At 39.3% G+C, this 72,089-nt stretch overlaps 1 protein-coding gene across 1 annotated transcript; it reads left to right on the top strand.

Moving 5' to 3' along the window:
* Positions 1-34,889: 34,889 nt before the first annotated feature.
* Positions 34,890-62,753, top strand: LOC133831920 (uncharacterized). Its single transcript, XM_062262323.1, has 6 exons — positions 34,890-35,240; positions 35,358-35,565; positions 35,622-35,747; positions 35,836-36,458; positions 60,125-60,181; positions 62,703-62,753. The coding sequence occupies exons 1-6, from the start codon at positions 34,890-34,892 to the stop codon at positions 62,751-62,753; spliced, it is 1,416 nt and encodes a 471-aa protein (XP_062118307.1).
* Positions 62,754-72,089: the final 9,336 nt, after the last annotated feature.

Below are 72,089 nucleotides of genomic sequence, written 5' to 3'. Positions count from 1 at the left end.
ACATGTTAAATATTTATTAAGTGAAACATGTTTTTTAGTTTCAATTACAAGCAATAATACCAAGTGATAAGTATTAGACTAACTATATATATATTTTAACATTAAATGTTAGGCTAACTATTAAAATTATGATGATGAATACTTATCCAAATACTAAATTAATATAATTTAATTATTATTTGATACACGGTACTACCCTATCATTTTGAACTATTAAAATATGTAATAAATAAAATACAATTAAGCATAATACTAAAAATACTGATATTCTTTTAAAAAAAAAAGGAGAATAATATTAGTTAATGTTTTTTATAAAAAAAAAATGAAAAAGAAATTTTAAGGTACATCATATATCTCATTACCCCATTAATTTAATCGCACTTACATATGAGTGTGCACATATGCATGGGTCATTGATTAACCAAATGAATTAAATTAGGCTACACACGCACTACAACAAAATAAATGTTTTATGACTTTAATGGAGAGACATTGGAAGTTTACAATGTCTCCCACTTAGTGAGACGTTGTTGCTAGGGTCATTGTAAGTATATATCCCACGTCTCTCATTGGGAGACATGCCTCACTTCCCACGTCTCCCACTGGGAGAGGTGGAAAGTCAAACGTTGACTTTCCACCTCTCCCATTGGGAGACGTGGGAAGTGACTCACCTCTCCCAATGGGAGATGTGGGAAGTCCCTAGGAGACATCCCACGTCTCCCATTGGGAGAGGTGAGTCACTTCTCACGTCTCCCAATAGGAGACATTGAAAGTTTCCCACATTTAAAAAAAATAAATTAAATAAATTTATAATTAATATTATTTTAATTTGATTTAATAATTAATTAAATTGAAATAATATTAATTTAAATTAAAATTATTTTAATTTAAATTGAAATTATTTTAATCTAAATTTAAATTAATTTAATAATCAATTAAATTGAAATAATATTAATTTAAATTGAAATTAATTTAATCTAAATTTAAATTAATTTAATAATCAATTAAATTGAAAGAAAAAAATATATTTGTTAGATATATACAAGAAATACAATATTTGTTAGAAATATTCAAAATGAACAAATATTGCATTGTGTATGAAGAAAGAGTTAAAAAAAATTTAAAAAAAAACCTATCAACGAGGTCGGTAACTTTGGATTATCGGCAACATATATGTCACCCATTCTTGTCGCAACTCATCAATTTGTGCCTCTGTATATGATGTGCTTGTTAGCTGCAAGAAATATAATGTAAAATATATTAATTAATTATTTGATTACATTTATAGTTTCAAAAATAATTTGTAAATTTTAATTAATAATACCGTTCTCAAGTAATGTCCGAGACTCGCATGTTCAATCAAATCCTTCAACATCCTCATTAAGTAGTATCCACATGCCACATTGTCCGGTTGGTGTGGACACTAATTATTTAAAAATATGAGTAATTTATTATTAAATTGAAACTTTTTAAAAAATGCATACATATTACTCTACTTAATTATTATAAATGTTCAAAAATTTCTGCTAAAGTTACTTACCTGAGGTTGCTTAATGCGTAGAGTATCAAGGATCTCGACATCAGGAAGATTCATAGAGAAAAAAAGATTGAAAGCGCTGACGATCACTGATACAATCTCCTCACGGTTATTTAGCTCTGAATTCACCGGATCACAACAATAAACATGATATGCATATGGTGCCAAAATAAGCAACATCCAATGTTCACTGTATAAGAAAAACAAAAAAATTATAGCTCAAATGTTAAACAAAGAAATTATTGATATGGGTCGGAAAAATGACAACTTTTTAAACTTATCCATGGTTCCAAGGGACAAGCATAACTTGTTCTTTTGATTTTACGTCATTGCAACGTCTGAACAGATTCTAAACACGATCTTCGAATGAACTCCCTTGAGTGGCGACGGTATTAGGATTGACAAATAAAAACTTATTTTGGCGACCTTGTTGTACCACATATCTGTAAATGAACCTAATACAAAAATATGAAAAATTATTATATGAATGAATAAATCAAATTAGAAAATTAAATGAACAAACTTATTTGTGAGATATATACCTCATGTAGCTGACGAGTACTGCTTGTCCAATCTTCTCCTTTCGAGCAAACTAAAGTATGTCATCCTTAAATATATAACAGTGAGACATATCCTGATCAAAAACTTCAGACTCTATGCCTAGATTGACACACTCTCCATCATCCCAATGAGATACGATATTCTGTAATCGTTCCAATGGAGTGTGGGCCAATTGTGTTGGAGGAGTTTGTTGTCGTCTTCTTTCTCGAGGTTGTTGTGTTGATGGAGCTCTTGGTCGTTGTGATTTGGTCCTACTTGTAGAGGGAGTCTGTATACAATTATATCAACAATTAAAAAAATTACAAACAAATATAGAATTGTAAAGATAATTATGTAAAAACATGGCATCACCTCATGAGTTACATCTTCAGATATAATGACAAAATCCTTAGGCCACGCTATTGGCATCCCAATGGCCTGAGCAACTATGTACATGTCCAAATCAGGATATGCAAAAGGGAGAGGACATGTTGGCTTAAGAACACTCGTAATCATAACTTGGAAGTTGTTGCCTGCCTCTCTTTCAATGAGTGTACCTGATGCAACAATGTTTGAAACTGAACCAATTGCTAATTGGCATGCTCGGCCCTGCGTAAGAAACATATTATATACAAATAATCATGTTGAAGCAGTAAAGAAATTTATTTGGTTTCAGAATATTCAAGAAAGTTTAATTACCTCTTGCAAAAGCGTTTGTAGTGCAACAATGTGGTGTTCTGCTTGAGGCACTACTGGGTCTGGAGTATAGTAGGACGCCTGCGCTGGTGGCACTGGTGGGTCGGGCACATAGTATGATGATGGCGCTGGTGGGACTCCAACGTTAGATCCTGACCCGCTCTGTTGGGCCAATAATTTTCTCAAGAGCTCATCTTGTTGCTGAAGGCGCTCTTCTAGGCGCTGTGCTTGTTGACGATGCTCTTCTTCTTGTTTTCGAAATCTTTCTTCAAATTCCTTTCTAATGTCGTCATTCGAAGAAGAGGCTTTTGATTTATTTTTCGTTGAGGTAGGTGTTGTAGTATTCCAGTATACTGAGCGGGACACACCGTGTCCTCCAGCCCTAACACATCCTTGAGGCTCAGGAGTACCCAACGCCCTCGTCAGCACATCATCAGGGCCATCAGGTGCCCATTTACCCTCAGCTTGGAGCTGCCGGTAATGATCCTGTGAAACAATATTCACAGAAAGTTATATATATAAGCTAATAATTTGACATATCAACATTATTAAATATGAGCACTTACAATATTTTTTTGAATCTCAGAGGCCTCTCCAATGAACTCTCATTTTGCATTCCGACGACCCATGCTCCATAAGTCTGCCCTATCAAGTTCAGTCAGACTTTTCCCACTTTGTTCCATTAACATCTCTTCAATACGCACATAGCCTCCTCTAGAGAGGTTGTGATTGTATTTATTCAGTGCTCGATAATTTTGCATCTCCTCTCTCTTTCTTTGCCACTAGGGAGTTAATCTTGAGTTCACAAACGTTAACCATTCATCTGGAGTTATGACATTCTCAAATCCAAATGGCAAAGCTGGCGGAACTCATTTGGGTATTTTTTTCAAAGCGTCGTAAACGTGTACCCTTGTAAGATTAGTCTTCCAATTTCGAAAGTACTTTCCCGCATCCTTCAACATCTGTTGCTTTTGTTTGGGGTCCAAATCATAAGTTTTCTGCAAGTTTGACAGTAATAAGAAGCATATTATCAAAATAATATATATTTTAAAAACATTAAATGAAATATAATTAATAAAAATATACCTTCATTGTGTCCCATATTTTATTTTTATCCACCACACTAACATCTTTCCAACTGTTAATGTTGATGGACACAGTTGCTCGAACAACTGATCCAAGCTGTGATGAAACATTACTTCTAGATCCACCCACTAGTTGACCATACTCATTGTATTCAACAGGAGTAAGATGTCCTTCACTCCTTTTTTTGGTGTTTCTAGACATCCATGTACGTCCTCTCACAGATTTATTTTCTTGCTCCACTGACTGAGAATGAGGGCGTTGCTCTCCCTCATCAGAATAACACCAAAAGGATCAGCCTCCATCTGTGAAACATAAATATCATTATTATAACAATTTTGGACACTCATAATCAAAAGATGAAACAAATTGTGATAACAACTAAGAATTTCACATATCATAAACATATGAAACCTATTAAATGGTACCTCAAGACCCATTATCATCAACCCACAATCCTTCACCATTTTCGCGGAAACAAATACAATCATCATCAACTTCGTCATTATCTTCTATTGCGGTGAATGTGACAAGTTCTTCTTCGAGAGGTATATCATGTAAATCACCATCTTTAATGTTCCATTCTCTTGTTTGCGTTGGAAGAACAATTGACCATTGGTTGTCTGAAGGATCATTCACATAAAATACTTGTTTCGCTTGTGAAACTAATATAAATCGATCAGATTTGTGCCCAATTCGATTTAGATTAACTAATGTGAAACCAAAATCTTCATATATTATGCCGCTGTCACTTTTCACCCAATCACAAAATAAAACAGGTACTCGAGTTGTGATATAATCTAACTCCCAAATTTCATTAACTACTCCATAAAAAGTCATATCACATTCAACTGGATTTTTATCTTTTGCACTAGAGACTTGCACAGTTTTAGCAACAAGGCTAACACCACTGTTTTGTGTGTTTCTGTTGTTATCGCGCTCCCTAGTGTTAAATAGAGTACCGTTAATCATGTATGATGAAAACTTGATGACATTAACTGAAGGTCCTCGAGAAATCCACTTAACAATGTCTGAAACCTTATTTGATGTGTTTTGTAATTCTGACACAACCTATCAAATCAACATACCAAAAACAACCAAAAATGTCATCTTGTAATTAAGTACTAATTAATGACAACTTTCAATAATCAACACAATTTACCTTTTGTTCTATCCAACTACTAAAAGTTCGATAATGTTCGTCTTGTAACCATTTTGAGTTCCTTGACTTGGATGGAAGTTTGGTCTTTATCCAATTAAAATGTTCCCTTCAATTATAAATATGTTGTTAAACAATTGAATATACGAAATTACACAACTTAAACTTAATGTATTATATGAATATAACTCACTCGATATAAGGTTGAATTTCATTTATATTCTGCAACACAAGACGATGCGCTTCATCTAGAAGATCTCGACTTACTGTGCATACAACGCTACCACGACGACTCTGAATCTCAACATTTTCAACATCATTTAACCCAATTTTCTGTACACCAGTCATGTATGCAGAACAAAATTCAACTGCCTCTTCTGCAATATAACATTCGACGATGCATCCTTCCGGCCGACTTCTATTCCTAACATACCCCTTAAGAATCTTCATATATCGCTCAAATGGATACATCCATCTTAAATAAACTGGACCACAATATCTTAGTTCTCTAACCAAGTGAACTGTCAAATGGATCATTATATCAAAAAATGCCGGCGAGAAATATTTCTCCAACTCACACAATACCTCAACAATTTCATCTCTTAACTTAGGTAACTTTAGCGGATCAATCACCTTACAACACAGTGACTTGAAAAACAAGCATAACCTTGTGATTACATCTCGAACTCTCCTAGGCAACACAGATCGAATGGCCACTGGTAGCAAATGTTGCATTAGAATATGACAATCGTGAGATTTCATGCCAGTCAGAATACAACTTTTCATGTCTACCAATGACCTAATATTTGAGGAATATCCGTCTGGAACTTTTATATTAAACAAACATCTGCAAATTTCCATTCTTTCCTCTTTAGTAAGAGTGTAAGCTGCAGGAGGTAAATATGTTCGTCTCTTATCTGGTTTTGGAGTCAATTCATCCCTTATACCCATTGCAACCAAGTCTTGTCTAGCCTTAATTCCATCCTTAGTTTTCCCAGGAATATTCAACAAAGTGCCAATCAAACTATCACATACATTTTTCTCTATGTGCATAACATCTAAATTATGACGTATAAGTAAGAAAGGCCAATATTCAAGTTCGAAGAAAACAAATTTCTTTTTATAACACCCTTTTGGCTCCTCCACAACCTTGGCCTTGCGACTATGTTTCATCTGTGTAGGTGTACGAACTTTGGGCTTCCCTAACTTGAACACAATTTTAGACATCTTCTCAAGTACTTGGATCCCATTCAATGGCTCAGGAGCCTCTTCAAACTCTTGTTTACCATTGAATGCCTTCTTCCAAGTCCGAAGTTTATGCGTATTAGGCAAGAACTTCCTATGTCCCATATAACATATTTTCCGAGAGTGTTTCAAGTATTCAGAACATGTTTTTTCTTGACAAACGGGGCAAGCTTTATATCCTTTCACACTAAACCCAGATAAATTTCCATAAGCAGGAAAGTCATTAATTGTCCACAATAAGACCGCTCTAAGATTAAATTCTTCCTGCCTATACGCATCATAAACCTTAACCCCTTCATCCCACAAAGTTTTCAAGTCATCTATAAGAGGAGCTAGATAGACGTCAATATCATTACCAGGTTGTTTAGGTCCTGATATCAACAGGGTCAAAATTGTAAACTTTCTCTTCATACACAACCATGGGGGTAGATTGTAAATAACAAGCATAGCAGGCCAACAACTATACTTACTGCTAAGGGATGCGTGTGGATTAATCCCGTCAGTCGAAAGACCTAGACGAATATTACGAGATTCATTTCCAAAAGAAGGCCACTTCAAATCAACTCTCTTCCAAGCAAGGGTGTCAGCTGGATGTCTTAATTTACCATCCTTTATTCTTTCATTAGCATGCCACGACAAACTTTTAGCATGTTCGGCATTTCTAAACAATCGGATGAAACGAGGAATTGGCGGAAGGTACCACAAAACTTTGGCAGGTACTCCTTCCTTGACATCGTCACCATTTCTTTTCTTTTGCCATCGTGACTCACCACAAGTAGGACACGATTTTGCGTCTGCAAAACTATTTCGATATAATATGCAATCATTAGGACATGCATGAATTTTTTCGTACTGCATGCCTAATGAGCATAACGTCCTCTTTGCCTCATAAAATGAAATTGGAATTTCATTATCTTCAGGCAATAACTCCTTCAAGAAACCAAATAACTCAGTAATGCTTTTATCACTCCAGCCATGTTTAGCTTTTAGATTGTACAACATAAGAAGCGCAGATAATTTTGTAAATCTTGTACAACCAGGGTAAATTGGTTTCTCGGCATCATTAAGGAGTGTCTCAAACTTATTTGGGTCTACTCCTGATCCATAATGTGCGTCGTCAATCATTTCATCTAATGGATCCCAGTTCTCCTCCACTATATTCCTCCTCACTCCTTTTGGTCTACTTGGCAGAGTTGGAGCAATCGGAGCTATCTCCCCATGGTAATACCAAATTGTGTAACTCTTGTCGATCCCATTGAAATATAAGTGTTCTTTAATCTTTTTAAGATCCATCTTTTTAACATTTCCACACTTAAGACATGGACAATAAGTAAAATTTGGGTCTTTCACATTTTCCGAACAAAACCTTAAGAACAAATCGACCCCGTTCCTATATTCCGCAGATAACCTATTCGCTGACATCCACTGTTTATCCATATATTCTCCTATGTCTATGGAAAAGAAAATAAACAACACTAAATAAGCACGTGATAAATTTGTATGTCTATATAAAACTAATTTTTTATTATCCTAGATAAAATCGGGCAGCATTTCCCCTATAATAGTGACCTAACCATCTGCATGTGAATATCAAAACAAACAATTCAAACAACATACAATAAGTTTCTTCCTTATAGAATGTCTATATAAAACTAATTGTTTATTATCCTAGATAAAATCGGGCAGCATTTCCCCTATAATAGTGACCTAACCATCTGCATGTGAATAGAAAACACAAACAATTCAAACAACATACAATAAGTTTCTTCCTTATAGCTCCGCAGCACACAGTCAAATTTCTCAGAACCTACTTCACTAATACACACAAGTTCTCAACCTTCCGTTATCACCGCAGCACACAATTTTAATCTCAGAACCTACTTCACTATGGATGAATATTTAAGATATTCAAACTCCTCTAACATTTGTTTAATAATATTAAAAGTAGAAGTAAGAGAATATATATGTACCTCTTGCAATCTTTAATCCAAAAGCTAGCAAAATTACTTCACTTAGTAATCAAATTCGCTATTAAATCCACAAACCAATAAAATTAAATTAATAAATAATAAATAAAACATCACTAAATATCTAGCAATATATATCGTATTATTGTAATTTTAGAAACTTAATTACCTCAAATGTGTGATTGATATAGGAATTTTGATGCAAAATACTCTCTAAAATCTCACCACAAAAATCACAACCTATGAAATTAAATTAATTAATATCTTAAACATTACTAAACAAATATCACTAAATATCTAATAATAGTAAATGATATTGGTAAACAAATAAAAAAAATCTCAATGTGCCGCTAATTATAACTTCAACAAAAAATCAATATAAAATTTCATAACCTAAAAACTTAATAATAAACAAAAACATAAAAATTTTCATATATTTATATTTTATAAATTATTTAATAAATTTATTTTAACATAACTATATATATAACAAAATAGTTACAATTTAAAAAAAAAATTCAAATATATACAAAAATATATCTAAATTTCGAAATAAAAAATGATAAAAATTTAAAAAAATCATGAACATATATACTCTAATGAAATCTATACAATGTGATAGGTTAAATTAAAAAAAAAAAACTAAAAAATCATAAATCCCTAAAAACTTCCATGGAAAAACCATAAAATCCTACAATGTATATAAAAAAATGCATAAAAATGTAAAACTAACACAAAATCATGTATATTACTCATCCTAATGCAAAACCTATGATTTATTTGCAAAATAATTAACTAAAAATCAATAAAATAAAATAAAAGCTTACCTTAGAGCCCTAAAATCGCAGCCCCAAATCGCCTCTCTGGTTTGTGCATATGCTCTCGGGTTGGTGTGGGGAGGAAGAGGAAGAAGATGGGTATAATAAAAGGGAGGCATCCAACGTCTCCCATTGGGAGACGTGGGACACGTGACACGTCTCCCAGTGGGAGACGTTGGATGTGCATGGGAGTACATCCAACGTCTTCCACTGGGAGACGTGCCATGTGTCCCACGTCTCCCAGTGGGAGACGTTGGATGTAGTCCCATGCACATCCAACGTCTCCCACTGGGAGACGTGCCACGTGTCCCACGTCTCCCAGTGGGAGACGTTGGATGCGCCCTTAAACACCACCCCAGCCTATTTCCAATGTCTTCCACTATTTTTAATGTCTTCCAATTGTAGCCATTAATATGCACTTTCAATGTCTTACACCATTAGACATTTAAAATCCCTTCTAATTTTTAATGTCTTACACCAATGGTGTAAGACATTGTAGGGAGTCATTGAAAGTAGAATTTGTTGTAGTGACGTAGGACTGATAGTGGGTACAAGTGTTTGTAGAGTTTATAAAGTACACATATGAGTCTTCATCGTTACTTGTATATATAATAAATGGTTTGGATTTGTTAGTATTTAGGGTTTATACTATTTTGGACCCTGTATTTTTTCCCATTACCTGTTTAGACTTTGTGTTTTGACAAATTACTTTTTGGACTTTATATTTTGTAAAATGGTTAAAATAGAACCCTAAACTCGATTTTGGTCAATGTTTTCTCAACTAAAATCACAAATAATTTACCAAACTAACAATTCAGAAAAAAAATATAATCATTCTGCTTAAAAACTGTGTTGTTATATTCAATTTTTCCTTCATCAAAATTAAGTTTAGGGTTCTATTTTAACAATTTTACAAAACATAGGGTCTGAAAAGTAATTTGTCAAAACACAGGGTTCAAACAGGTAATGAGACAAAACACAGGGTCCAAAAGAGTATAAACTCTAGTTTTTATAACCAACCAAGGATCAAGATTTAAAGGTCGCAGAAAATAATGTACTGAATTGACTATTGTTTAATAATTTGTTTCTCTTTTAGTGGAGTATGTTTATTTTTTTTACTACTTATTGTTTTCTAAAATAATAATAATAATAATTATTATTTTTAATCATTGAAACAATGGAATCAGGGTAATAGCGTAGCCCTCTACATAAAGCTATTATTGAGTGGCTTTTTCCTCGACTACCAAATTAAGAGAGAAGTTTTTTTTTTAAAAAAAGAACACTGAATTTTACATGATTTAGGTTATTAATTAATCCTAGTCCACAAATCACTTGTATTTATGATGAAAAACTTGCAAAGCTCAAGCTTTCTTGATATTCAAGCAGAGTATGAGCTCACCTAAATATCAAGATCCCCTAACATGGTGTGCCCTAGTCCTATTTATAGGCAGCTAGGAAAATTAAGCTCATTAATTGGAGTTTATTACATTTATTCATCTCTTAATGATGTTTGTTATTACATAAATGAGAACATTAAGTATTTAATAAGCTTGTGGGCCCCAGCGTATCTCAAGTGAGCCCAATCCGAGGAAGCTCAACTCACTGCTTTATTGGAAACGCTTCCTTGACAGTGTCAGGGGGGAAGCTACATGTCTCCCCGTGGCGTTGTGGGACATCCTTTTGCCGCTTGTACAAAATCGACAGCACGATCTCTGTGACCACTGGGTGTCAAACAGTTGTCTGTGGTCCAAAGTGCTTCTCTGGCTGACACATGTCAACTATTATCTTCTTTTGAAGGAGGTTCTCAAACACTTGGGTGATTTAGACCCAGGTTGGTAGTCCTTTGGAGAATTAGTTTCGGACTAGGTTCCCGGGAACTGATTGTAACGTCTCAAATTACTTAATAAGGCTTAGGACCTTGATTAGGGGACTAGGATGGAAAACTATGGAAAATTATGTATTTTTTGTGATATATATGGGTTTTATTATGGGATTATGTGAGTTATATTATAATATGACTTGATATATATGTTTATGTGTATTAAATATGCATGTGGGCCCGTTTCTTATCAGAAGGACAATTTTCATAATTTGGACGGTTATGAGTATATTTGGCATATATGTGATATATGTGTGGGACCACATTATTATGTGGATATATTTGAGTTACTTGGCACGAGGCGATCCTAGAGAGCAAGTTAGCGGAAAAGTCACAACGGGACCAATACTTGACTCAGGGTGAGTCAAAGGGTATATTGGGTATTTAGCACATTACTGGGATATTGGGTAATGGGAATGACTATTTGATGATATATTTGGAGTTTGTGAGATCAGGAGGGAATTCTGGGAATTTTGACTATTATACCATCGGGGGCGTTTTTAGGACCCCAAACATTTGGTTTTACGTAAGGTTACTTGAGCTTGGAGTAACATGACAGAAACAGATATACTTTGAAACACTTTTCTCTCTCTCTCATTCTCCTTTTTACCGCTCTTTACATTTTCGAAGGAAACTCGAGTTTTAGGGCTCAGATTCAAGCAAGGTTAGAGTCATAACGATTCTAGGGAAGATTAGAAGCTTGATAGCGAGAGGATTTAACTGGAAAATGACTCAATCAAAGGTAATCCAAGCTTTAAGTTCTGAGTTTTAGAGTTTTTAAGATTTGATTGGATTTTATAATTTTGATGAGTTTTTGATTGGATTATAACTTGAGTTTTGATGGTTTTGGGCTGCTGAGTTGTTTGAGAACATTGTTTATGGGATTTGGCTATGTTTGGATAGGTTTATGGAGGGATTTGGCATGAGAAAAACGAAGAAAAACTGAGTTTACAGGTCAAGCCGCGACCCTATTCTTGGGGCACTGCGACACAAATTGGACGAAGGAAAAACAGGTGGCTGTGGGGCTTATGGGCCGCAGCGCTGATGCAGGCAGGAGGCAGGCTCGGGCCTCTGACTTGAGTGAGTCGCGACGCAAATGTTTGGGGTACGCGTCACTTAAGAGATTTTGGGCCTTGGGGAGGTTTTGAGTGCAGGAACTCAATCCTAAGACCTCGAGATCAATCCTACAACCTGGTTTAGGAGGATTCGACGTCCTGGAGGCTAGGACTCGGTCCGGAAGCCTTTATTTACTTGTTTTTTTTTACAGGATTCTATATTGGTTGTTACTAGGTTATCGCTAGGGGCTCGGGACTAGGATCATGCTCGAGGGTTGTTTTTATTTTACCTTACACTTGGACCTGAGGTAAGAAAATTGCACTCATTATGTGATGTACATGATTAAGGCTTGGCCCGAATGTTGAATATAGATTTGATTAGGGTGTTGGCTAACCAGGGTGTTACAGTGATGATCTCGGATGATGAACTCCTCCCATGGAGATGATGATGACAAGAACTACACCTAAGCTACCAAGGAGCCTTAATCAGTCTCTTAATCTATGCCACATGTTGATTTGTGAAAACACAAACAACATGTGCTCCCAAGTCTTCACTCGTTCTCGGGAATAGTGGAGACTTAGATAAAATAATAGTCATCTTCTTAGGAGTTCATCCTCGGGTCGTGACCGATGTGTGTCCTCGAGCACTGATGCTTTCCAAAAAAGGGGTGCCACTTGTCAATTCCCCATTTCCGGGCCCATTAATCGATGCTATTTAATGAGGGGTATTTTTCATACATGAGACGTCCTTTCACCTTTTATAGTACGATTAGTACCTCTATTTTTGTGACTGTTGGATCACACTCAAGTACCTGCTCATAGGTAATTAATGTCTGAGGTTTGAGTACCTTTTCACCCACGTTTGGAGCCCCTGCTTTAAATATTTCATTGTTTTCCATTTCCCACACTTTTCTTCACACTTGTAGAAATCCTTTCAACTTGTCAAAGAGTAACAACCCTTTCGTCCCTCAAAAATCCGTTTCCAAAACCCCATTTTCTTGCCCTGAATCTTGATAACTGGAGCCAGTGTCGGTATTCCTGGGTCAACGAAAGTAGATATATTCACGTGCGTAGTCATCTTCACACATATCTGTTAGGAGTGTGTCCTAAAAGCATGTAAAAGACATTTGTTATTTCTGTGAATAAATAAATACAATGGTCTATTATTGTTATATTTAGATTATTAAATTATTGTTTGAATAATTTTGTAAATATCAGAAAAATTCCATATTCATTATTGAGGATGTGATCTTGTATTAGAACGAGAGAATTAAGATCACATGAATGAATAAAAATAGTCAACAACAACAAATTAAAGTTATGGAATTCTTTAATTGGGGTTGTAAGTACGGTTTGCTGAGTATCATGATTATACAAATAATCTAGATTCGGATTATTGATGTGGTAAGACATCTCGGTAAAGGTTCTTTATATAATATGATTATATATGACATGGATCGATATGAATAAAAGTCTTTATCCAAAAATCATTTAACAATAAAGACTTGTAATTCATATCATGACTGATGATCATTTATAGATCAACCTAAATCCTGAGTGTTCATGAACTCCTGTTCATGTTTATTAAATCTTTTGATTCATTCGTTGAGGTCTCTTCATAGAATGAGGCTAATGACTTTTGTTTTGGAGACTTAATATCATGGATGGCTGGGAACATGTATCAACAATATGGAATCTAATCTTTCCTAATGGATCATATATTAGCTCCCTTAAGGGTTAATTCTGGAATTGAATGATTTTGAGCTCAAATCTATAATTATATTATAGATTAATTATTCACTAGTGAATTAATGGTACTTAAGGAATAAGAAGTAAATTAGAAAGGTAAAATGGTAATTGTTCCATTCTAATTTACGAACTAATTAATTAGAGGGTTGAACTATTGTAAGATGGTTATATCAATGGACGACTTAAGATAAGATTTTTGTCAAAGTATATCTATAACATAAAGAGTGCAATTCTGAATTTATAGTGGAAAAATATCATAATTAATAAATTAATTATTATAATTAAATAGTTACAATTTATTGGAGCTTAATGTTATAGGTCCATGGTCCCGGAAATGGCTCAAACAAACACTGACAAACGTAAATACAAAAATGGGCAAAATGACTTATTGGATAAGTAAAATATTTTTCTATGCATCAAACATAACTATTGTATAATTATGTGTAATTAACTAATTGAGAATTAATTAATTATTTGATTTAACAAAAATATAATTCGTTTTGAATTAATTTATTTTTGGGATTTTTGGTATTTAAATAATAAGAAAAATTGAGAAAAATCACATGCCATCCCTGGCATGTGGTACACGTGTAGCACAGTGCACAGTCACTGTGCTACACGCATAAGAGACTCTGAGTAGTTTCTTGGTTCCACAATTTTAGTTATTTAAATATTAAATAAATAATGAGATATTGTAATATGATTAAAATATTATTATTTAAACATAATTTGATAACTGATTAGTTATTTTCACATTGTTTAAAAAAACTAATATTTTATTTTTAATATATTGGATATATTAAATATAGGATATCAGTTTTTCAGAACGTAACTTTTCAGGGATAGAAAAATATCGTGAAATATCTCTTAGAGAAAGAGAATAGTGCTACAAGCATAGGTCACTGTCCTTCACAAACTTAGGGCCAAACTTTATCAGATCTCATATGTTGAGAATATCTGATAAATAGATTTTGCCTATTATTTTGTATAGCAAGCCCACACTCGTTCTTTGTGTGCTGAGAACATTTTGGAAGATCTTGGTGTGAGATCTCAAGGAATTTTTCCATACAAAAAGATAGCAGCAAGGAAGGACCTGAGGTAATTTTCTATTCATGTCTTTGATTCAATATATATATGCATGCAAAGAAGTAGATCTAGAAATCTTGTGGGATTAAATTAACAATTTTGATTGTTGTTCCGCTGCGTATAATCTCTGATTTGATCTATAAAAACCAACAAATGGTACCATAACTATCTTCACATTTATATATATATATATATTGAATCTGTGTGGATTTAATTTTATGTATTTATTTATTTTTGATGAATAAATGGATGTCTTAATATGATTGAATACATGGGAATGTTGAATCGTTAATTGTATGGTGTTTTTGGGTTAGGATTTGTTTATGATTAGATCATTGTGTAAGCCATTAAATGGCATAGGATTTATGTAATTTTATTTGGTTTTTGACACCATAAAATTGTAATTTCGATCACACAAAAGTCAGAACGGAGCCCGGGATTCAGAATTCAGCCACCGTTCCTCCGAGGCCGCCCTCCGAGCCGCTGCCGGGGACATCGTACGGACGTCTGTACGGATCCGTACGATTCACTACAAAACGGCCCCGGCAGCCCCGTTTGACGCCATGTGTCCCCATCTTGCTGGTTCAGAATTTTTTTATTTTTCTGAAATTATTCTGTTATTTTTTTTAAAATTTTAAAATGTTAAATATCCTATTTATTATAAATTTGATATTTAAATAATGTGATAATTTTGTTATCCTAACAAAATTTTTTGAAAATCTTATTTCAAAATTTAATTTTAAAAATAATAGTTTTTTAATTAAATATTTCAGTTTCTTGTTTTAATTAAAAGTTGTTTTAATTAAAAAATAAATAAAAATAATGATTATTTAAAAGTTTGTTTTAATTAATCAAGATAATTAGAAAATTATTTTATTATTATTATTCTGGACCAACAACAACACATATCCTACCGACAGTAAAGTAAAGAAGCCCGATGGAGATCAAGGTGGTTTTATTTTATTTTTTTAATTTTATAAAGTGGTTGTAAAATTAGAAATACCCAAAAACACCCGGTTCAACATTTATTGTTTATTTATTTAAATAATTATTTTCATGTGATTGATTTGATTAATAATATGTTCATACATTTTGTGCCATACATAAAAACTCACACAGTCATAATCATACATCTCATTAGTAGAAACATGATTATTAGGATTGTCCTATATGTTTATATGAATTGTTTTGCGAAACCAATTGCATATAAATTACTTAGTTTTATTTTCGAAAACTTGGTAAAAATATCACACCAAATTTTAAGTCTTTATGACTTATCTTCTTTAAACCAACTTTATTTAAAGTTTAGATGAACATAATTAGTAATTTAAAATTGGATATGGACCTAGAAACTCACTTTCTTTCCAATTTTAATTATGTTCATAAAGTTTAAAGAATCTATAATTAATTAGGTTAAAAACACTTATTTCAAAATAGTGAGTGGGAGAGGGTTGATATCTCAAACATAACCCGTGGTCTCCATTATTAATATAACAACGTGAGCTATGAATAGCGCCTCCCGACGGCTTTGTTTTCGTCCCCCTAAGGAAGGTGTCTAGACATATCAATAACAAGATTATATTTCTTACAAAGATAGGAACTAATGACGTATTTTAGGTTTGACCGACCCTAAGGCGGCATAACCTAAGTTAAGTCATGAACTCCGAAATAATGGGTTACACTCACAAAGTTATGATTAAGCTTTTGCAGTGGATAATCATAACTTGACCAAACTAAGTGGTACTTTAATGTTTAAAAGAGAAAATAAAGAGTTATTTTAAGTTTTAAACAATAAAGATACGAATGTCTTATAAATTCTCTAAGATTAATTTGACCGACCCTAAAGCGGCACTTTAATTGTTAGAAAGTTTTATCGCGGAAATTGAACTTTATTTTATGTGTTTTAATTGTGCTCATGCATCACGTTTAATTTCCAAAAATTTGATATTTATTTATCTAAATATAATAATATTTGTATTTATTTATTTATTCCCAGCAAAAATATCTATTGGTGAATTACACACCGATACTTTTCTCAAATCCTTGGTTTTTGAACCTGAAAATATGCAACACTGGTTTCGAGGCATGTTGACCATTTTTTCTTATAAAAAGATGATGTCAACAGTCTATGAAAAACCTCCAACAGAATCACCTCTGGCTACTAGCTATGAAGCAGAAGAAAAATATGCAAATTGGATGAAATCCAATCAGTTGGCATGTTATTGCATGCTTTCAACCATGCCTGACGAAACAAAGGAAAAATATATACACTATGACTCATCACATGAGATGTGGTGAGCAATGACATAGGAAGTCTTTGCTGAATGTCATCGTTTATATCAAACGAAAAAGGTAAATAAGATTTACATATATTTTTCAACTTTGAATAATAGATTCAAATACTATGAATATCATATTCAAATTTTTGGATAGTAGATTAAAAAATATATGCCACTAAACTATTTTTCTTTTGTTTTTCCTTTCGCAGAATTAGAACCCTGAAAAGGAGGAAGAGATTGATGAGGATTTGAATAGCAAGTAAAGAGATGGAGAAATTGGAGAGTAGTTTTATTTAGTAATTTTTATTGTTAGTTGAACAATTTAAATTTCTTTATGTTGTTTTAGAAATTTTAGATTTCTTTAAACAAAGAAAACTACAAATTTAGTTTATTGTTAGTAATTTTGATTATTAATGTTTGGAAACTTATTTCTATTTTTGCATAACATATATTTCTTTATTAATAAAGTAGTTATTATTTAAAGAAATTATCTATTTACTTGTTATGCAAATGCTTTGGGATAAACAAAGTTTACATACTTATGATGAATGACAATTTTTTTATAATTCTGAATTATTAATCCTAGATTATTAAACTGATTCTGATAGTGAGACATATCTGTAGCACTTGAGATTGGGCCATATTGGTCTAGACAGAATAAATAAGCTTGTAAAGGATGGTCCTTTAAGAGAACCATCTATTGGATCTCTCCCTGTTTGTGAATCCTGTCTAGAAGGAAAAATGACCAAGAGACCTTTCTTTACTAAAGGTTCAAGAGCCACAGAACCACTTCAGCTAGTACATATGGATGTTGCAATCCACTTAATGTACAAGCAAGAGGAGGTTATGAATATTTCGTCACTTTCATTGACGATTATTCAAGATATGGTTACCTATACTTAATGCAAAGAAAATCTGAAACTTTTGGAAAGTTCAAAGAATTTCAAGCAGAGGCTGAAAAGCAATTAGGTAAATCACTAAAAGCTCTTCGATCTGATCGAGGAGGAGAGTACTTGGATTGTGAATTCAAGGACCATTTATGTGAGCATGACATTCAATTCCAACTCACTACACCTGAAATGCCACAGTAAAATGGTGTTTTAGTAAGACAGAATGGAACGTTATTAGATATGATTAAATCAATGATGAGTTTCTCATGAGTACCATTGTCATTCTGGGGCTATGTGATTCAATGTGCTCTAGACATATTGAATGTTGTTCCATCTAAGTCTATCCAAAAGACACCCATAGAATTATGGAATGGTTGTAAACCTAGTTTACACCATTTTCGAATTTGGGGGTGTCCTGCACACGTGCTTAAAGGAAAGACCGGGAAGTTGGAAACACGCTTTGAAGTGTGCATATTTGTGGGATATTCCAAAGAAACTAGAGGTGGAATTTTCTATAGTCCAAAAGAAAATAAAACATTTGTATTGATAAATGAAACTTTTCTTGAATATGACTATGCTAATAACCAAAAACATCGTAGTAAGGTTGTACTGGAGGAGATGGTCTCGAAAGAAGTTGCAAAGTCACCAGCAATAACCAATGAAAAACGGCAAGAGGAAACTGCTAGTTTTAGTCAGAATAGTAGAGAACTTCGTCGTAGTGGGAGGGTTAGTAAGCAACCCAAGAACTATGAACATGAAGTTCAAATGCTTTTGTCTGACACAAACAAAGACGATCCATTGACATTTAAATATGCAATGAATGATTCTAACAAGGAAAAATGGCACGAAGCCATGAACCAAGAAATGGAATCGATGTATTCCAATTCTGTCTAGGTTCTTGAAGATCCACCTAAGAATATCAAACCCATTGGTTGCAAGTGGATATTCAAGAAGAAAAGAGAAGCGGATGGGAAAGTAGAGACTTTCAAAGCAAGGCTTGTAGCCAAATGTTACATCTTGTAAGAAGGGGTTGACTATGAAGAAACCTTTTTCTCCATTAGCCATGCTAAAAGTCCATTTGTATACTCTTGTCCATAGCTGCGTGCATGGATTATGAGATTTGGCAAATGGATGTCAAAACAGCTTTTTTGAATGGCTATCTTGACGAAACCATTCACATGTCTCAAGCAGAAGGGTTCAAATTAAAAAGGTCAAGAGCAAAAGGTTTGCAAGCTTCTTAGGTCCATTCATGGACTCAAAAAAGCTTCTAGATCTTGGAATCTTAGAATTGATGACACAAGTAAAACATTTGGTTGTTGAACAAAATGTTGATGAACCTTGTGTCTATATACAAATCAAAGATGGTATAGTAGTATTCCTCATTATTTACGTTGATGATATATTACTGATTGGAAATGACGTAACATCATTATCAAGGGTAAAGAACTGATTAGCTAAACAATTCCAAATATAAGATTTGGGAGAAGCCAAGTATGTTCTGGGCATTAAGATTCTTAGAGATAGACAGAACAAAAACTTTGGCACTGTCTCATGCAACTGATATTGATAAGGTGCTAGAACGCTTTAATATGAAAAACTTCAAAAAGGGTGATATGCCAACCCGTTCTGGAGTATTCCTTTCCAAGGAGCAGTGTCCCAAAACACCTCAGGAAAAGGAAGACATGAGACAGTATCCCTATGCCTCAGCAGTAGGCAGTCTGATGTACACCATGTGTGTACAAGACTTGACATTTGTTATGCAGTAGGGATAGTCAGCCGTTATCAATCCAATCCTGGATTGCAGTGAAGAATATTCTCAAGTATCTTAGAAATACTAGAGATTATATGCTTGTATATTCAGGTGGAGACCTGAACCCCACTGGTTACACTGATTCTGATTTTCAATCAGACAAAGATAGTCGGAAATCGACTTCTGGATCAGTGTTTATTTTTGGAGGAAGAGCATTAGTCTGGAGAAGCATTAAGCAAACCAGCATTGCAGACTCCACCATGGAAGCCGAGTATATAATGGCTTGTGAAACAGCTAAGGAGGCTCTGTGGCTCAAAAGTTTCTACTCTGATCTGAAAGTTGTTCTAGAAGTGGAGAAACCACTTGTTCTTTACTGTGACAACAGTGGAGTAGTGGCTAATTCTAAAGAACCAAGAAGCCACAAGAGGAGAAAGCATATAGAGCGCAAATACCACTTGGTCAGAGAAATCGTACATAGAGGAGATGTGTCCATTCTGAATTTGTATCAGAACATATTCTGGAAGACCTGTTTACAAAGACACTTCTTGCAAAGAAATTTGAGGGTCATGTACGTAATATGGGATTGAGAGAAATGCCTCACTTGCTTTAAGTACAACTGGGAGATTGTTAGGAGTGTGTCCTAAAAGCATGTAAAAGACATTTGTTATTTCTGTGAATAAATAAATACAATGGTCTATTATTGTTATATTTAGATTATTAAATTATTATTTGAATAATTTTGTAAATATCAGAAAAATTCCATATTCATTATTGAGGATGTGATATTGCATTAGTAAGAGAGAATTAAGATCACATGAATGAATAAAAATAGTCAACAACAACAAATTAAAGTTATGGAATTCTTTAATTGGGATTGTAAGTACAGTTTGCTGAGTATCATGATGATAAAAATAATCTCGGTAAAGGTGCTTTCTATAATATGATTATATATGACATTGACCGATATGAATAAAAGACTTTATCCAAAAACCATTTAACAATAAAGACTTGTAATTCATATCATGACTGATGATCATTTATAGATCAACCTAAATCCTGAGTGTTCATGAACTCCTGTTCATGTTTATTAAATCTTTTAATTCATTCGTTAAGGTCTCTTCATAGAATGAGGCTAATGACTTTTGTTTTGGAGACTTAATATCATGGATGGCTGGGAACATGTATCAACAATATGGAATCTAATCTTTCCTAACGGATCGTATATTAGTTCACTTAAGGGTTAATTCTAGAACTGAATGATTTTGAGCTCAAATCTATAATTAGATTATAGATTAATTATTCACTAGTGAATTAATGGTACTTAAGGAATAAGAAGTAAATTAGAAATGTAAAATGGTAATTGTTTCATTCTAATTTATTAACTAATTAATTAGAGGGTTGAACTATTGTAAGATGGTTATATCAATGGACAACTTAAGATAATATTTCTGTAAAAGTATATCTATAACATAAAGAGTGCAATTATGAATTTATAGTGGAAAAATATCAGAATTAATAAATTAACTATTATAATTAAAGAGTTTAATTATTTAGTTTCAATTTAGTGGAGCTTAATGTTATAGGTCCATGGTCCCCGAAATGGCTCAAACAAACATTGACAAATGTAAATACAAAAATGGGCAAAATGACTTATTTGATAAGTAAAATATTTTTCTATGCATCAAACATAATTATTGTATAATTATGTGTAATTAATTAATTATTTGATTTAACAAAAATATAATTCATTTTAAATTAATTTATTTTTGGGATTTTTGGTATTTAAATAATAAGAAAAATTGAGAAAAATCACATGCCATCCCTGGCATGTGGTACACGTGTAGCACAGTGCACAGTCACTGTGCTACACGCATAAGAGACTCTGAGCAGTTTCTTGGTTCCACAATTTTAGTTATTTAAATATTAAATAAATAATGAGATATTGTAATATGATTAAAATATTATTATTTAAACATAATCTGATAACTGATTAGTTATTTTCACATTGTTTAAAAAAACTAATATTTTATTTTTAATATATTGGATATATTAAATATAGGATATCAGTTTTTCAGAACGTAACTTTTCAGGGATAGAAAAATATCGTGAAATCTCTCTGAGAGAAAGAGAACAGTGCTACAAGCATAGGTCACTGTTCTTCACAAACTTAGGTCCAAACTTTATCAGATCTCATGTGTTGAGAATATCTGATAAATAGATTTTGCCTATTATTTTGTATAGCGAGCCCACACTCGTTCTTTGTGTGCTGAGAACATTTTGGAAGATCTTGGTGTGAGATCTCAAGGAATTTTTCCATACAAAAAGATAGCAGCAAGGAAGGACCTGAGATAATTTTCTATTCATGTCTTTAATTCAATATATATATGCATGTAAAGAAGTAGATCTAGAAATCTTGTGGGATTAAATTTACAATTTTTATTGTTGTTCCGCTGCATATAATCTCTGATTTGATCTATAAAAACCAAAAATATCTCCGTTACTTATCTAGTAAGCTATCTTCTCTGAGGTTTTTAATTTCTATTTTGTTCTTGATAATTTTGTTCCTAGGTCTTTCATGTGATTATAAGCATGCTAGGATTATAGGATATTGCTTCTTTTTGTGCCGTTTCAAGCCATTTATTGTGTAAAAAACCAGTCGTAACTGTTCTTTTTATGTATTTACTAGAAGTGTGTCTTTTGGGTTTTGTTTCTCGAAATTTTTCTAGGTTTCGGCCTCATTGGCCATGTTCTTGAATCTCTGATGATGGTTCCAGTGATGTTTCTTTGCTCTGGGAACACCCCACTTTCAGCAAATTTTTCACTCTTTCCTATCCTCGAGCATTTGTCTTAGGGTATTCTTGTGTTCTGGCCATGTTTCTTTTGGTTAGGATACTAACAACTTGGTTTTGTTTCAGATGTCCAAAGAGCTCCAAGAACTGTTTTGGGAGAGTGAGATAACACCACCTCAAAATTTAGAATCTACACAAAAGTTGGATTGACGGAGATTAAATAAAGATTGAGAAAGATTATGTGAACCTAAGTTGGTGAATGATCTTCTTCAACTTTGATGAACCTTCAAAACCCTTGTAGAACCATCACTTTGAACAAATCCTTAGAGCAAAGCAAAACTACAAATCCAAGGCTTATACACGTTTCTTAACACCATCCTAATACTCTATCTCCTAGCCACCGTAGATGCTTAGGACCTTTTCTAGGAGGAAATGAGGATTGAGATTGAACAAGCTTTAAACTCACAAAGTCAAACACTTTCTTTATGAGTTATTAGAGAAAAATTGAGATTCTTGGAGCTATAGAGAGAGAAAGAGGTTAGAGAGAGATTGGAGAGAGTGATTATGTAACGACCCAAATTTCCTAATAAGGTTTAGGACCTTGATTAGGAGGCCGGGAGGGCCATAATTGATTTACTGTGTTATTATATGATTACATGCATGATTATGTGGGTCATATTATTATATGATGATAAAGGCATGCATGGGACTATATACTCTGCTGTGAGGGTATTATGGTAATTTGGCTCATTGAGAGCGTAATTGTGTATTTGTGTGTATATTGGTAGGCTAATGTTGAGACCACATTATTATGTGGGTATGTCTGCAGCTTGTGGCTCGAGGCGATCCTAACAAGCGGTTTAGCGGGAAAGTCACAACGGGGATTTATACCCGGCTCGGTGTGAGCCTGGGGATGTATCTGGGAATTTGGAGAATATATTGGAGATGATTTGGTATTGAGAAATATAATTGGTGACTAACTAGATGACGGGAATTAAGTGGTAAATATTTAGGACACTTGAGGAGTTAGTGGGAGTTGGGAGCAATGACTAGAATGCCCTTAGGATATTTAAAAGCTTGGTTTAATTGGGAGGGAAATGTGGTCATTTGACTATAAGGGATAAGTAGCATCTGTCTTTATGTCTTAGTGGAAGTTGTAGATTAACTTAGAAGCTTAAGGAAAAGAAGAAAGAAAGAAAGAAAAACAGGACACTTAGAGTTATCTCTCTCTCTCTCATTTGGCTGGGTCATCTCTTCACCATTCCTTGTGGGTTTTGGAGCTGGAATTCCAGAGTAAGCTCAAGATGGAGCTTAGGGCTAAGGACCTTGGTGAAGCTAGAAGAACTAGCAGGATTTAGCCAGTCAATTGAGGGATACGAACCTGAGGAGTTGAAGGGCTTGAGGCTGGTTGGATGCTAGAAACGATTCTACAGCTGAGGTGTTAAGCTAGGGCTCGAGGATCGGATCGCGCTCAAGGAGTATCGCCCGTAGCTAATTCATCTTAAAGCTAAGGGTAAGAAAGCTGCACCTGTTTATGTGGCTAGGTTGGGACTAAGTGTTCCCTATGTTTATATGCGTTGTTATGTGAATGTGATTAACCATGTGGACACGATGGGACTAAGTGCTCCCTACATTTGTATATCATGTCATGAGATGGTATTATTATGCCATGGGACATGCGATAACCGGCCTAAGAGTGTCGGAATCAATAATTGCGCACAGAGCGCGGCTCGGCCACTGGTAGCTGAGGCAGCTTATTTATCACTGAGCTCGGTTAAGCTGGCCGGAGTCAGTGAGTATTACACTGGGGGCGGTCCAAGATAGCCGAAGACAGTGTGTTAAATAGAGGATGCGACTAAGGGCGCTAACCCTGAATATCATTTGATGATGTGATAAACTGTTGATTATGATCGTGAATATTGTGTTATAAACATGGTTTGTTGGCTGTTTGGATGACAAACTGTTAATCTGTTGTGTGTTATCACTAATTGGATAAATGTTATGAAACGTTGAATTCCTGGTTGTGCATTGTGAGATATTTGATAAATGATGTTGATCTTGCTATGTTATCGTGCTTTCTTGCTGGGCCTCGGCTCACGGGTGCTACGTGGTGCAGGTAAAGGCAAGGGTAGGCCGAGTCAACCATGAGTTGGAGAGCTCTGGGGGTGAGGTGTACATCGTCAGCTGCTCGACCGCCACGGTCGAGGAATTGCATAGGGACGGAAACCTAAAATATATATTTTTCCATTAGAGTGGCGTGAATTATTTGTAACTTTTGGAATTAGTTGTAACTAAGACGTCTAAACCCTGTTTTGAGTTTCCATGTATTAAACTGTCATTTTTTTTAATGAAAATAGCCTATTTGTGACCAAATTCCTTTATTCCTAAACCGATGGTGCAATTGAATTCACACTTTGTTTAAATGGCTTGATTAGCAAGTCTTTCACTATTTTAAATACACAGTGTAACGGTCTTGGTTATCCAGGGCATTACAACTTGGTATCAGAGCCGTCTGGGTTTATGGGTTCCTGAAGATTAGCTGGACATGTACACTCGCCGCTAAAGACAAGCTCGACTCAAGGGTTTGTAGTGGATTACATGAAATTGCATGCTTAAGTGCTTGAATAAAATATGAGTGTATTAATTGGTATGATTAATAGGGAGCATGAGATAATGATAGGGCCTGGCCCTTAACTGCTGTGTGATGATATTAAGGCATGCTGATTAGCATTGCTCTTGCATGTGGATGAATACATAGATAATGATGATATATGGATTGCGGGTTATTATATGTTTAAATTGAACTTATAAGATATACTTGTTTATTGGCATGGAGGGCATACAAGGTATGAACGCATCTAGTGATAAAGAGATTTGATAATTTGTGCATAATATGGGTGTTTGGTATGCTTTATGTGTGTTTGATTGTTATGATTATTTGGATCTGCCCTTGAGATGGTTTTGGGTATAAACGTCAGGGCTGACATGTTTAGACAGATTAATTCAGGGTGTATGTATGTAGAATAGTCAATCAGATTCAGTTTTGGTTTTGGTAGGGATAGAAGATGACAGTTGGGGGTTGGAATCCTCCACCTGCCCTTGAGATTCGCAGCAGATTTTTGCTGATATATGAGTCAGGCTGTGAGGTCTGATAGAATGGATTGGATGGACGAAAAAGGCAAGTTACTGAGGAGGAACGGACAAGAATTATTGTACGGAAGTATTATCCTCTAGTTTCGAGGAAGGTTTGGGTTTGCTCAGGAACCGATTAATGAATGGGCATGGCTAATCCCGTTCTTAGTGATATGAGAAGGATAAATTGGGACAGAGTAGCCGTGCTAGGCATTTGTGGTAAAAGGATGTCGAAAGTGGCAAGATAGCGGTAGTATATATTGTCGAGTTTGGTGGGTTGGTCGATCCACTTTGGGTTATGGTACAAATGGATGTAGCTGGAGACGACAAGTCATTTGTGAGTTAAATTTGGAGATGGTTGTCTGTGCTTGGGCAGTAGAAAGAGGGCCTCATTATCTAAGATGAAAGGAATACAGGTGATGATATGTTCGTTCGTGGAAATGTAGTAAGTGTGGCTACTCAGTGATCGGAAGAATGAGAACCTTTGGTGGTTTTATGGCTCCTAGTTTGGACGGGGAAGATTGGGATATATTACTCATTTAGAGCCCAGGGTTAGTTCCTCGGAAGTGACTAGTGGGTTGGATAGTTTTTGCTTTGGTTGGGAAAAAGAGCTGAAAGGATTTGGTGTTGTGCGTCTATTGGGAAGGATTCAGATGAGTATTTGTTGAGGAAAGGTAATGTGTTACATAAGGGACAACCCTGGACAGTCATGGGCATCTCTTGAAGTACATTAATTAGACTGAATGGGAATTAAAATGGTTAGTAAGGATGCAGGTGAGTATGCTAGAAGCTTTTGGGTACAGTTTGAAGCTTGAGTATGGAAGGATTTGGTATCAGGGACGCAATGTGGAATGATATTAGATTGGCTTAAGGAATTACTGAGTCACCTGGAAAAGTATGGGACTTATAAGTGAATTGGGTAGAGTATTGTGTCGTGGGACTCGTGGGTATTGCCTGCTAGGGATGAAGAATTTAAATGCCTCGTTACAAGACAGGACGATGTCTTCAGGAGTAGATCATTGATCTAGTTATTACTAGATAAGGATCAAGGAAAGAGACATCCCAGGAATTATTACTTGTACCGAGAGGGGTGTGATGTGTTAATAGTAAGGATTCCTAATTGCTTGGTACTTCAATGACATGGGCAGGTCTGACAAGCAGAGAATAGAGAAATGACATGGATGGGTTGCATTCAGATTCACTAGTGAGGAGGTAGAACGTGAAAGACTACTATACTGATGATATCACGACTGAAGCAGCAGGGTCAGAGGTAAGGTTTCAGAAGGTGTTAACTTCATTCTTCAAAGGTATCCAAGGTTAAGCTACAGGAAGAGAAGAGATCAGGTATGAAGAGATTTGATTGGAAGCACACTAAGACCGATGAACATATCAGCTACTACTTGAAGTATCCTCGAAGACAGTCTTAACATAAGGGTTTTGAGTATGAAGAGTTGGTCAAGTATAGGGAACAGTGATGGGTTGTAAGAAAGGAGTAGTAACTCTTGAGTTTAAAAGGGGAGATCCTCGCAGTGATTAACATTTGTACCTGGAGTGGGAAATCTATTGCAGGGGAAAGATTAGAACCTTAGCTAGTGTGATGAACGCTATTTGAGTTGTATCAGTGGGACAAGACAGACTGGAATAGTTTGTGGGATTCCAGATGAGTATCCAAGAAATTTGTCAAGAAGTACGTCTGCGTAAATAGATGGAATGGTGATAAGATTGGTGTCAGTGATAAAATCAGATCTAGGACGTTGTATTGAACGATGTTAACAAGGCGGTGAGGATTAAGGTCTCAATTGTTGTGTAGGATGACATTCCTCAGGAAGGATCTTTGATCTGGTTATTACCAGCTAGAGATCAGGAATAGTTAAGGATCTTTGATCTGGTTATTACCAGCTAGAGATCAGGTGCAGTTAGGGATCTTCGAACTGGTTATTACCAGTTGGAGATCAGGGAAGAGGATAGGTAGAAGGTTGCTGTTTTACTTGATAAGGGCACTGAGGATGCTGGGTTATGTGCTGAGGGTTTGGTCAATGCCAAACTGTTTTTGTGAAATAGGTGAAAAGAGTATTCAAAGATTATCTGAATTGTACTTGTAATTGTCTTGATCGACGGCACAGTGATGTATTCTAGTTAGAACTTTGTTAAGGTTGAAGAATGCCTTGGAAGTAAGAGTTTTCCTAGGCCAGCATGGTGGTACATGTAGTTGGGTGAGTTCCACGTCTTTTTACAGATTAGAATCAATTGCTGTGTTGCTATGACACCTCAAGACAGGAGGAAGTGATGGTCTATGCATGATGTTGGTTAGTATCTATTAGGCTTAATAGCCAGTGGATACTTGGAATTATTATCGTATACAGGCACAAGAACGACAGTTAAGGGAATCCCAAATGAAAGGAATTAAAGGCAAGTCTTAATTGAGTTAGCTAAGGATTCTACAGTGTTATGTGTAAGTTTATCGTGACAAAAGGACCAAATTTGGACTCTGATGGACACCGAAGTTACATGGAAATTCTAGATGAATCTCATACTACTCTCTTGGTCTTTTCATCCAGACATTAGGAAAAAGGTACAATAATTTGAAGGTTTTGTATTGGAGGCCTAGATGGAGAGGAATATAATGAATGAGGAACAAAATTCTTAACCTGATAGCAGTTCGTGATAGGCATCGCATCCTTTGAGTATGTTATAATGGGAATAAGGAAATATCGTGATAGGTATCGCAGAGAGGTTGCTAGGACGGTTGGGTCATCATGGATCAGCATCTGGGGAGAACTTGCTTTTATCAGTAAGAATAATTTATACAGCTGACCAGTATTCAGAACTCTAAGCGAGATGGGTGGTAAGCCTCCATGGAATTCAGAGTTAATTTCATTGAACAAGGACTTTATCTTACTCTCAGGTCTTGGGAAGATTAAGAAAGGCGATGAATAAATAATCAAAATCTGATGAGTTTTATTATTTTCAGACTGATGGTAAATCAGAGAGAAAGGGAGTTATCCAGTTATTGGAAGAACACTTGATAAAATGGAATATAATAAGGATTGTATATCATTCCTTCGTTGGAATGAGATAAGTGAGATGTTGTATTTGGATCTGGAGGTAGTTCAGGGGATCATTGAGATTATTAAAAGGTTAGAGCATGGAACTCACTTTTCAAAGTAGATGGAAAAGCTTTATTGAATTGGGAAACAGGAGTATGGAGTTTCAAGTAGAAGATGGTATCTTTCTTAGGATGTCACCAGAGATAGAGGGGTGAAGAGCTAGTTGGACCCCAGGGTATTAAGGTTGTTTGGATCCGGTAAGGGATCAGTGAGGTTGTTTTTAAGTTGATTACAGCTTTGGGCATCGTTAGCTATACGCAGTGGATTTTGTATTCCATGTTAGGGACATGGGTTGGAGAAACTCATGTGTTGATTGATAAGGATCTACAGATAAAGATGAAGTTATTCCATGTGGAGTGACCGGTTCAATCATGAGATTGAAAGAATGAGGCTTTGAGGAATAAGATTGTACCTCGAGTTAAGGTAACACACTAGAAATGGTAGGGTCAAGGAATGACCGGGATAACTGGAATCAGTTGTGTGGAATTTGTATTCCGGGCAGTACAGATAAAATTTTGAGGACAAAATTTCTGTAAGGAGGGGATAGTTGTAACGACCCAAATTTCCTAATAAGGTTTAGGACCTTGATTAGGAGGCCGGGAGGGCCATAATTGATTTACTGTGCTATTATATGATTACATGCATGATTATGTGGGTCATATTATTATATGATGATAAAGGCATGCATGGGACTATATACTCTGCTGTGAGGGTATTATGGTAATTTGGCTCATTGAGAGCGTAATTGTGTATTTGTGTGTATATTGGAAGGCTAATGTTGAGACCACATTATTATGTGGATATGTCTGCAGCTTGTGGCTCAAGGCGATCCTAACAAGCGGTTTAGCGGGAAAGTCACAACGGGGATTTATACCCGGCTCGGTGTGAGCCTGGGGATGTATCTGGGAATTTGGAGAATATATTGGAGATGATTTGGTATTGAGAAATATAATTGGTGACTAACTAGATGACGGGAATTAAGTGGTAAATATTTAGGACACTTGAGGAGTTAGTGGGAGTTGGGAGCAATGACTAGAATGCCCTTAGGATATTTAAAAGCTTGGTTTAATTGGGAGGGAAATGTGGTCATTTGACTATAAGGGATAAGTAGCATCTGTCTTTATGACTTAGTGGAAGTTGTAGATTAACTTAGAAGCTTAAGGAAAAGAAGAAAGAAAGAAAGAAAAACAGGACACTTAGAGTTATCTCTCTCTCTCTCATTCGGCTGTGTCATCTCTTCACCATTCCTTGTGGATTTTGGAGCTGGAATTCCAGAGTAAGCTCAAGATGGAGCTTAGGGCTAAGGACCTTGGTGAAGCTAGAAGAACTAGCAGGATTTAGCCAGTCAATTGAGGGATATGAACCTGAGGAGTTGAAGGGCTTGAGGCTGATTGGATGCTAGAAACGATTCTATAGCTGAGGTGTTAAGCTAGGGCTCGAGGATCGGATCGCGCTAAAGGAGTATCGCCCGTAGCTAATTCATCTTAAAGCTAAAGGTAAGAAAGTTGCACCTGTTTATGTGGCTAGGTTGGGACTAAGTGTTCCCTATGTTTATATGCGTTGTTATGTGAATGTGATTAACCATGTGGACACGATGGGACTAAGTGCTCCCTACATTTGTATATCATGTCATGAGATGGTATTATTATGCCATGGGACATGCGATAACCGGCCTAAGAGTGTCGGAATCAATAATTGCACACAGAGCGCGGCTCGGCCACTGGTAGCTGAGGCAGCTTATTTATCACTGAGCTCGGTTAAGCTGGCCGGAGTCAGTGAGTATTACACTGGGGGCAGCCCAAGACAGCCGAAGACAGTGTGTTAAATAGAGGGTACGACTAAGGGTGCTGACCCTGAATATCATTTGATGATGTGATAAACTGTTGATTATGATCGTGAATATTGTGTTATAAACATGGTTTGTTGGCTGTTTGGATGAAAAACTGTTAATCTGTTGTGTGTTATCACTGATTGGATAAATGTTATGAAACACTGAATTCCTGGTTGTGCATTGTGAGATATTTGATAAATGATGTTGATCTTGCTATGTTATCATGCTTTCTTGCTGGGCCTCGGCTCACGGGTGCTACGTGGTGCAGGTAAAGGCAAGGGTAGGCTGAGTCAACCATGAGTTGGAGAGCTCTGGGGGCGAGGTGTACATCGTCAGCTGCTCGGCCGCCACGGTCGAGGAATTGTACAGGGACGGAAACCTAAAATTTATATTTTGCCATTAGAGTGGCGTGAATTATTTGTAACTTTTGGAATTAGTTGTAACTAAGATGTCTAAACCCTGTTTTGAATTTCCATGTATTAAACTGTCATTTTTTTAATGAAAATAGCCTGTTTGTGACCAAATTCCTTTATTCCTAAACCGATGATGGCATTGAATTCACACTTTGTTTAAATGGCTTGATTTGCAAGTCTTGCACTATTTTAAATACACAGTGTAACGGTCTTGGTTATCCAGGGCGTTACAAATTAAGTCTTCCAAAACTCTATTTTGACCCTTATATAGAGTAGGCATTGTCATTAGGTCTAACCAATTGGATTAAACTTGTAAAATACATCATTTAGAGAAATTTACATAACTTGTACGAACTCTAGTTGGCGATGTATCACCTACATGCATGCGATGTATCGACTGCTAGGTGATATGTCGCCTACATGCAGGCGATGCATCGCCTGCTAGGGTTTCTGAAAGCTTAAGTATTAGGCGATGCTACGCCACTTGGGTGGCAATGCATCGCCACCATATCTGATTTCAGACCCATCCAAAGGTCCTAAAATTGCGCAAAATGCTACCAAACTTTTTGGGGACCCTTAGATACCTTCATGCATCACTTTGGACCCAAACAAAATTTTTTAAAGTGCCTAAAATTGAAACTCAGATTTCACATCTTAACTATGTGATATTCACAAAGTGTTTATACCTAGTTTGTATTTTAACACTTATATTTTCTATTTAACCAATCATAAAAAGAACTTCACTAAAATTATTGCAAGAATAAATAAGTAAATGTAAATAGGTGTGCGATTTGCTCTCTTCTTCCCCATGCTAAGGCGCAAGAAAGCAACTCAGAAGCCTGGTATCCGTTTGTAATGCCCCAAATTTCCTAATGAGGTTTAGGGCCTTGATTAGGAGGCCGGGAGAGCCATAATTGATTTATTATAGTATTTAATGATTATATGCATGTTTACGTGGATTATATTATTACATGATGGTGAATGCATGCATATGGGCTCATATGTTAATTATGAGGGTAATTTGGTAATTTGGCCACTGTGGGCGTAATTGTATATTTTGGTTGCGTGATTGTGATTAATTAATATAGCCACATTATAAGGTGGATTAGTTCAAGCTATCGACATGAGACGATCATGAGATGTAAGTGTTCGGTCTAGTCATAACGGGTTTAAGTTCGGGGCTCGGGGTGAGTCTCGGGGTGAATTTAATGATTAGAGCATTACCGGGAATTAAAGGGTAATGGGATATGGATTATTGGTGTTTAAGGTTATTGAGAATAGCGGGAATTGGAGAGCGTTAATTATAATTAACGAGATAGGCGGGAAATGATGGTTTTACCCTCGAAAGCTTTTAGAGGGGTTTATTTGGCTTAAGGGCATTATGGTCTTTTGACCTTAAGGATATATACTAGCCATTAAGGCTGTAGAAGAGTAACAAAAACAGAGCTTCTTTTCCTTCTCCCCCGATAGATTTTCTTCCTCTTTTCTCTTTGGATTTTCAAGCTCAGTTTAAGGAATTAAGCCAAGGAACCAAGCTTAGCCAAGCTAGAGTTATGCTCCACCATTGAGAGGGTGTGTTGCTAAAATTGAGGTGAGTTTCTAGCCATTAGAACTCTTGAATTTGCTCTGTTTTCTAAGTTAAGTTTCAGCTGGTTTTTGGGTTGGAAACTTGGGAATTGTTTGGAGTTTTGGCTAGGGTTCTTGGGGTTGTGGTCCCTAGGACATTTGGAGGTGGTATTTGGGTTCATTTGGGAGTTAATTTGATGCTTGGAAGCTTTTGGATTGGGTTAGAAATGGTAGAATCGAAAGAGGGGAAAACTGGGAATTGGCTAGCTGAAGGTAGCGCTACAGCGCCCAGTGTGGGGCGCTACAGCGCTACCTGCAGGGAGGTTGGGCGGTTTGTGGTTCTGCCTTGAGCACTGGGGCGCTAGAAGGGCAGCGCTGTAGCGCTACCCTAATCCTTCAGAACTCTGTTTTGGGTGTTTTTAAGGGCTTTTGGCTTGGGGTTTCAATCTTTAAGGCCCGGGATCGAATCTACTCACTATGAGGGCATGTTTCGAGGTCCCGAGAGTGGGTTTTGGGTTAAGACCCTATCTTTGGTAATTTTCATTAATTGGAGATTGTTTTGGTTATGACTAGGTGACCGTTAAAGGGTTAAGGATCGATCGTCCTCAGGGGTCGTTCTTGTTCTACCTCTCACTCGAACCGGAGGTAAGAAAACTGCACCCTGTGTATATGTGACATGCATGGCTATTACGATGCATGTTGGTTGATTACTGAGCATGACATGCGTGGTTATTATTGATGCATGTCGGTTGGTTGTTATGTATGACATGCATGGCTATTCTTGATGCATGTTGGTTGACTATTAAACGTGACATGCATGGCTGTTATTGGTGCATGTTGGATTGCTGGATATATTGCGTATGACGCATGAGAAACATGTGATTAGGACATGCTTTGTATACTGGGTATGATATTGTTCAGAGGTTGAGACTCTGTGGTTGTGCATGGTCCTAATTGTACTGGCATATGTTTAGTAAGCATGCTAAATACCTTGTTTATAGATATTGAACATGTGGTATACGATTGGTGGCATGACTTGCTTGTGTATGGCACTGACTAGTCAGGGACCGACTCTAAAGTCGAGAGTCACGCATTGAATGGCTCTATGGCATTAATGCTAGACCGACCCTAGGGTCGAAGAACTTATAAGCGCTTGCCTGGTCTATGACCAGATGACTATAGCCAAGGTATATGACCCCGGTGACCGTTTGTCACATGGCTAAGGGACGTTGTCCATAGTTTCGACTCTAGAGTCGTGAGGAAGGTTATGTTGGTGACTAATCACCTTACGCCTGTCCTAATCAAAATTAAGAAAGAATCACTTATCAGTTAAGCCCTGGTGATCCTATCGTCACATGGCTAGAAGGAGCGATGCTCATTATTGTGACTTTTGGCTATTGTCACCTATTTGTTTGGACTGATAGTCCCGAATGGTTATTATAATCGCTGTTGATATTATATCATGTTATCTGTTGGTATTATACCATGTTATCTGTTGGTATTATACCATGTTATTTGTTGGTATTATATCATGTTACCTGATGATATTACGTCATGTTATCTGTTGATATTATATCATGTTGGATTGTGTTTTCTTGCTGGGCTTCGGCTCACGGGTGCTACGTGGTGCAGGTAAAGGCAAGAGGAAGCTGGACCATCCTTGAGTTGGAGAGCTTAGGTGATGACATGTACATATGCAGCTGCTCGTCCGTCACGGCCGAGGTTTAAAGTGGAACTAGGGGCGAACCCTGTTTTGCCGCTTAGAACGGCCTGTTGTAAATATTTTCTGTAATAGACACTGAAACTTTATTTGCAGGATCCCAATGTATATATTAAACGTTCTTGTGAAACGTTACCTCCTAACCAAAGCTTTAAATCCCTAAACCACTAATCACACTTAGATCACGATTTTGGCCAAATGACTCGATTAGCGAGTTTAGCACTGTTTACAAGGCACACCGTAACGGTCCCAGGAGTTGGGGCGTTACACCGTTCCCCTGAGATTGAGATCCTTTCTGCCAAGGTTAGTGATGTGAGATTGGAGAAATCTGAGGAAGTGATTGGGAGTCCCTCGGAGGAGATTTTCTCAGATACCATAGCTGATTTCCCAGCGATTGGGGAGGGTCAATCATTGGATGATTATGGCTTGATTGCTGATGCGGTCAATTCTGGGTCCAATTCATGGGCGAAGGAAGTAGAGGACCAGGATTATCATCGGTTGGGCAAGGACAAATGGTCCAAATTTCATGAAACTATTACTGCTCAGGGAGGCGGTCGACTGACCTATGAGGAACCACTGCTCCTTCTGGCAATCAGCAATGGTATGTGTTGTTCTTAGAGCTAATCCTCCATTTGATGTTTTTGAAGGGCTTATTAAACGTTTATGGGGAAAACTTGGTATTGAGAGGGTTGCTAGAATGAATGCGGGTTATACTATTGTCAAGTTTCATGATGTATCTACTCGTGATATGGTGTTGGAATCTGGGGTTGTCCATTTTGATAGGAAACCTGTCCTTTTGAGACCTTGGTCGACTGACTTAGATACTCTGAGGTTTGTGAAATCAGTTCCTGTTTGGATCAGATTACCTGATCTTGGACTCCAATATTGGAGTACAAAATGTTTGAGTGCTCTTGTTAGTACCATAGGAAAACATATGATGATTGATAAGGTTATAAGGGAAAGATCTATGGTGAAGTTTGCTAGAGTGCTTATGGATGTTGAGATATCAGATCATTGACCTCAGTTTATCATCTTTCTTAATGAGCATGGTCAATTGATGGAGCAGGCGATAGAGTTTGAATGGATGCCTTCCCGATGTTCGCACTGTAAAAGTTTTGGACATCTTGGTTCCAGCTGTAAACGTGACCAAGGGTCTATTTGGAGGAAAAAGGAGACAAAGCCCGGGTTGGGGAATGTGGAGGCTGAGAGTAATCAAGCAACTACATCTACCGTGTCTGAAATTTTTCCAAAGGATCCTCATGATCTAGTGATTGGTATTGATACATAGACAGAAATGTTAAAGGAGAAATGTAGTTCTAATTCTGGGCAGGAACTGAAATGGACCACACAAAAAAAAGTGGGAGGACTAACAAGTACAATGTCTTGCAGGAGAGTCAAATGGAGGTCACAAAGAAGGGTCAACAAGAGATCAATGGTTTTAATGGAAGGGTGCAACGTATTGTGTTGGAATATTAGGGGCCTGAATAAAAGAAATAAGCAGAGGTCTTTGCTAGACTTTTGCAGGTTCAATAAAATTGGTTTAGGTGCTTTTCTAGAAACCAAATTGAGGGGAAATAAGATTGAGGAAATGATGAGGTCTGTTTTTGTGGGTTGGGACTGTTTCAATAGTCCGGTTGTTGAGGGTAGGATATTAATGGTTTGGAAAACTAGTCAAGTCTCTCTTAGTATTCTCCAGGAAGTTGAACAATATGTTCATTGTTGTGTGAAGATTAAGGGCATTACTCAGAAGTTTTGTTTGTCTCTCGTTTATGGCAGGAATTCGGTGGAAGAAAGGAAAAGTCTCTGGACTCAGCTATCTTCGCTTGAGTTCCCAGTGCATCCTTGGTTAGAAGTTGGGGATTTTAATGCAGTTTTTGACTATGATGATCAAATTGGAGGTCATCCTGTTACTGAGATGGAATTGGAAGATGGTCATCATTGGAGGGTCTGTACTATGGTGGATGAGTTTCGATCGATTGGTTCCCATTATACCAGGTCTAATAAGCAAGTGGAAGGAGCCAGAATTTTCTCTAAATTGGATAGGGTTTTCAAAAATGAAGCATGCATTGATACTTTTCCTGACTCTGAGGCTCGATTTAACTGGGATGTCATCTCTGACCATTGCTACTACATTATAAAAACTATTCCAGTTCAGATTTTTTTTGGGGTTTTATGCCCTAATTAAAACTCAAATTCTTTGTAATCTCATGTTATTATAAATAAAAGTATAGAAATAATTTTTTGACTTGGTCAATCACTTTGCTCACATGTTTTATTTTCATGATTATTTATTTAATATAAACTTCTTTTAAATCCCGAGCATATAGCTAATCGTATTTATAGTGATGTAATCACAGTGGAATATAAATATGATTATATGTTCAAAATAAGTTAGTCCTAAGATTAGTCAGTGCACAGGATTTACACTGACTTGCTAATCTACAATATGATCTACTTACACATCATAGTGTTATGTTCTTTCCAGAACATTAGAAAAGTAGATAAGATCAGATATATTTGTTACATCGGACAAGACCGATATTTGTTACACATCGTAGTGTTATGTATAGCCATCCTTTCTGACTTTGGACCACTCCTCATTGTATCACTTTAGACCCATAAAAGTCACTTTTGGATGCCTTCTACACAATCTCATGTTTTCACTTCTCTTTAAGTGAAAACTGTTAAAGAATTTTCACATCAACATGTAAACATCTTAACCATTATATTTAACCAATTTCAACAGTAGGAACCATCTGCCTCTTGGCTGGTGGAGAGGGTTCGAGATCCTCTCGAGGGCACGATGACTCCCCAGCTGCCTAGGATCTTGGCGGCACTCCTAGTCTCTAGGCAGACCAAGCAATGTCAGCTAGCCCCATGTGATTGTAAGAGCAAAGAGATGATTAGTGCAAATTCCAAAATAAAATATAACAACATTGTAGGCTCCTCAAATGCCCACCATGAGTTATGTCCTGGTGCAGGCATTGAGGTTGTCTAATCCTATCTCCCACCTCACAACTCAAGTGGGTGCCATATTGGCAGAACCAGTTGAAGTTGAGAGAGGTCACTTTGTCTAAGGGTACAAAGCCCCGAGGAGGCAGCTATCTCCTCGGGCGGTGAAGGTAGACATTTATCAGGCTAAGTAGTAATGAAGCTCTTCCCTAGTCCAGTGTGAGTGCATGATCTGGCCACAGTAAAGAAGGGCTGGAGAGGCCCAGACATGCTCGGGACTTATCATATCCCCTACATGTGAGGTATGGTTTAGAGTAAGGGGAAATTTACCTGGGGGAAGTTGGAAAACCTCCATCCCCGCCTGAAGCTCTTCCTTGAGCTCTCGATCTTCTTGGGCTTCTCGGGCTACTTATACGAACCGGGTAGTCTCTAGTCGCTCCTCCGTAAGCTGCTGGTTCAAAATATTTTGGGCACGCCCATCAATATAATTGATGTGTTAGGATGCCAACTCCCGAGACCTCTTGGACTGGTGATACCTAGTCAACTCAAGATTGCTAATCTTGTGGTCCGCGCTGAGAACTCCTAACCCGATGATATTGTCCTTCGTCACTAGGAAGCTGAGATCTAGATCTTGCTTGGGGAGGGTATTCATCTCCTGCAGATGGTCATCGAAAAGTTGGACATAAGGAGTCTGGCGGAATGGGCTAATTAGGGAAATGAATAAGTATAGAGCACTAAGTGATCAAGAGGACAAAGGAAAAATAAAATGGTCGGGAAGATACTCAACAACCCTTGAGAAGTTGAGGATCATGGTCGGGTTGTTACGAATCAGAAACTCGTTCATGAAGAAAAACGTGTCCTTGTAATCTCGAGAATGGTTCTCATTATGATGTGGAGCCTTGTAGTCGAGGGATGAGGCAGCATATTTTATCAGGGCATAGTACCCATCCCGGTTGGACTTCTTCCTCGGAGTGGTGTGAAAGTTGTAGAAGTACAAGATTTATGCAAGAGAAGGTGCGAGCCATTTTCACTTCCAGTACAGGACATCATCCCCGTGAGCACCCAATAAGCATTGGGGGAGAGTTTGAAGGGGGCTATCCCAACATACTTTAGAAAATCCACAAAGTAGTGGTGCAAGGGCAAGGTAGCCCCAACCATCAGGTGGGCCTGGCTCCAGGCGTTGAGGCCATTAACACTGTGATGACCCCTCTCAGATTCCCAACAAAGGCGCACGAGGCACCCATCTCTGATCACGTAGTGCCTCATAATCTCTTACAGAGCTTCGGGGGTGTCGGAGAAGGGTGTGGTACTCCTCTGCTTCAAACCTATTAGCCTCGTACTCTGAGTGGGGTATGGAACAGTAGCTCGGTTGATTTCTTCCATGGTCAACCCCCTTAGGTCCAATAGCCCTGGCATTTCCGCCACCGGGCCATCAACGCGAACAACCATCTCCCTGACTGGTTCTTGGCCCTCTACCCTCGTACTATCCTCGAACGTGCCTTGTTCATGGGCCATGTCAAAGATTTCTTGGTTGAAGAGATAGAAACCTTGCTCATGTAACTGTCACAGTTCCTCGGATATCTAAGACAAAAACCAAGCAGTTAGTATCATGATCGAAGGAAAGATGGCCAAAATATGGAAGACTCTAAGACTACTGCTCGGAGAGAAGATGAGAGTTTCTAAGAATTTGGGGTTTCCTCGGAGCCTAGGATCAGGCCAGAGAACACCACTAGAGATGATGAACCTATCAGAATCTGGGAATTTTCTAGATTCCGGCCACGGAGCCTAAGATGTATCGAGGGCCATTTTTACCATTCTTAAAGTCAAAATGTGCCTAAAAATACTTGTGAAAACCAAAAATAGCTTCTCAAATGCCAAAAAATGACGTTCCTAAGCATGTACCTAAACCCAAAGATAAATCCCGATGCAAATGCAAAACTAAATACAGATAAGTAAGCACTTACTCAAGATAAATGGTAGATAGATGCTGAGGCGAGTCCTCACTCTGAAATATCACCTGACATTTGCCCAGAAGTAAGACGATTCACGCCAATCATCTACAATTGCTGAGAAGTCATAAATGGTTGGAGACATGGGAAGAACGAGAGAGAAGAGAGGGTTCTGGCATAAGGGTTTTGAATTTTGAAATGGCTAGAATGGGAGGTTGAAGGGCAGTTCTCTGGGTTTTATACCTAGTAGAACTTGGAGGGGAAGTAACCCCTCTACATCCGTCAAATTACTTACCACATTTGTAACGCCCTGGTTATCCAAGACTATTACACTGTGTATTTTAATTAGTGCTAAAATCGCTAAAAGAGTCATTTGGCGATAAACGTGCATCTAAATGTGATTAATGGTCTAGGATTAAAAATTTCAGTCAAAAGGAATAGATATTTCGTTAAAATGTTAAGTTGTACATGTGATCCCATAAGAAACGTTTACAAAGTTGTTTGCAGTTCCAAAAGGGTAATTACAACTTAAACGTTACAACCCGTCGACCTAAGCGGCAAAAATTGGGTTTAACACTAGTTCCTCTAAGATCATTGGTCGTGGTGGTCAAGCGGCTGCATATGTACATGTCGCCACCTAAGCTCTCCAACTCATGGCTGGTCAAGCTTCCCTTTCCCCTTACCAGCACCACATAGCACCCGCGAGCCAAGGCCCAGCAAGAAAACTTAAACATGCTCATAAGCAGTAAACAACACGTTACCAACCCATAATAAGCATGCCTAGCAGTAATAACCCTACTAATGCTTGCATACCATTCATATAAATGACTACATCATCTTATGGGGCCATCTTCCCTAAATAAATTATTATTGAATCATACTGGAGTCTGTTGCCCAAAACACATGACTAATAAATCACTCTGGAGCCCAACCCTAGGATATGGGACTAATAAGTCACCTCGGGGCCCACTGCCCTATCCTCTGTATAACCAGCCTTGGAGCTGGCCCAACGTACCTGGCGCTTACTTTTCCATGACCATTGGCTGGGACAAGCGTATAATGCGCTCCTGATTAGGCCTAACCATATCGACTAGCGCTCAGCACGTTATTGCTGCCCTTGACTAATAAGTCAATGCTTTTCTACCAGCGCTCAACACTATTGCCGTCCTTGACTGATAGGTCAATGCTTTTTGGCCAGCACTCAGTGTTATTGTCATCCTTGACTCATAAGTCAAGCCTCTCTCAATTAGATAATCCAGACATACATTCATTATATAACAAATATCCATATATAGAGCATTTAACATACTTAATCAATAATCACAGGCATAATCATAATCATGTGCATTTACAAGGGTCAATGCCCTAATCAAATCTATATTCAACATTAGGGCCATCAATAACGAGTAAATAAAGGCTTCCGAACTGATTCCTAGCCTCTGGGAGGTCAAATCCTACTAAACCGGGTAGTAGGATCGATCCGAACCCTTAGGTTTTGAGTTCTCGCACTTAAAACCTCCCCAAGGTCCAAAATCCCTTAAGCACTACGACCCCCAAGCAGTTGAGCTGCGACCCGCTCAAGTCAAAGGCCCAAGGCTCATCACTGACTGCACCCATGCTGTGACGCGCCTTAACAAGCGCCGCGACTCAAATAGCCCAGACACACCTGCTTCTCCCTCATTCAATTTGAGTCGCGACGCCCCAAGAACAGGGTCGGGGCTTGACATGAAAACTCTATTTTTTCTTCGTTTTTCTCAAGCCAAATCCCTCCATAAACCTATCCAAACATAGTCAAATTCAAAAAAACAAAGTTCCCAATCAAATCAGCAACCCATAACCAACAAAACCCAAGTTTCAAACAAATAAAAATCTCATCAATAATGTAAAATCCAATCAAAGCTTAAGAACTCAAAAACTCATAACTTAAAGCTTGGGTTTTCTCTGATTAAGTCATTTTCTAGCTAAATCCATCGGCTATCACGCTTCTAATATTCCCTAGAATCATTATGACTCTAACCTTGCTTGAATTTGAGCCCTAAAACTTGAGTTTCCTTGGAAAATGCTATTGAGAGCCAAAAATCAGAGCGGGAGAGAGAGAGAGAGAGAGAGAGTTTGAACGTGTTTTCTATTTTTATTAGGTTACTTCGAGCTCAAGTAATCCTAAGTAAATTCCAAGGCTTGGGGTACCCAAAACGCCCTCGAGGCTAAAATAGTCAAAATTCCCAGAACTCCCTCCTAATCTCACTAACTTCAAATATAACCTTGAATATTCATTCTCATTACCCAATATCCTGGTAATGTACTGAATACCCAAAATACCCATTGACTCACTCCGAGTCAAGTATTGATCCCGTTGTGACATTCCTGCTAACTTACTCCCAGGGATTGCCTTGTGTCGAGTAACCCAAATATATTCACATAATAATGTGGTCCCACACATATATCACATGTATGCCAAATATACCCATAACAGGCCAAATTACGAAAATTACCCTTCTCATAAGAAACGAGCCCAGATGCATATTTAATACACCTAAACATGCATATCAAGTCTTATTATAATATAACTCACATAATCATGCAATGATACACAAATATATCACATAAGCACATAATTTCCATAATTTTCCATCCTGGCCCCCTAATTAAGGCCCTAAGCCTTATTAGGTAATTTGGGATGTTACAACTATCCCCCTACAGGAATTTCGTCCTCAAAATTTTACCTAAACAGCTCAGGATACTGATTTTGCATATCTGACTCCAGCTCCCAGGTCACTTCCTCTACCTTGTTGTTCCTCCATAATATCTTAACTAAAGGTATGGTTTTGTTCCTCAGGACCTTGTCCTTCCTGTCTAGTATCTGGATTGGTTGTTCTTCATAGGAGAGATCTACCATAAGCTCCAGATCCTCGTAACTCAATACATGAGTCACATCTGATACATATTTCCGAAGGACCGAAATATGAAATAAATTATGTACGGCCGACAATGCTGAAGGTAAGGCCAATTTTTAGGCCACCTGACCAATCCTCTCTAGGATCTCAAATGCTCCTACAAATCTAGGGCTCAGCTTGCCATTCTTTCCAAATCTCCTCACCTCTTTCCATGGTGAGACTCTAAGGAAGACATAGTCTCCCATTTGGAACCCCATGTTCTTGCGCTTTGGATCAGCATAACTTTATTGTCTACTCTGAGAAGCAAGCATATGAGCTCTGATCTTCTCAGTAGCCTCATTGGTCCTCTGAACTTCCTCAGGACCCAAGTATTTCCTTTCTCCTGTCTCATCCCAATGAATGGGCAATCTACATTTCCTACTGTACAACATCTCATAAGGAGCCACCCAAATGGTGGACTGATAACTGTTATTGTAGGAAAACTCTATCAAAGGAAAATACTTATTCCAGGACCCTTCAAAGTCTAGCACACATGCTCGCAACATCTGATCTTTGTCACTCCAGCTAGGTCATCCCATCTGATCTTTGTCAGTTGTGGATCAGCCAACTAACCTTCCTTTATTCTCTCCAACATTGTAGACTGTAGAGTGATGTTGGCTAACTGGCCCACCAGCAACTCTATTCCAACTCTGGTCATATCCTCTGCCAACACCCTGGATTTCTATCTCGCACTGTATAACTTTCCCGGACCCTTTCGGCTTAAGGCATCTGCCATCACGTTGACCTTCCCTGGTTGATACAGGATTTCACAATCATAATCCGTCACCAACTCCAGCAACCGCCTCTGTCTCATGTTCAGATATTTCTATGTGAAAAAGTACTGCAGGCTCTTGTGGTCTGTGTATATCTCACACTTCTCCCCATAAAGGTAATGGCGCCATACATTTAATATGCAAAGACCATTGCTGCCAACTCTATATCATGATTGGGGTATCTCTGTTCATACTATTTTAACTGACGTGGTGCATAGGCAATCACAATCCCCGTCTGCACAAGAACACAACCCAAACCCTGTCTTGAGGCATCACAGTACACTACAAAATTTTCTTGATCTGTTGGAAGACTCAAAACTGAAGTTGTAATCAATCGCTGCTTCAGATCCTAGAAGCTTTTCTCACACTTATCTGACCACGCAAACTTTTGATTCTTTCGTGTCAGTTTAGTCAATGGAGCAGCAATCCCTGAGAACCTTTCCACAAAACGCTTGTAATTACCTGCCAATCCAAGGAAACTCATGATCTCAAAGGCGCTCCTTGGCCTTGGCCAGTCCCTGACTGCCTCAATCTTGGCTGGGTCCACCTTGATCCCATCCCTACTAACAATATGACCAAGGAAAGCTACCTTAGGTAACCAAAACTCACATTTCTTGAACTTTGAAAACAGTCTATGTTCCCTCAGCCTTTGTAGAACCAACCTGAGATGTTGCTCATGTTCAATCTCTGGCTGAGAATAAAACAAAATATCATCGATGAAGACGATCACAAACTGGTGTAGATAGTCTTTGAACACCTTATTCATCATATCCATAAAGATAGCTTAGGCATTAGTCAACCCAAAGGACATGACTAAAAACTCAAAATGCCCATACCTGGTCCGAAGGGCAGTCTTCGATATATCTCCCTCCTTGTTCCTCAGTTGGTGATAACCAGATTGAGGATCTATCTTTGAGAATACCATCCTACCCTATAACTGATCAAACAAGTCATCTATCCTTGGCAGAGGATCTTTTTCTTGATTGTTAACTTGTTCAGTTCCCTAGAAAACCATCTTTCTTCTTTACAAACAGGACTGGTGCACCCCATGGTGAGAACTAGGTCTAATAAAACCCAAGTCTAACAACTCCTACAACTATACCTTTAGTTCTTTTAACTCTGTTAGGGCCATTCTCTAAGGTACCCTAGACACTGGCTCTATCCCTGGTGCCAGTTCAATGACAAATTCTATCTCCCTGTGTGGCGACAACCTTGGTAAATCCTCTAGGAACACATCCAGAAATTCACAGACTAGTCTTGTCTCCTCTAGTCCCACTAGCACGACCTGAGTGGTATCTACCACAATGGCTAAGAATCCTATGCAATCACCTTTCAATAGATCTCTAGCCCTCAGTAGAGATATCATAGGTACACGGGGTCCATGCATAGTGCCAACAAATACAAAAGGGTCCTCACCCTCAGGCTCAAAGGTTACCATCTTCCACCTGCAGTCTATGGTTGCCTTATACTTCACCAACCAGTCCATACCCAGAATCATGTCAAAGTCGGTCATAACCGACTATATCAAATCAACTGACAACTCTCTGCCCTCTACTATCACTGGCAATGATCTGACCCATCTCCTGGATACTACTAACTCCCCAGTGGGAAATAAGTTCTCAAACCCCACAACATAATAATCACATGGCCTAAACAATCTATCAATAATTCTAATAGCAAAAAAAAGAATGTGTAGCACCAGAATCAATCAAAACAGTATAAGGGGTTCCAACACTAAAAAGCTGACTGGTAACTACTGAGGGAGAAGCCTCAACTTCTGCCTGTGTCAGTACGAACACTTGAGCTAGGGTCGAGATGTCCACCTTTCTTGGGTCTTCCTTTTTTGCCATCGAGCAATATTTCCTTAAATGTACCACTATTTCGCACAAAAAGCGGGCCTTTGCCTGATACTCCCCTATATGGTGCCTCTTACATCTGGTGCACTCTGGAAAAATCCTCCAGCCATCATTGCCGCCCTGGCAGCCTATCTGAATACCACGTGGTCTCTTGTCAGGGCCTAGAGTTGGAAAGGCATCATGAGCCTTCCTTTTCTGATCACTGGAACCCCTGCCCCTACCTAAACTCATAAATGGAGGTCTCGCTCTCCTAGTATCTCTCCTGATCGTGTTCTCGTGCCAGATTTTATTCTCTGCGCCCTCAGCAGTAAGGGTCTTCTCTACCACCTATGCATAAATAGTCACTCATGGCACAGTAGTGATACGAACATCCCGGGCTATCATAGGTTGTAGCTTCTGAAGGAATCTTTCCCTCCTTGTCCCATTAGTGGGCACCAAGTCTGCAACGAACTTGGCTAGTCTATCAAACCTCAGTGAATACTATGTCACTGACATATTCCTCTAAAGCAGTTTACTGAACTCTTCAGCTTTTACAGCCCTGATGGCATCATTGTAATACTTTTCTTTGAAAAGAGTTCTAAACTCTTCCCAATCCAGTGTATTAATGTTTCTAGTTTGGGATATCACCTCCCACTAGATTTGGGTATCCTCTTGAAACATGTATGTGGCATAGGCCACCCTCTCATTACCAACCACCCTCACAAAGTCTAGGATGGTGGTAAGCATGCTTATCCACTATTTATCCTTAGCCGGATCTGTGCTACCCTAAAAAACTGGAGTGTGTTGTTTCCTGAACATTTCATAAAGAGGTTCCCATCTTTTCCCAGCTTCTGGAAGTTGTTCAGCTATTGGCACCATCACAGGTGGTGCCTCTGGAAAAATGTTCCCTGAAGGAACCTGTTGTTGTCTCAGGAGGCGGATCTCTTCTTCCTGCCTCAATAACCTAGCTTGCAAATCATAAAGCACTTGCTGCCAGTTCTCAGGAGCTGGCAGAGGGGTCTTACCCTGGTTGTCATTCTGACCCTGTCTATCATTCTGGCTCTGATCTTCCTGGCCAACTGATGATTCTATCTGCCTTAGAAACATACTTCCAAGCTTATACCTTGCTGCAATATTCAATTCGGCCACTTAGGTAGTAATAACTAAACCTCTTGCCGCCTCATGATCCAAGACCAAGAAAATAATCATTCACATTCAACAATCATGCTAATAAGCTTGTCAATGCACATTCATATCCAAGCACGGTGCTAATAAGCACATCCTGAAATTTTATAACTAATAGCGATGCTAATAGGCATTTATCTAACATTCAACAATGCTTATAAGCATTTACTAGCATTTATAACCAAATAACTATGTTAATAAACATTTTCTGGCATACATGTATCTATGATAGCGCTAATGAGCGTGTCCTGACCTACTTGTCCATATAACAACGCTAATAAGCGTTTCCTTTGCATTCACAAACAATGTCAGTGCTAAAAAACACATCCTTTTAAATCATGCAACAGACAAGGGCCAGGCCCTATTAGAATATCTCATGCTACCTAATAAGGCATGCAGATAAGGCATTTATATCCTATTTAAGCAGTTAAACACATAACCACTTAAATAGCTACCAAACCCTGAGTCGAGCTTGTCTTTAGTGGAGAGTGTACATGCCCAACCTGTCTTCAGGGACTCTTAAACTTGGTACGCTCTGATACCAAGTTGTAACGCCCTAGATAGCCAAGACCATTACACTTTGTATTTTAATTAGTGTTAAACTCGTTAAACGAGTCATTTGGCCATAAACGTGCAACTAAATGTGATTAATGGTCCAATATCTCATAATAAACGTTTACAAAGTTGTTTACATTTCCAAAAGAGTAATTACAACTCAAAAGTTACAACACGCCGACCTAAGCGGCAAAAAAAGGGTTTAATCCTAGCTCCTCTAAGAAAACTTGGTCGTGGTGGTCAAGCGGCTGCATATGTACACGTCGCCACCTAAGCTCTCCAACTCATGGTTGGGCTAACTTCCCTTTCCCCTTATTTGCACCACATAGCACCCGTAAGGCAAGGCCCATCAAGAAAACTTAAACATGCTCATAAGCAGTGAATAACACGTTACCAAACCATAATAAGCATGCCTAGTAGTAATAACCCTAGGCATGCATGCATACCATTCATATAAATGACTACATCATCTTATGGGGCCAACTTCCCTAAATAAATGATTAATGAATCATACCAGGGCCCGTTGTCACAAACGCATGATTAATAAATCACCTTGGGGCCCAAACCCAGGATATGGGACTAATAAGTTACCCCGGGGCCCATTGCCCTATCCTCTGTATAACCAGCCTTAGAGCTGGCCCAACATACCTAGCGCTTAATTTTCCATGACCATTGGGTCAGACAAGCGTATAATGCGCTCCTGATTAGGCCTAACCATATCGACCAGTGCTTAGTGCACTATTGTCGCCCTTGACTAATAAGTCAATGCTTTTCAACCAGTGCTCAGCTCTATTGGCGTCCTTGACTGATAAGTCATTGCTTTTTGACCAGTGCTCAGTGTTATTTCCGTCCTTGACTCATACGTCAAGCCTCTCTTAATCAGATAATGCAGACAAACGTTCATTATATAACAAATATCCATATAAAGAGCATTCAACATACTTAATCAATAATCACAGGTGTTGTCCCCGTTTCCTTCCGGCCGCCCGAATGAGTTTCGGCCCAGATCGGGCCCGTTTGGCAAAGAGTAAAATAGATGTTGGCAGCCCAAGTCTAGATGAGGCCCAAAGGGCATCCAGGGAGTATCATCTGGGATGGTCATTCGGGATAGGTTATAAGCGTGGCTTCCGGTAATAACAGTCAGAATCGCAGTGGATGATCCTGGAGCCTGGTAAACGGTTCGGGATCCTGGTGCAATAGTCTGAGCACCTAGTAAACGCTCCGGGTTCTTGGTAAATAATCTTGGCCCCTGGTAACCAGTACGTGACCTTGACGAACGGAGGGGGACGTGGGGAAACGAACCCGGGTCGGTTGTCCGAGGTTGGCAAGGTAAAGCGTCCGTGACGCTGACTTCGTCCCAAGCTTCACCTGCGGAAAAGGCTAACTTGGGATTGTACGTCGTTGGTTTAGACCTGCACCGCCACTACTCTGACCGATCTTGTCCCCTAAATCTGCCTCATAACCCGAGATGCCTAGACCAAAGCCCCAACTTGTTGGGTGACAGATGTGGTTTGGACCGACCCAATGGGCTCAGATTAGTGTATTTTCTATGTTTTAATCCTTTGTATTGGGCTTCCATTAGAGAAGCCAGCAATATTTATACCCTTATTGGGCCCGGGTCAGCCCAGCCCAAGCCCAGTGCACCCGTAAACCTATAAATACAGGTAGTGGGGCATTGGGCAAGGGGGACCTCTGGCTGGTAAACAATTACTCTACTGAAACTTGTAGAAAACTCCGTTGTTGTAGATTCTTTAAGCTCTAATACAATTGTCTCGTGGACTAAGGCTCATTAACGCCCCAACCACATAAAAAACCTTGTCTTTATTCCATAAATATGTTCTTCTAAGCTCTCTAATCTTCTATTATTAAGGTTTCTGAAATACTCAGAAAGCAACAGGCATAATCATAATCATGCGCATTTACAAGGGCCCACGCCCTAATCAATTCTATATTCAACATTTGGGCCAAGCCCTAATCATGTACATCATGTAGTGGGTGCAGTTTTCTTACCTCAAGTCCGAGTGTAAAGTAAAATAAGAACGACCCTCGACCATGATCCTGATACTGAGCTCCTTGTGATTTCCTAGCACAACCAAGTGTATAATGCCGTCAATAACGAGCAAATAAAGGCTTCTGGACCGAGTCCTAGCCTCTGGGACATCGAATCCTACTAAACTGGGTAGTAGGATTTATCTCGAGCCCTTAGGTTTTGAGTTCTCACACTCAAAACCTCCTCAAGGTCCAAAATCCCTTAAGCACCGCGGCCCCCAAGCATTTGAGTCGCGACCCTCTCAAGTCAGAGGCCCAAGGCTCATCACTGACTGCATCAGCGCTGCGACGCGCCTTAATAGTCACCGCGACTCAAATATCCCATAGGCACCTGCTTCTCTCTTGTCTAATTTGAGCCACAACTCCCCATTAACAGGGTCATGGCTCGACATAACGACGAGCATCATGCCCTCAGCTCTGGGGACAATACGTCCTGGGTAGACCTGCGCGACGGGCTGAATGCTTGAAAGGAGCGGGCCCGCAAGGAAAAGATCTACCCCTGAGATGGCGACCTTAGAAATGACCTCAACGATAGGAGGAACGAGAGGGTTCCCTTAGAAGATGGTGTGACCAGGCAGCTCATGGAGCAGTTGGCCACCTTGAAAAAGGTCACGGACCTCCTGGTTTGAAAACAGGAAGGAGCGAACACCGATTCCGACGAAGAGGATAAGGAGCCCTGCGCAAGGCACATTATGGGCGCCGTGCTCCCCAAGGGATTCAAGATGCTGAGTCTAACCGCCTACACCGGGAACACCGACCCCCGGGATCATCTGTCCCACTATAACTGATTAATGATCGTGGCCCATGTCAGCGACGACGGCAAGTGCCTCTGTTTTTCAATCACTCTAGGCGGGCCTGCAGAAGAATGATGGAAGAGACTCAAGCCAGGATCCATCCAATCCTGGTCAGGATTACAGTCGGCGTTTTGCAAACAATTTGTGGCCCCTATGAGAATGGACATGCAAATCAGTGCCCTCGCCAATATTAAATAGCTCCCCACGGAGACATTAAGAGCCTACATCCAGCGTTTCACCGAAGAGGCCTCCAAGACCAAGGAGGACGATGGGCAGCACCTGGTGGCAATGCAATCCTGGATCCGAGCCGGATCCCCCCTCTGGGACAATATGCAGCGTAACAAGGCGGCTACCCTAGAGGAGTTCATAAGGAGGGCCCAAGGATTTATTAACTGGGACGAGGCCCAGATCCAGGCGTTCGGATGGTAGCCGACACCTCATCCCAATGCCCAAGCATTTTTGGGGTACGGGGTGTAGTTTCTGACACAGTAGTACGTCACGCCCCTGCTTGCACCAAGATCGGCAGTCACGCCTGGGATGGCCTTCGCCACGCCCACAGTTTATGGCCCTGCCTCTTTGGGGTATGCCCCAGCCCAATCCACCCCTTTTCTGGATACAGAGTCACACTGATCAGGTATAGAGCTACCCCTGTCAGAGCCCAGCCGTCCCAGGCAAGAGGAACTGAGGCGAGTGTGAACCCCTCCCGGGGGAAAAGATCCGGCAAGGGCCAAAACTGGTCTGAGCCAGCTAAGAAGGGCAAGACGGGCTACGAGCCCCAATACTCAGAATACACCAACCTAGTAGACACTAGGGAGAACATCTTCCTGGCCACGGAGAGAGCAATGCATTACCGGAAGCCGACCCCCATGTTCAAAGGAGGAAGGAATCTGAGAGATACTAGCAAGCGGTGCGCCTACCATAAGGAGGTGGGCCACACGACCGAAGAATGCCGATAGCTTAAGGATGAGATCGAAAATTTGATCAAGTTGGGGCACCTCCACTAGTGGATCAGGATGCATGTGGGAGGTTCGGGCCTGTCAGCAGTCCCCGGACAGTCCACAGCCCCGGGTGCACCTGGAGCGTATCCGCCTCAGGGAGGGTACGCAAAGGGTCTGGCAGCGCAGGCCCCTCAGGGGGTCCCCACTGTGCAAGCACCCAGACCTGGAATGTTCTACCCATCCGGGATCGTGCCCCCCCCCCCCCCCCCGAGTGTTAGGCCATGTGGCCACCATCTCTGGCGGGCCTCATCTAGGAGGGCCATCCCGGAACGATAAAAAATGTTACCTTAGCGATCTCGACCACGATCAAAAGGTATGCGCTCTGGTCCAAGCCCCGACTCATTGCCCAAAGCTGATGAACCTCCCTATCACCTTCACAGAGGACGACGCCCGTAACGTCCATTTCCCGCACCATGAACCTCTGGTCATAGACACCCAGATCACCAATAAATTGGTCTCCCGGGTGCTGGTGGATGACAGAAGCTCCATCAACATTCTATTAAAGCCCACCTTCATCGTGATTGGCTTAACTGAAACAGATCTGGCCTCATGCCCAACCCACATCTCCGACTTCAACAGGGACGCAATACTCCCTATGGGAAAAATCCAGTTGCCTGTAACTTTGGGGAATGAGATGCAATGCTCGTTCAAGTTCTGTACGTTCGTAGTAGTGGACTGTCCCACTGCTTATAATACATTTTTGGTCGGCCCGCATTGGTCGAGTTCGGGGCTATCACCTCCATCTGTCACCTATGCATGAAGTTCCCTTGCGATAACAGATGAGTAGGAACAGTCCAGGGAGATCAGAAGAGCACTCGAAAATGCTACCACGTGTCCGCCCGGCCTATCTACATGGTCCGGGAAGAACCCCACGAGGGATTCGTCGGCCAGGTTCCGCCTCCTCCAGCTGGAAGGATTGTTCAGGAGGAGGACGAGCTAGACCCGCGAATAGGAGATGACCGAGTACTGGAACCCATGGACGATATTAAAGAGGTATGCATTAGTGACACTAACCCGACCAGGATAATCCAAGTCGGGAAGAATCTGACGGCAGAGGTCCGGGCCGCAATCATCGCCCAGGTAAAGGAGAACAAAGACTTCCTAGCCTGGTCTCATTCAGATATGATGGGGATCGACCGCAACATCATCTGCCATGCCTTGAACATTGACAAGATGCGACCCCGGTCCGGCAAAATCGAAGGCCCCTGGGAACGGAAAGGGCAGAGGCCCTCAAGCTAGAAGTTGAAAAGCTGTGTTCGATCAACTTCATCCGTGAAGCTGTATATCCCGTATGGCTGGCCAACCCGGTTCTGGTACCAAAACCGAACGGGACCTGGAGGACATGCATCGATTTCACAGATCTCAACAAGGCTTGCCCTAAAGATTGCTTCCCGCTTCCTCGGATCGATCAGATGGTGGATGCGACGTTCGGGTACAAGATCTTGAGTTTAATGGATGCCTACTCAGGCTACAATCAGATCTCTATGCATGTAGCAGACCAGGAGCATATCAGTTTCCAGACCGACAAAGGGGTATACTGCTACATCGTCATACCTTTCGGGCTCAAAAATGCCGAAGCCACCTATCAGAGGCTAGTCAACAAAATGTTCCGGGCCCAGCTGGGGCGGAACATGGAGGTCTATATTGATGACATGCTGGTCAAATCCAAAACCTCTGGCAAACATTCTGGCGACTTGGTCGAGGCCTTCGCGGTCATTCGAAGGTACGAGATGAAGTTGAATCCCAAAAAGTGCACTTTCGGCGTGGCATCCGGGAAGTTCCTGGGGTTCATAGTGAGTTTTCGGGGGATAGAAGCCAATCCGAACAAGATTAAGGCACTGGTTGAAATGCCTTCTCCCTGGAAGCACAAAGACATGCAAAGTCTGACCGAGCGGATAGCCGCTTTAAGCTGTTTCGTCTCGAAGGCCACAGACAAGTGCATCCCGTTCTTCAACATTCTTCAGGGAAGCCAGCGTTTCAAATGGTCAGTCGAGTGCGAAGAAGCTTTTCAAAAGCTGAAAGAGCATCTAGCCCAAGCGCCAATACTGGCAAAACTGGTGAACGGGGAGCCGCCATACCTCTATTTGGCGTGACCGCACACGCGATCAGCGCCGCACTAGTGCGGGAGGACGGGAAAGCCCAACTCCCTGTGTACTACGTGAGCAAGAGGTTATTGGGGGCAGAGTCACGGTATCCAATCATTGAAAAGTTGACATTTTGTTTGCTAATGGCGTCCCTGAAACTCCGGCCTTACTTTCAAGCCCACGCCATAAAATTTCTAACCAACCATCATTTGCGGCAAGTGCTGCAGAAGCCCGAGTCATTAGGAAGACTCTTGAAGTGGGCTATGGAATTGAGTCAATTCGCCATAACTTACATACCAAGAGTCTCGATAAAGGGACAGACCCTAGCCGACTTGATTGTGGAATGCTTTGGGATCACCAAAGGGGACGATCCCGCAGACCCCGCGGCGCCCGTATGGAAGGTGTCTGTGGACGGAGCCTCGAATGAAAATGGAGCAGGGGTCAGAATCATCCTAGTTTTGCCACAAGGGCACCAGTTACAAAATGCCTTGCGTTTCCATTTCAAGGCATCGAACAACGAGGTTAGGCACGAGGCCATGCTGGCTGGATTACGTCTGGCCCGGGAAGTCGGGGTCGCGAACCTGGAGATCTATAGTGATTCCCAACTGGTTGTCAGACGAGTCTCGAGAGAATACCAAACCAAAGGGGAGAAGATGGCTGCTTACGTGACTTAGATGAGAGAAATGTTGCAAACGTTCAAGAGGCACTCCATTCGCCGGATCCCCAGGGAGCAAAACGTGTTCGCAGAAACGTTGGAAAAATTGCCCACCGATGCAGAGGCGGAGCTGTCTGGGCTGGTCCCGATTAATCATCTCCCCATCCCTAGCATTCAACCCTCCGTGATCAACGCCATCGACCACTCCGTGTCCTGGATGGGACCCATTGTCCACTACTTGACAACCGGAAAGTTGCCAGCAGACAAAGCCGCAACCAGGAAGCTTCAATACCATGTCCACAGATACGTCATGATGGATGGAAAGCTCTACCGCAAAAGGTTATCCATGCCATACCTCAGATGCGTATCCGGGACCGAACTGAGCGCAATCATGCATGAAGTGCACGAAGGCTTCTGCGAAGATCACACAGCCAGACTCAGTTTGTCCAAAAAGATCCTACGCCAAGTATATTTCTGGCCAACCATGAAGAAAGACTATGTGATTACGTCTGCAAATATGAGCAGTGCCAAAGGTACAAGAAGATCCCGCGAGCCCCTCCAACAGAAATAACCTTGATGACGAGTCCCTGGCCTTTCGCGGTATGGGGGATCGACCTAGTAAGATCGCTCCCGACCGGGAAGGGAGGGGTGAAGTATGCCATCATGGCCGTCGACTACTATACCAAGTGGGTTGAAGCGGGGCCCATGAATACAATCACCTCAAAGAAGGCCTTGGATTTTTTCATCAACAACATTGTATGCCGGTACAGGCTCCCCTACAAGATTGTGTCCGACAACGGAAAGCAATTCGACAACATCCAACTCACGGATTTCTGTGAAAGACATGGTATCGTAAAAAGCTTCTCCGCAGTCGCCAGGCCTCAAGTGAATGGGAAAGTAGAGGCCGTCAACAAAATATTGAAAGGAACATTGAAGAAAAAGCTTCAAGCCTCCAAGAGCAAGTGGCCCGAAGAGTTTCCCCGCGTGCTGTGGGTGTACCGAACCACCGAAAGAGCGTCCACTGAACACACTCCTTACTCCATGGTGTACGGGTGCAAAGTTGTTATCCCAGTAGAAATGGCCATCCCATCCCATAGAAGAGACACGTACGATCCCGCCCAGAACCACGCCTTACTCCAGGAATCCCTTGATCTCATCGAGGAGATCCGGGAAGAGTCACAAGTTCAGTTGAAGATATACCAAGGCAAGATCGCGCAGCATTTTAACTCAAAGGTAAAATGCCTAAGGTTCGAAACCAGTGATCTGGTCCTGCGAAGAGTCTTCCCTGCAACCCAAGATCCAGGAGTGGGGGTTTTGGGCTCGAATTGGGAATGGTCGTACAAAATTCAACACGAAGTTTGTTCGGGAACATACCATTTAAAACGGCTCGATGGCACGGAAGTCCCAAGGGCCTGGAACGTGGAACATCTCCGTAAGTACTATCAGTAGTCAGGATAGCATGTTTCAGTTTTATATTTTCGTTGTAAACAATCTACGCCTCAGGGTTATTCCTTGAATAATAAAAATGGTGTGTACAAAAGGTCATAAAGAAATATTATCAAACAATGAAAATTCCAAGACCAGTATTCGCTCACTTGGAGGGGGTAAGTCTGGTATGAACAAATACGAGAACAAGAAATTAAAGGCCCAAGCCTAGTCTCGACCCAGACCAACAAGGTCTGAGGGGTACAAACCTGGTTGGACACAAGGCTCGGGCCTAGTCCCGACCCAGACCGACAAGGTCTGGGGGGTACAAACCCAGTTGGACACAAGGCTCAGGCCTAGTCCCGACCCAGACCAACAAGGTTTGGGGGGTACAAACCCAGTTGGACACAAGGCTCAGGCCTAGTCCCGACCCAGATCGACAAGGTTTAGGGGGTACAAACCCAGTAGGACCTAAGACTCAGCCCTAGTCCCGACCCAGACCGACAAGGTCCTCGGGGTACAAACCCAGTTGGACATAAGGCTCGGGCCTAGTCCCAACCCAGACTGACAAGGTCTGGGGGGTACAAACCCAGTAGGACCTAAGGCTCAGGTTGGTCCTGGCCTGGACGTACGCAGTCTGCGGGTACAATATATAGGATCTAAGGCTCAGCCCTGGTCCCAGCCCGGACATGCGTGTCCCGAGAACATAAAATACCTAAAACTTGGTTGACCGCACGTGGTCTGCAGTCCCAGATAACTATATACCCGTCCGCGTCATTCCTACAACAGCATAAGATTATAAGAACGTGGACCCCCCAAGTATAAGTTGTCTAAAATTAGTCTTAGAAATGGCCTAGGCCATGGGAACCTAACCTAGGGTTCAAAACAAGCTAATCAGCTAATCTCCGACGGTCCAGACCGTCAAACTCTCAACACGGGAAACTCTCTTGTCCAGGAACCACCTGAACCCGAAGGGGTCCAGAGCAGCTCGGACCAAGTTTTCTTTCCCTAACACTCTAATTCTAAGCACAAGCAAGGTCTCGCAATCTAAGCAGATAACCAAAACAACATAAAATCTATATATGTATATATGGATGTGTAAAGATGAAAGTCAAGAAAGCTTACTGTAAATTTCTAGTCATTAAAAATGGTGGTTGTCCGGCGACAGTGACAGTAGAATCTCTGTCTTGAACTGTTGGAGGCGATTCAGCAGCTCATCGAGAGGGCAGGCTGGTGTCGTCTACTTAGGCGAGGGTGCAAATATCGGAATCTTTGGGAATAGGCGACGGCGAAGACGGAGCAAACGGCGAAAGATATCGTCGGCAAGCTCGGTCATAAACAAACCCTTCGAGTTTCTTTTTCTGGCTCGAGAATGTAAAGGTTTCAAATGAAAGCCTGAGGGGTATTTATAAGAGCCAAAGTGCTAGTTTTGATCTAACAGCTGGGATCGATTCCCCCTATCGGACGGTCCAGGATCGTGTAGGGACATTAATGGATCCACTCGAATATTGGATCACAGTACCCCCGAGGTGCGATCCGCGCTGCACCGATCCAACGTCCCAGAAAGAGGATCACCTCAAAGGCCATCCCATCCTACGGCCCTCCTTGTCGCAGAAATAATAATGAGACACGCTCGTGCAGATGGGACACTTCGTGAACCGAGCTGACATAATAGCCCTAGCATAGTGACCCTGGAGGTATTTGTTGACCTTTCAGGATCAAGTGCCATCAATGCGACAGTTTCTAGGGGACACGTGTATCCCCCATAATGATTTGGAGCCTTGGTAAACGAACCCGGATCCTGGTAAATGATCCAGGCTCATGGGACGCGGTCCAGGTCAACATAGCAGGCGGTAGCTCCATACTCATCCAACACGCAATGCCCCTCGCCGCAGACCCGTCACTTTGGAAACAAATCGGGAAATGCCGGGAAGATCCGGGACTGAGGCAAGCGTCCACCCCGCAAGCCCAGATGAAGGCTTGGGGGTAAATGTTATCCTCGTTTCCTTCTGAGCGCCCGGGTCCACGCTTCTGCCCGCGGGCCGCCCAAATGAGTTTGGGCCCAGACCGGGCCCGTTTGGCAAAGAGTAAAATAGACGTTGGCAGCCCAAGTAGATGATGCCCAAAGGGCATCCAGGGAGTGTCATCTGGGACGGTCATTCGGGAGAGGGTATAAGCGTGGCTTCCGGTAATAACAGTCAGGATCGCAGTGGATGATCCCGGAGCCTGGTAAACGGTCCGGGATCCTGGTGGAATAGTCCGAGCACCTAGTAAACGATCTGGGTTCCTGGTAAATAATCCTGGCCCCTGGTAAATGGTATGGGACCTTGACGAATGGAGGGGGACGTGGGTAAACGAACCTGGGTCGGTTGTCCGAGGATGGCAAGGTAAAGCGTCCGTGACCCTGACTTCGTCCCATGAAGCATGGGGGTTGCCCCCACGCTTCACCTGTAGAAAAGGCTACCTTGGGATTGTACGCCGTTGGTTCAGACCTGCACCGCCACTACTCTGACCGATCTTGTCCCCTAAATCTGCCTCGTAACCTGAGATGCCCAGACCAAAGCCCCAACTCGTCGGGTGACAGGTGTGGTTTGGACCGGCCCAGTGGGCTCGGATTAGTGTATTATCTATGTTTTAATCCTTTGTATTGGGCTTCCATTAGAGAAGCCAGCAGTATCTATACCCTTCTTGGGCCCGGGTCAGCCCGGCCTAAGCCCAGTGCACTCGTAAACCTATAAATACAGGTAGTGGGGCATTGGGCAAGGGGGACCTCTGGCTGGTAAACAGTTACTCTGCTGAAACTTGTAGAAAACTCCATTGTTGTAGATTCTCTAAGCTCTAATACAATTGTCTCGTGGACTAAGGCTCATTAACGCCCTAACCACGTAAAAAACCTTGTCTTTATTCCATAAATATGTTCTTCTAAGCTCTCTAATCTTCTATTATTAAGGTTTCCAAAAAACTTGGAAAACAACAGGCATAATCATAATCATGCACATTTATAAGGGCCCACGCCCTAATCAATTCTATATCCAACATTTGGGCCAAGCTCTATTCATGTACATCACGTATTGGGTGCAGTTTTCTTACCTCAGGTCTGAGTGTAAAGTAAAATAAGAACGACCCTCAACCACGATCCTGATCCTGATCTCCTAGCGATATCCTAGTCACAACCAAGTGTATAATGTCGTCAATAACGAGCAAATAAAGGCTTCCAGACCGAGTCCTAGCCTCTGGGACATCGAATCCTATTAAACTGGGTAGTAGGATTTATCTCGAGCCCTTAGGTTTTGAGTTCTCGCACTCAAAACCTCCCCAAGGTCCAAAATCCCTTAAGCACCACGGCCCCCAAGTATTTGAGTTGCAACCCGCTCAAGTCAGAGGCCCAAGGCTCATCACTGACTGCATCAGCGCTGCGGGACGCCTTAACAGTCACCGCGACTCAAATATCCCAGAGGCATCTGCTTCTCTCTTGTCTAATTTGAGCCACGACGCCCCAAGAACAAGGTCGTGGCTCGACATGAAATCTCTGTTTTTTCTCTATTTTTATAAAGAAAAATCCCTCCATAAACCTATCCAAACATAGTCAAATTCCAAAAACAAAGTTCCCAATCAACTCAGCAACCCAAAGTAAACAAAACCCAAGTTTCAAACAAATAAAAAAACTCATCAAAACCATAAAATCCAATCAAATCTTAAGAACTCAAAATCTCATAACTTAAAGCTTGGTTTACCTCTGATTATGTCATTTTCCAGCTATCACGCTACTAATCTTCCCTAGAATCGTTATGACTCTAACCTTACTTGAATCCAAGCTGTAAAACTCGAGTTCCCTTGGAAAATGCTATCGAGAGTTAAAAAGGAGAACGGGAGAGAGAGAGAGAGAGAGAGAGGGAGTTTGAATGTGTTTTTTATTTCTGTCAGGTTACTTCGAGCTCAAGTACTCTTAAGTAAATTCCAAGGCTCAGGGTACCCAAAACGCCCCCTAGGGTAAAATAGTCAAAATTCCCAGAACTCCCTCCTAATCTCACTAACTCTGAATATATCCTCGAATATTCATTCTCATTACCCAATATCCTGGTAATGTACTAAATACCCAAAATACCCCATGACTCACTCCGAGTCATGTATTGATCCCGTTGTGACATTCCCGCTAACTTGCTCCCTAAGATCGCCTCGTGCCGAGTAACCCAAATACATCCACATAATAATGTGGTCGCACACATATTTACATATATGCTAAATATGCCCATAACATGCCAAATTACGAAAATAGCCCTTCTGATAAGAATCGAGCCCGCATGCATATTTAATACACCTAAACATACATATCAAGTCATATTATAATATAACTCACATAATCATGCAATGATACACAAATATATCACATAAGCACATAATTTCCATAATTTTCCATCCCTAATCAAGCCCCTAAACCTTATTAGGTAGTTTAAGACGTTACAACGTTGGTACCCAAGGGCAATCCAATGATCAAGGTCTAAATGGAACGAATCGTGATCATTGGTCTTGGGAAAAGACGCCTCGGGTGTGGGGTGAAAGGATGCCTTAGGTACGGAGTGGACGTTTGGGATTGTGGAGTTGACCCCTCATTAATTGCACGGATTAATGGGCCCATCCATAGGGAGTCCACATGTGGCATTAATTTTCAGATTGACGTCAGGGGGAAGTCTGAACGTCTCCCTCCAATTTTTTCAAATCACTCCTCCCAATCGATGTCCCCATTCCTCGAGGGTGAATGAAGACTTGGGGGCAAATGTTGTCCGTATTTTCACCTCCTGACACGTGGCAATTAAGAGTGATTGGCAACGAGGTACGTCATGAGATGCTCGGAGCACAACCCCTCCAAGAAACACAGTTCGGACGAGTCTTGGACATGCCACACCCTGAGGTTTGTCCTCGAGGTGAGGGTACTTCTAGGTGATGCCACCTCCCGGGCCAATCGATAAGTCATGGATATCTCCGAGTGAGATCATGCCCCAAGGTCTGTCCTCATGGCAGGGATCTCTCCAGGTGAGGCCACGTCCGGAGGAGCTCTCTTCCCTCACTTGTCCCCTAGGTCTATGATTCCGGTCCTCAGACCTGGGATAGCCGCTAGATGTCAGTCACTGCAATTGTGGGCCACCAGGTGATCGTCTGACAGTTTTAGTGTGTCTCAATTAGTGGTGTCCAGTTTGTACACTCGACAGTCCTCATTTCCCACGATGTCACCTGACATGGGCAAACATGCACTGCATCTTGACAGTCACAAATATGTTCCTCATAAAGTTGGTGCGTGACTTTCTGCAATGGGTTGTCGTAGTCTTTATTTGGTGCAACTCTTTTTGTATTAACTTAACATTAATACCCCAAGAGGGGGGAATCTAATATTAATGAAAGATGATTAACATTAATGACCCCAACCTCTATAAATATGGTTGGGGTATCTCCTTGTAAAAGATTCAATTTTTTAGAGAGAGAAACTCTGTAACTTAGTGCAAGATATACATTGCCTGAGAATCACCATTGAAGCTTGATACTACAGGCTTCAAGCTCACTAAATAATAGAGACTCGTGGACTAGGGCTTTTTACAGCCTGAACCACGTAAAATCTAGTGTTCTTTTCTTATGTTTCCTTTAATCTTTCAGATTAAGATGAAAGCGAAAAAGGCAGTCAACACCTGCAGATGGAGGGAAAGTAAGGGGGTGAGCTCAAGAGCCTAGTAAGGAAGTACAAACATGCAAACAGAACATTTCAATAATCATAACCACTTTAGAAACTAACATAAAATCATCACTTTCTTAGTTCATACAAAATTGCAACATTTCCAACGCATTAACTTAACTCTTACCATTCATCTATCTTTCTAATTTTCATAGCACTAACATACACTTTGATGTCTTTACATGAACAACATCTATCAAAAACACATTATTAAAGCACATCATAGCCTATCATTAACTTAGTATGACATAACATCAAACTATTCATAGCGCAAACACCACAAGGTACATATGTCAAACTTTGAAATTCATATATAAAAACATTAAAGGCAACAAGTATTGTGGAATAGAAGTTGGGTGAGGAAACTGTCCTCCTGGGACCACATTGGTCAAATTATGGGGCACGTCTACCAAACATTCATACATAGTAAACTCATCTACCCAAATACGTGTGCCTACAACCATCATCATAAACATATAAAGACTTATGCGCCCAACAACATGTAAATGGAAAAGTTGATTGGAAGGAAGCAATTGAGGTCCTCGGAGACCACCTCGGTCATACTATGACAACTGATGCCAAACTTTTCATCTTTCCAAGTACATGTTCGTGAAAGTTAGTATACCACTTAAAATTCACAACATTTCATATAGCACAAAACATATCTACTTGCTTACCTTGGCGTGAGTGACCTTGAGAGAAAAATGATGTTGGAAAACCTTACGTCCAAATCCTTATAAGCATCACATAATTCTCTACGAATACCCATCCAATCATTTAAAGACAAATTCTTAAAACAAAACTTAACCTTAGATCAACATCCTTTCAAAATATCACATTTATTCTAACATAAATCTAAAATAATAAAAACTTCAAATGGTTACCTTCTTTGAGTGATGACTAAAATCCTAATCAATGTATTCTTCCTTGATGTATTTTGAAATCCTAATCTCCAATATCACATCTCTTAGAAATCCACAAAGATGAAGAGAATACTAAAAATAAATGAAGAATACTTACCTCTAAACCTTGATCCACATTTCTTTCTTCTCTTTGTCTCATTCTCTCTCTCTCTCTCTCTCTCTCTCTCTCTCTCTCTCTCTCTCTCTATGGGGTGACGACAGCTAGGGTAAAAGGTTGAGTGAAATACTCTAAGGTCCCTTTTATAGATGAGTTATAGGTTTAAAATAAAATAATTATCTAAATAGAATTTTCGTAACTCTAGGTGTTGTGACTTGGGACCAAATTTTGACCCATTTACATTACGATTTTGGAATAAAATACTACTACTAAAAGGTTGTAGATAATCCAATTAGCTTTCCAAAGATACTAAGATTTTCTAAATCAGACTCCTACAGCTTTAGTTATGTATATTTTATTGCATCAATGTCCAAAGTTACGAGATTTCTAAGAAATGTAACTTTCTCTCTTTAGTCTCTCCTAATCCTTTCATTTCATTTCCATTTTAATCATACAAAGCTACTAGGTTAATTTCTATCATCATGGTAATTCCATTTAGCATTTAAAGAAAATCTAATTTCTCTTTATAGAATGATGGAAAACCTATTTTAGAATCAAATGTGATATCTCCAAATACCCCTTACCTAAAATGCTCATATTTTCCAAATTTGACAATTTTCCAAGATCTTATCTGTTGACCTAAATCAAGATCACCATTAGCCTCTTTCTCTATAAGCCACACACCCATGTAGATTTACCCACGTACGCACATGCACACATTCACATACAAAAACAAAGAACACGTCAGAGAAAATAATTTAATTAACTAATAAATAAATAACAAGTAATTAAGTAAATAGAAAGAAAAAAATTATAACGTAAATAATATCTATCAGATATTACAAAAAAGGCCCCATGAGGAGTTGGGACCTTCCTCACCCTCAAAGAGACAACATGTGGCCCATACTCGGGTCGAGGTGCTTGGGGAGACGCCTGACTTTCCAGCGCGGGAGGTGACTGACACCTTGATACTAGAGGTGTCTTCAGGGGATGCACACACCCCCAGAGCTACTGAAGTCTCTGAGGCAGCCGAAGTCCCAGAGGCTCAGAATGCTCTCTGCCTGCTTGTGTACCCCGAGCACTATAAAGGGACACCGCTTGAGAGGTACAATGCCATGGTCGAGCATTTCAACGCTCACCTTGAGGAAGGCAATGCATTGGTCCATGAGATGGGGGCATACATTCGCTAACTAAAGCCTCCATGGGAGATGCCTCGGGAACCTCCAATCAGTCATGCACAACTAGAGAATTTATTTGCTGAGAAACTCATTTCCTTTGTTGCTCTATTAACTGCAGAACTTTTCTAGGGGAAAAATCCCACGATGTGTGACTAAACTGCTAGAAGATACACCCAGCTAGGGATTGACAATGAGGCTCGTCTGATCTCTTCATGCCAATAGGCCACAATAAAGGTAAATGCCCCACTCTTTAGGTTATGTACTCCATTCTCTGTGGCCAATACTAACTTTGTTTCTTTTTCAGGCGGCTCTTGGTCCAATGCTTGGGGAATATAGTGATGGAGAAATCCTATGAACTCCAACAGCCCACATACAAGTTGGTTGTTTTGTAGTTTGGGGCATCCATCGATGAGTAAAACAGTAGTGGGCGACCCTCGAGGAGAAGAAGGCCCAATCTTAGGAGCTTGGGGAAGCATCAAAGAAGTTCTCTAACATGGCAACAAGACTCCAAGAGAAAAATGATCTCCTCTCTAGGTATATGGTGAAGGCCAAGGAGGAGGTTAAGGCAGCCAAGTCACCATGACTCGAGAGGAGGCCACTCGGGTCGCAGAGGAAGCCAACACTCTGTGCACAGAGAAGCTTGTCGCAGAGGACCGCATTAGGGCCACGACCTCCAAGATTGAAGCTCTTGAGGTTTATTGGCGATGCGGATGGTGCCGAGGCACTCTTTGAGAAGCGCCTTAGAGCCAAGACTGTTGTTGTTGCTACCAGATCCTCCGCCGCCAATTCCATTGTCGACCTTATAAAGGAAGTTCCCCTAAGGCAAGACTAGTTTAGCTTTTTTAGCCTTTTTTTTTTCTTTTTCTAGACCCGCGATCGATATTTTCAGAGTATGAACAACTATAATGCTCTAATTCCTGAGCACTTTTGTATATTTGTGTAATTAATAGCTTGTTATAGCTTTTATGCTTTGCTTGTGCCTTCTTTGCAATTTAATTTTTAGTACTTACACTACTACAAAAATTACATGATAAGCTGGTTAAAAACCAACTTCTAAATGTTCATAAGTTGGTTGGGAACTGAATTTCCATGCAGTGACTTATGATGTAAAATCACGGTAGGTCAGTTGGCGCTAAATTGACCTCTGGTGTAAGACATGGTAGGTCGGTTGCAAACTAACCTCTAGTGTAAGACATGGTAGGTTGGTTGCAAACTGACCTACCATGTCTTACACCCGAGGTCGGTTTGGCGCCAACTGACCTCTAGTGTAAATCATGGTAGGTCAGTTGCACACCAACCTCTAGTGTAAATCATGGTAGGTCGGTGTGGCACACCGACCTCTGGTGTAAAACATGATAAGTCGATTCACAACCGACTTATGGTGTAGACATCTATTATTAGTTTTAGTAGAACCTACTTATGGTGTTTTTTTTATTAAAAAGTGTATTATGCCAAAAAAAATCTTTTTTTTTGTACAAACAAACTAAACAAAACAAAACAGATATCACAGTAATATAAAATACTATAATTTGAACTAAGTATCCAAAATAACGAGTCTTAAGTTAATTACAAAATTACTCATATAATCATTGTAAACCATAGTTAGACAACAAAAGTGTATATCTTCAAGAAAGTCTAAGTTAACATTGTAAGTATATCTCATTAAAAGTCTAAGTTAACAAAAGTGAGTGGACCTATGTAGTACTCATCAAATCCATGACGCATTGTGCCCATTCTTCACGTACTTCATTGATCTCATCCTTTGTGTAAGAGTTCTTCCCGCCACACTAAAACAAAATTCATTGCATGAGTTGAATTAATATACTTCATCTTAAGGTAAAGCTAGAACTTTAATAATGAATATTTTCACTTACGTTACTAGTTAGCCATCGCATTGAAAACTCATTTTTCATGAAGTCTTTCATCATCCTCATAACATAGAATCCATATTGTACTGATTGTAATGGTTGACGAGGACACTTAACAGTTCTCCACGCGACTTCCTTAGTTTTCGCATTATTTGTGCGTAAATGTTGAAAGACACTAAGCAATAAAAACATAAACATTTAGATGTTGTTAATTTTTGAATGAATTTAAGAGTCTGTACTTATTGGTTATATTTTTACTGAGAAATGAGAGATTTGATTTCATCTGGTGGAAAATTGTGAAGAGAATCCAGGAAATAGCACAATTGGTGATCAAAATCAATTTTTATAAGCATCCAATGCTTTCTAACAAAAACACAAAAACAAATCATTATTAATATTATATATATTCACTAACAAAATACTAAAAGTAAAAAAGCTTACCCCTTATGATATGGCAACAACCACATCTGACCCAGATTTGAATCAATCATATGCTTTGATACCCATTCAGCTTGTTATTCTTCAGTGGATCCAACATTTGATAACCAAATTGGCTCAACAAAACGAAAAAAGTGACTGATCTCTCTTTTCACTAATTGGAAGTATAAAATCCTACATAAAAAAAAATATATCTTTGTCAACTCCCTCTTCATACTCTTTTCAAAGGACTGTCCTTTGTTATCCAACTCTTGTCCATTTCCTAGAAAAAAATCAACAGAGGTTTCCCTAAAATTAGACTAAAATCCTCCTGCATATAGAAAATTCCCATAACAAATTTTTAGCGTTGTCATATTCCTATTAATAAACTATCTTTTTAACTTAAATTTTGATAGAGCTTCCCTATACCAATCAAAGAAGAACTATGCAAGCACAACATAATTTATAAATATAAGAAAATAAAACATAATTCTAGATGAATATGGGCAACATTTCCCTTATAATACTGACCTAACCATCTGTCAACAAAGAATCAAACAATTCAAACAACACACAATAAATTTCTTCCTTATATCTCCACAGCACACAAATAAATTTCTCAGAACCTACTTCACTAAAACACACAAGTTCTCAACATTCCATTGTCACTACAACACACAAATTTAATCTCATAACCTACTTCACTATGGATGAATATTTAAGATAGTCAAACTCCTCTAATAAGATAACATACTTACCTCTTGCAATTAACAATAAAGTGGAATGGTTTGGTTGCGTTCATAGCATTGTGGACTAAAGTGGGGAGAAGAAGGAACCACAAGAAACTAGCCATAGTAAGAGGTACATATCTGTGAACTTCCTTCGTAGTTTACGGTACCGATTATTTTTCATCTATGTTCTTAGGTTGGCTATGAATTTGTGGGCTATTTTGTATGGATTTAATTAGTGTTTTGGGACTAGAAACATACATTAAGGGGTTGGGGATAGTTTAATATATGTGGTCTTAAGATTTGAGATGGTTTGGTGGTGGTTAAAGATTGAGAATGTGGCTGGCCGTGCATGGAGGTGCCACTTTGAGTGGTCACGGATGGAGGTCGATGGTGGTGAGGGTGGTGGTTGTGGTGGCCGAATGGTGGTCATGGTGGTTAGGAATGAAACTGTGACTGCCTAGGTGAGGAACCATGGAGTTGAGCAAGGCTTGGGAGAGAAATGGCTGAACGTGTATAAGTATGAAGACAATGGGGTGGTCACGTGTATAAGGATGAAGAAGTGCACAGTGCTTGTGGTTTTGTACGTTCGGGTCCAAGGGGATAAGAACAAGGTGAGTTATTTTCTTTGGATTTTTCATTGAAGTTACAGACCCTCAACACGTTCATAGAACCACTTAATCCATTGTAGAAGAAAGCAAAGGAAAGGAGAGTATTCTTTAAGGTTTCGGTACAAGAACAGTCCGAAGAAAAAACATAAGTACGAATCTATTTTGCGGTGATTGTTCTCTTAGATTTTGAGTGCAAAACTCATGAGAAATGGTTTGGTTGTGTTCATAGTGTTGTGGACTAAATTGAGGAGAAGAAGAAACCACCAGGAACCAGCTACAGTAAGAGATACAAACCCATACATTACCTTCGTAGTTTTACGGTGCCGATTTGTTTTTTGGTTTCTTAGACTTAGTTAAAAATTCTGGGCTGTTTTGTATAGTTTAAATCACTATGTTGAGACTAGAAACATACATTAATGGGTTGGGGATAGTTTAATATGTGTGATCTTGAGGGTTGAGAAGTTTTGGTGGTAGTTAAGGTTGGTAGTGATGGCTGGCCGTGAGTATGAGGGTTACCAATTGGGTGGTCATGTGTGGAGGCCGATGGTGATGGTTGTGGTGGCTGAAGTGATGATCATGGTGGTGTAGGGGGTGAAACCGTGGCTACTATGGTAAGGGACCTTGGGTTCAAGCAAGTTTGGGTAGACAAAGTGGCTGGCCAAGATTGTTTCATTTGACTGAAAAATACTACCCAGTTTTCTTCATAAAATATATATACGATATATACACAATCTTGACCCCAACTTATATACGATATATATATATATGAATAAATATGGGGTGATTGAAGAAGAGGCTGACCTGACTGAAGACTACTGGTGAACGACGAAGGAGGCTGCCGAACGGAGTTGAGGTGAGAGTCGCTGTTGTGACTGAAGTTGAGGAAGGAGAGCTACTAGGTCGCTGGCGGAATGAAGGAGAAGAGAAAAACGTGGGGTGTACAGTGAAGAAGAAGAATAATAGGCGGGATACTTCAAATTTATTTGGGCTTTTATTTTCTATGCCCTAATTTTAACATGGTAAGTCGGTCCATTAGCAACCGACCTATGAAGCAACATGATAAGTCTGTTATAGAACCGACCTATGATGTTAAAATTAAACAATATTTAATTTTAATATATTGATATTTTATTTTAAAATTATAGATCTCCAACTTATTTAATTTATTTTTTTCTAATATTTATAAATATGTAATTTATCTAATTTAATTTTAAAATTTTAAAATATATAATTTAATTTATCCTATGATGCTTACATGATAAGTCTGTTCTAGAACCGACCTATAATGCAACATGAAAAGTCTGTTATAAAACTGACCTATGATGTTAAAATTTAAAATTATAAATCTCCAATTTATTTAATTTATTTCTTTTCTAATATTTATAAATATGTCATTTATTAATTAAAATATTTTCTTATTTATAAAAACTAAATTAATTTTTTTTTATTCCAAATAATTAATTAATTAATATTTCAAAAATGATAATATATGTTAATATTAATAAGTATATATATATTTTTAATACTTATTTCACACCCAAATAAATTATATATATGTATTGTTTAAATAAATTAATATATTTTAAAATTCCAATAATCTAAAAAAAATTAGAGCATCTTTAATAATATATTTTTATAATTAAATGGTAAGTATGTTCCTACACAACTGATCTACCATGCCATATGAGAAGTCATTTCCCTCACAACCGACCTACCATGTTATTTAAAAAATTATTAAAAAGATACTCTAAATTGTTTTATAAGTTTTTTATTTTAAATTAAAAATACTATTAAATAAAAATATTTTCTTATTTATAAAAATTAAATTAAAATTTTTAATTATTAATAATTTATTTGTTTATTTATTTATTTATATTTCAAAAATTATAATATATATAATATTAATAAGTATATTTTTTTTAATACTAATTTCATACCCAAATAAATTATATATATGTATTGTTTAAATAAATTAATATATGTTAAAATTTTAATAATATAAAAACAAATCTTTAATAATATATTTTTATAATGACATGGTAGGCCTGTTCCCACACAACCGACCTACCATGTCACATGAGAAGTCATTTTCCACACAACCGACCTACCATGTCACATGAGAAGTCATTTCCCACACAACTGACCTATCATGTCATTTAAAAAATTATTAAAGAGATACTCTAAATTATTTATAAAGTTTTTTATTTTAAAATATTAATACTATTAAATTAAAATATTGTCTTGTTTATATAATATAATTATATTTTCATGTTACAAATAATTGATTAATTTAATTCATTTATTTATATTTCAAAACATTATACTGTAGATTAATTAATATAAATTTTTGTATTTATTCCATACACTAATAACTTATATATATTTATAGTTTAAATAAATTCATGTATTTTAAAATTCAAATAATGTAATATAAATAATAATGTGACATGCTAAGTCGGTTCACTTAGTACCGACCTACCATTTCAGCAAGGTAGGAGATGGTAGGTTGGTCCACACAGAACTGACCTAGCATGACAGCATGAAAGGTCTGTTTTGCAGGACCCGACCTACTATGACATCTACAATCATGCGAGGTCGATTCAATGTGGACCGACATATTATGTCGACATGGTAGGTCGGTTCCAGCACAACTGACCTCCCATGCTTACCTTTGACATACATGATAGGTCGGTTCTGTGTAAACTGACTTATGAACATGTGTTAAGTCGGTTTAAGCATAACTGACCTCTCATGGCCGATGGCTGGTGTTCAAATTGTAGTAGTGTTAGCTTTTATATCTTCATATACTGTTTAGTAATACCAAAAATTGGACTTAAAAAATACAAGGTTATATCAATTTCTTTACATAACTGGTTGTTACGAAAAAACTGACTTAATTTAATCCTCGATTTTATCCACTGTGTTTGTGGGCCTAAGTTTGACAACTCGAATCTTTATGAGACCCATTTTCCAGCTAAATTCTCAAGCTTGCTTTTGGACATGGCTCTAGATTTTATGGCACTAGGTTTACTCTAATATACCCCATATGGGTTCCTCTTGATGATTTCTCTAGGCTTCATCAACTCTCACAAGGTTTTTGACACTAGGTTTACTCTAAGGTACCCCGTATAGGTTCCTCTTGTTGAGTTCCCTAGGTCATACTTCACGAGCAATTATTCTCGTAGGATGACTAAACCCTTGCTTATGCCCCCAAGTGATTGGAGATTGAGGTCTTCGTTCACTTGTCCGAGTCTGCAAGTGAGTACACCCTCGAGTGATAAAAATAAAAAAGTAAAAAATACAAGCATTTTTCCTGAATTTCATCTGACGTGTTTTGTGCACACAATTTACATCAGTTGCTCGTAGGCTACATACATGAGCAATAAAATACAAAAATAGAGATGCTTGCATAACTGGTAATATCGGCGGAGGTGCTCGGCATTCTAGGCGTGAGAAATTAACTCCCCATTTAGTCGAGCCAATTTGTATGTCCCAGGAAAGATAGTGCTCTCGACTTGGTAAGGGACTTCCCAGTTTGGGCCCAACACTCCATCACTTCATTCTCGTGTTGCTAAGAAAACTCATCGCAACAATAAGTCCCCAACGTCAAACTTTTAATCTTTCACTTTCGAATTGAAGTACTTGGCCAGGTTATTAAGAGAGAAGCTTAAGAAAGAAGAAGAACACTAGATTTTACATGGCTCAGGATATTAATTAACCCTAGTCCATAAGTCACTTGTATTAAAAATGAAGAACTTGCAAAGCTCAAGCTCTCTTAATATTCAGGCAGCGTATGGGCTCACTCTGAATGTTGGGATCCCCTTACATGGTGTGCCCTAGCCATATTTATCGACGACTAGAAAGATTAAGCTCATTAATTGGAGTTGGTTACAATTATTCCTCTCTTAATGAGGTTTTTTATTACATAAATGACAACATTCAATATTTAATAAGCTTGTGGGCCCCAACGTATTTCAAGTGGGCCCAATCCGAGGAAGCTCAGCCCATTACTCTATTGAAAGAACGTCCCTGACAGTGTCAGGGAGGTAGCTGAACGTCTCCCCATGTCAAGTGGCGTCGTGGGACATCCTTTTTGCCGCTTTTATGAAATCGACAGCACGATCTCCGTGGCCACTAGGTGACAGACTACTTTCTGTGGTTAAGAGCGCCTCTCTGGCAGTCCTGGCAGCTATTGTCTTCTTCCGAAGGAGGTTCTTGAACACTAAAGTGATTTGGACACAGGATGGTTGTCCTTTGGAGAATTACTTCCTGACTAAGTTCATGGGAAGTGATGATCTAAGACGATATACTCCTCCCGTGGTGGTGGTGATGACAAGAACTTGACCTAAGCTCTTGAAGAGCCTTAATCAGTCTCTTAATTTATGCCACGTGTCGACTGGTGAAAACACGGACAACAACTATTATGCATAACATTATTACTATGTAATTGTAATGCATCTCAACAAATAAATACATGCATACTTTTTTAATATGTTAAAATAAGATATATAAATTTTTTTAATTTATTTGTGAACTTAGATATATCATTTAGGAAATCAATTATATTAGACACGAGAATGCAAGCATTACTATTAAAATTGTTGTTGTAGAAAATAAACGAGGAACGAAATTATCGAATTAAGTTATTGGGTTGAGTCGCGGACTAGGTTGCTCTCTTTAAGACGTTTGCATCACTGCTCAGAATTGTGCAAGTAGCCTATCAACCCCATCATCCCCAGGATAAAACAACCCAGATACACTCTATCTCGAACCTCCACTGCATTGTAGAAGACAAGAAACACTACACACCCTAATAACGCTACTGCTTGGAAACCATATGAACACTATGTTTAATATTTTCTGAAAAATGAGACGTGTTTCTTTTGTCAGTACTGTCACATTATATAGAGAGAATGGACAAAAAATAAAATGGGAAGGAAAACGTTAATCAATTCGTGGGTGGAGAGTTGGAGTTATGTTGAATAAAAACGGAAAAGAAAAAGTCTACGAAAAATATCGTTTACTTTTCTTTAAACACATTTTATTTGACTTAATATAATTAAATAAACAAATAAAAAATATTTAAGTTATTAAATAGATTTTCTCCAAACAAATAAAGTGTCACACCACACCAACCAGCCAGCTCAGCTCGGCTCGGTTGGACAGATAGCGACGCACCCTCATGTGTGTGGTGGTCAAGTGAGCCACTGTGTTTTTCGTCCCTCTCCCACAAAAGTGGGTACCCCTTGTGGCACATTTCCAAGGGTGGAGTCTCCACTCTTTGTACACCTCTAAATAAGTTCCCTCATTCCACGTGAGACTCTTTCACTAAGGAGACAAAAAGGACACTTTTCTATTTGTAACAATTCACTTTTTAAACAAATTCGAATAGTCCCCCACTTGAATTTTTAAAAATATTTTCATAGAGCATTATCATAAAACAAATATAAGATTATGCATAAACAAATGTATTTTTTGAATTCAACATTTTACATAGTGAATACAATTTATAATATACTAGAGTGACTCCTAGTCTTAAACTCTATCTTAACATCGTACCGCACACAACCTTTCAAGGGTGTAGTCAACAAGTCATGCTTTAATGTCCATGCACATCTATCAAAGTATAGTAAATTCTCTAGAAATTTGCCCAAAATTTCATAGGTAGCGGCCTCACTTCCACATTCACATAGGTAAGTCTATCTAGAGTACTCCTGTAGCGGGGTACTCCACTCCACTTGGAGTATAGATCTCATTAAGAGTTTCTATTAACTCAACCTTTGATTGCTTCAGGAATTCATGCTTCAATAATTTAACTTTAAATAATAGCATGATCTAATTTATATCACATCATAACTTGTTATTATCCACTGAACCTATTTCTTAGGATCTCTAGTCTATAGGTTGGGTTTCCGTCATGTGTGACTCATCACTCTAAGAGCAATAGTCCCATCCCTTTTGATGTTTTAAGGACTTTCTCTATAGCTAATTCTTTCGTCAAAGGATCAACCAAGTTTTCATGAGTGCGTACATGATCCACTCTTATAGCTCTTGTAGAGAGGAATTC

This window comes from Humulus lupulus, chromosome 1, assembly GCF_963169125.1.
Source record: "Humulus lupulus chromosome 1, drHumLupu1.1, whole genome shotgun sequence".
NCBI classification, from domain to species: Eukaryota; Viridiplantae; Streptophyta; class Magnoliopsida; order Rosales; family Cannabaceae; genus Humulus; species Humulus lupulus.
The sequence above is the reverse complement of the archived record's forward strand: the minus strand, read 5'-3'. Positions and strand labels throughout refer to the sequence as shown.

Bases quoted from the DNA above. Each gene is read 5' to 3' on its own strand.
- LOC133831920 (XM_062262323.1), top strand. From the start codon at position 34,890: ATGGTATGTGTTGTTCTTAGAGCTAATCCTCCATTTGATGTTTTTGAA. The intron at 35,241-35,357 runs GTTATAAGGGAA...TTGATGGAGCAG, and splicing joins AACATATGATGATTGATAAG to GCGATAGAGTTTGAATGGAT. The intron at 35,748-35,835 runs GTATTGTGTTGG...AAATTGGTTTAG, and splicing joins TTTTAATGGAAGGGTGCAAC to GTGCTTTTCTAGAAACCAAA.